The sequence below is a fragment of the Haliotis rufescens genome, unplaced genomic scaffold, assembly GCF_023055435.1.
Source record: "Haliotis rufescens isolate VD_foot unplaced genomic scaffold, xgHalRufe1.0.p SCAF_27, whole genome shotgun sequence".
NCBI lineage: Eukaryota > Metazoa > Mollusca > Gastropoda > Lepetellida > Haliotidae > Haliotis > Haliotis rufescens.
The window spans coordinates 3518812-3590900 of record NW_025963968.1 but is presented as its reverse complement, the minus strand read 5'-3'; the positions used below and the strand labels follow the sequence as shown (position 1 = coordinate 3590900).

At 40.7% G+C, this 72089-nt stretch overlaps 2 protein-coding genes across 2 annotated transcripts in view; one reads left to right on the top strand and one right to left on the bottom strand.

Moving 5' to 3' along the window:
- Nucleotides 1-31967: 31967 nt before the first annotated feature.
- LOC124139385 (ventral anterior homeobox 1-like) lies at nt 31968-42164 on the bottom strand. The gene is made up of 3 exons (XM_046506419.2): nt 41651-42164; nt 33287-33474; nt 31968-32343 (listed from the first exon to the last, which is right to left on the bottom strand). The coding sequence occupies exons 1-3, from the start codon at nt 41793-41795 to the stop codon at nt 32131-32133; spliced, it is 546 nt and encodes a 181-aa protein (XP_046362375.1). The 5' UTR covers nt 41796-42164; the 3' UTR covers nt 31968-32130.
- Nucleotides 42165-69020: 26856 nt separating this feature from the next.
- Nucleotides 69021-72089, top strand: part of LOC125384133 (beta-1,4-galactosyltransferase galt-1-like) — a 9360-nt gene continuing 6291 nt past the window's right edge. The window contains exon 1 of the mRNA XM_048402565.1: nt 69021-71336. Coding sequence (XP_048258522.1) covers nt 70641-71336 — 696 coding nt within the window. The 5' untranslated portion in view covers nt 69021-70640. The remainder of the gene's footprint in view (nt 71337-72089) is intronic.

The following is a 72089-nucleotide window of genomic DNA, read 5'->3' as shown; positions in this document are numbered from 1 at the left end:
TAATAAAGCAGTTGATATCCATAAAATGTTTACTTGGTCGTAGTTAGGAAATCGCGAAGATCCGGGGTAGAATTGGTCTTCAGCAACCCATTCTTGCCGTAAAAGGCGTCTATGCTTGTCGTAAAAGGGGACTAACGGGATCGGGTGGTCAGGCTCGCTGACTTGGATGAAGCATAGCATCGATCCCAATTGCGTGGATCGATGCTCATGATATTTATCACTGGATTGTCTGTTCCACACTCGATTATTTACAGACCACCGTCATATAGCTGGAATATTGCTGAGTGCGGTGTTAAACAACAAACAAACATTCCTTCGCACAAGCATAATTATAGTTTCTTTGTTACTGTGACTTATTGAATTTCATAGTTTGTTATTTGAATAGTTATTAATTTAAGTATGTTAAATACTGTTCCTTCCAGACTTCATGGTAATCATATGATTGTTTATATTGATAAATATGTTCATGTCTTTGAGGAAAATATACTGACTTTTTCAAGTGTTTCGTTTTTACGCCAAATAACCTAGACTGGTTATTCTCTTGCATTGCGATTTATATGTCGACTTAAACTGGGTCGATGTTTCTGCTGGTGGACGGAAGTCCCCGAGAGTTATCATAAGCTCAGTAGCAATTATCCATGCTGCGTCAACTACAAAAGAAATGTTTGGGCACAGACATTAAAACTGCTCCCCACTGTGTTACAAAACAAATATATAATTTCTTAAATGATTTTCTTTACTTGTGAGCAGCAAGATCTCAGCAAATGTACACAGCAGGGGTATTCAAAATTAAGATACCGCTTTTATTATTTCAACAAAATTAGTAAATGCACTTTCGTGTTACTGGATTTTGTAGTTCATCCATCACTTGATTGTCTGTTTACTTACAAGCCGCCTTCGCATGACACTACTACTGCTGTGCGGCGTCTCGCAATACATACTTACATTTTATGCAAATTGTGTAAATAATGGCGGGTGCTACCGGTAGGGCAGGACATGCAAACCCTTTTCGAGAACACCTGGTGTCATCACTGATTTTCAGTGGTCCATTCATATTATTTTTACAACTATTTTGCCATTTACGCCCATTAATCTACACTGTTTATTTCTTCCCTTGCGTTGACAATTTATATATTTTTAATGAACCACCCTTGTTTAGATAATACTGTAATCATGAAAATAACTATTTCAATCCCTTCCTCATATTCATATTACACACAAAAATAGTGTTATATGTTTATGTGTCATGTCTAGTTAAACATGCTTTAGTCACCAAGTTAAGCTGATTATTGATTATCGTCAGAAATTCAACATGGCCGCCAGTGGACACTATGAAACAATTTTTCACCTTGAGAACATCACAATTCATTTAGAAGACACAATGAGGATTTTAAATAATAGTTAAAAAATATATGCTTCGGGTGCATGGGGACCATATCTTCCTATTAGACTAATGGGGGTGGTCGGGTAACCTAGTGGTTAAAGTATTCGCTCGTCACGCCGAAGACCAGGGTTCCATTCCCGACATGGGTACAACGTGTGAAGCCCATTTCGGTGTCTCCCGCCGTGATATTGCTAAAAGCGGCGTAAAACCATACTCACTCGCTACTAGACTAATAGTGGTTTTAGGACACCATGAAACAACGATCACCGGTTCGTGGGAAGGACATCAACCGTAGTCAAGTCAGACAGTAAATGAGCTATCTCGGACCATGTCTCCAACTTTCCCAATCACAACATCAAATTGGGAAAATGTCCAAATCCCCTCCGACAACCTCCATGACTTCACTAAAAGCAAAGTAGCAGAGGCAGTCCACATTCCCCGCCTCAAGCCTTCAATCAACAGAAATCACCGCTATTTCCTCCCATCCCTGCTGTGAACTCATTAGACAATTGGTTTTCCAATCTTCCCACCTTTGTATACTTAATCTGGTTTAATTAGCATCCTGTTTAAGTGGCTTCCTCATCATGTGTTCTCTGCCCATCATGTTGCTAAACTACTCACGTTAATTTCTCTCATGTATGAAAATTGTTGTTACTGTTAATCCTTCACCTACTATATATTATTTTGTACCATGTTCGTTTTTCTGTCTTGTTTGACAACGGTGTAAGGATATATAGCAAAACGTCGCTATTACAGTTTAATAAAGCAGTTGATATCCATAAAATGTTTACTTGGTCGTAGTTAGGAAATCGCGAAGATCCGGGGTAGAATTGGTCTTCAGCAACCCATTCTTGCCGTAAAAGGCGTCTATGCTTGTCGTAAAAGGGGACTAACGGGATCGGGTGGTCAGGCTCGCTGACTTGGATGAAGCATAGCATCGATCCCAATTGCGTGGATCGATGCTCATGATATTTATCACTGGATTGTCTGTTCCACACTCGATTATTTACAGACCACCGTCATATAGCTGGAATATTGCTGAGTGCGGTGTTAAACAACAAACAAACATTCCTTCGCACAAGCATAATTATAGTTTCTTTGTTACTGTGACTTATTGAATTTCATAGTTTGTTATTTGAATAGTTATTAATTTAAGTATGTTAAATACTGTTCCTTCCAGACTTCATGGTAATCATATGATTGTTTATATTGATAAATATGTTCATGTCTTTGAGGAAAATATACTGACTTTTTCAAGTGTTTCGTTTTTACGCCAAATAACCTAGACTGGTTATTCTCTTGCATTGCGATTTATATGTCGACTTAAACTGGGTCGATGTTTCTGCTGGTGGACGGAAGTCCCCGAGAGTTATCATAAGCTCAGTAGCAATTATCCATGCTGCGTCAACTACAAAAGAAATGTTTGGGCACAGACATTAAAACTGCTCCCCACTGTGTTACAAAACAAATATATAATTTCTTAAATGATTTTCTTTACTTGTGAGCAGCAAGATCTCAGCAAATGTACACAGCAGGGGTATTCAAAATTAAGATACCGCTTTTATTATTTCAACAAAATTAGTAAATGCACTTTCGTGTTACTGGATTTTGTAGTTCATCCATCACTTGATTGTCTGTTTACTTACAAGCCGCCTTCGCATGACACTACTACTGCTGTGCGGCGTCTCGCAATACATACTTACATTTTATGCAAATTGTGTAAATAATGGCGGGTGCTACCGGTAGGGCAGGACATGCAAACCCTTTTCGAGAACACCTGGTGTCATCACTGATTTTCAGTGGTCCATTCATATTATTTTTACAACTATTTTGCCATTTACGCCCATTAATCTACACTGTTTATTTCTTCCCTTGCGTTGACAATTTATATATTTTTAATGAACCACCCTTGTTTAGATAATACTGTAATCATGAAAATAACTATTTCAATCCCTTCCTCATATTCATATTACACACAAAAATAGTGTTATATGTTTATGTGTCATGTCTAGTTAAACATGCTTTAGTCACCAAGTTAAGCTGATTATTGATTATCGTCAGAAATTCAACATGGCCGCCAGTGGACACTATGAAACAATTTTTCACCTTGAGAACATCACAATTCATTTAGAAGACACAATGAGGATTTTAAATAATAGTTAAAAAATATATGCTTCGGGTGCATGGGGACCATATCTTCCTATTAGACTAATGGGGGTGGTCGGGTAACCTAGTGGTTAAAGTATTCGCTCGTCACGCCGAAGACCAGGGTTCCATTCCCGACATGGGTACAACGTGTGAAGCCCATTTCGGTGTCTCCCGCCGTGATATTGCTAAAAGCGGCGTAAAACCATACTCACTCGCTACTAGACTAATAGTGGTTTTAGGACACCATGAAACAACGATCACCGGTTCGTGGGAAGGACATCAACCGTAGTCAAGTCAGACAGTAAATGAGCTATCTCGGACCATGTCTCCAACTTTCCCAATCACAACATCAAATTGGGAAAATGTCCAAATCCCCTCCGACAACCTCCATGACTTCACTAAAAGCAAAGTAGCAGAGGCAGTCCACATTCCCCGCCTCAAGCCTTCAATCAACAGAAATCACCGCTATTTCCTCCCATCCCTGCTGTGAACTCATTAGACAATTGGTTTTCCAATCTTCCCACCTTTGTATACTTAATCTGGTTTAATTAGCATCCTGTTTAAGTGGCTTCCTCATCATGTGTTCTCTGCCCATCATGTTGCTAAACTACTCACGTTAATTTCTCTCATGTATGAAAATTGTTGTTACTGTTAATCCTTCACCTACTATATATTATTTTGTACCATGTTCGTTTTTCTGTCTTGTTTGACAACGGTGTAAGGATATATAGCAAAACGTCGCTATTACAGTTTAATAAAGCAGTTGATATCCATAAAATGTTTACTTGGTCGTAGTTAGGAAATCGCGAAGATCCGGGGTAGAATTGGTCTTCAGCAACCCATTCTTGCCGTAAAAGGCGTCTATGCTTGTCGTAAAAGGGGACTAACGGGATCGGGTGGTCAGGCTCGCTGACTTGGATGAAGCATAGCATCGATCCCAATTGCGTGGATCGATGCTCATGATATTTATCACTGGATTGTCTGTTCCACACTCGATTATTTACAGACCACCGTCATATAGCTGGAATATTGCTGAGTGCGGTGTTAAACAACAAACAAACATTCCTTCGCACAAGCATAATTATAGTTTCTTTGTTACTGTGACTTATTGAATTTCATAGTTTGTTATTTGAATAGTTATTAATTTAAGTATGTTAAATACTGTTCCTTCCAGACTTCATGGTAATCATATGATTGTTTATATTGATAAATATGTTCATGTCTTTGAGGAAAATATACTGACTTTTTCAAGTGTTTCGTTTTTACGCCAAATAACCTAGACTGGTTATTCTCTTGCATTGCGATTTATATGTCGACTTAAACTGGGTCGATGTTTCTGCTGGTGGACGGAAGTCCCCGAGAGTTATCATAAGCTCAGTAGCAATTATCCATGCTGCGTCAACTACAAAAGAAATGTTTGGGCACAGACATTAAAACTGCTCCCCACTGTGTTACAAAACAAATATATAATTTCTTAAATGATTTTCTTTACTTGTGAGCAGCAAGATCTCAGCAAATGTACACAGCAGGGGTATTCAAAATTAAGATACCGCTTTTATTATTTCAACAAAATTAGGAAATGCACTTTCGTGTCACTGGATTTTGTAGTTCATCCATCACTTGATTGTCTGTTTACTTACAAGCCGCCTTCGCATGACACTACTACTGCTGTGCGGCGTCACGCAATACATACTTACTTTTTATGCAAATTGTGTAAATAATGGCGGGTGCTACCGGTAGGGCAGGACATGCAAACCCTTTTCGAGAACACCTGGTGTCATCACTGATTTTCAGTGGTCCATTCATATTATTTTTACAACTATTTTGCCATTTACGCCCATCAATCTACACTTTTTATTTATTCCCTTGCGTTGACAATTTATATATTTTTAATGAACCACCCTTGTTTAGATAATACTGTAATCATGAAAATAACTATTTCAATCCCTTCCTCATATTCATATCACACACAAAAATAGTGTTATATGTTTATGTGTCATGTCTAGTTAAGCATGTTCTAGACGCCAAGTTAAGCTGATTATTGATTATCGTCAGAAATTCAACATGGCCGCTAATGGACACTATGAAACAATATTTCACCTTGAGAACATTACAATTCATTTAGAAGACACAATGAGGATTTTCAAAAAATAGTTAAAAAATATATGCTTCGGGTGCATGGGGATCATATCTTCCTATTAGACTAATGGGGGTGGTCGGGTAGCCTAGTGGTTAAAGTATTCGCTCGTCACGCCGAAGACCAGGGTTCCATTCCCGACATGGGTACAACGTGTGAAGCCCATTTCGGTGTCTCCCGCCGTGATATTGCTAAAAGCGGCGTAAAACCATACTCACTCGCTACTAGACTAATAGTGGTTTTAGGACACCATGAAACAACGATCACCGGTTCGTGGGAAGGACATCAACCGTAGTCAAGTCAGACAGTAAATGAGCTATCTCGGACCATGTCTCCAACTTTCCCAATCACAACATCAAATTGGGAAAATGTCCAAATCCCCTCCGACAACCTCCATGACTTCACTAAAAGCAAAGTAGCAGAGGCAGTCCACATTCCCCGCCTCAAGCCTTCAATCAACAGAAATCACCGCTATTTCCTCCCATCCCTGCTGTGAACTCATTAGACAATTGGTTTTCCAATCTTCCCACCTTTGTATACTTAATCTGGTTTAATTAGCATCCTGTTTAAGTGGCTTCCTCATCATGTGTTCTCTGCCCATCATGTTGCTAAACTACTCACGTTAATTTCTCTCATGTATGAAAATTGTTGTTACTGTTAATCCTTCACCTACTATATATTATTTTGTACCATGTTCGTTTTTCTGTCTTGTTTGACAACGGTGTAAGGATATATAGCAAAACGTCGCTATTACAGTTTAATAAAGCAGTTGATATCCATAAAATGTTTACTTGGTCGTAGTTAGGAAATCGCGAAGATCCGGGGTAGAATTGGTCTTCAGCAACCCATTCTTGCCGTAAAAGGCGTCTATGCTTGTCGTAAAAGGGGACTAACGGGATCGGGTGGTCAGGCTCGCTGACTTGGATGAAGCATAGCATCGATCCCAATTGCGTGGATCGATGCTCATGATATTTATCACTGGATTGTCTGTTCCACACTCGATTATTTACAGACCACCGTCATATAGCTGGAATATTGCTGAGTGCGGTGTTAAACAACAAACAAACATTCCTTCGCACAAGCATAATTATAGTTTCTTTGTTACTGTGACTTATTGAATTTCATAGTTTGTTATTTGAATAGTTATTAATTTAAGTATGTTAAATACTGTTCCTTCCAGACTTCATGGTAATCATATGATTGTTTATATTGATAAATATGTTCATGTCTTTGAGGAAAATATACTGACTTTTTCAAGTGTTTCGTTTTTACGCCAAATAACCTAGACTGGTTATTCTCTTGCATTGCGATTTATATGTCGACTTAAACTGGGTCGATGTTTCTGCTGGTGGACGGAAGTCCCCGAGAGTTATCATAAGCTCAGTAGCAATTATCCATGCTGCGTCAACTACAAAAGAAATGTTTGGGCACAGACATTAAAACTGCTCCCCACTGTGTTACAAAACAAATATATAATTTCTTAAATGATTTTCTTTACTTGTGAGCAGCAAGATCTCAGCAAATGTACACAGCAGGGGTATTCAAAATTAAGATACCGCTTTTATTATTTCAACAAAATTAGGAAATGCACTTTCGTGTCACTGGATTTTGTAGTTCATCCATCACTTGATTGTCTGTTTACTTACAAGCCGCCTTCGCATGACACTACTACTGCTGTGCGGCGTCACGCAATACATACTTACTTTTTATGCAAATTGTGTAAATAATGGCGGGTGCTACCGGTAGGGCAGGACATGCAAACCCTTTTCGAGAACACCTGGTGTCATCACTGATTTTCAGTGGTCCATTCATATTATTTTTACAACTATTTTGCCATTTACGCCCATCAATCTACACTTTTTATTTATTCCCTTGCGTTGACAATTTATATATTTTTAATGAACCACCCTTGTTTAGATAATACTGTAATCATGAAAATAACTATTTCAATCCCTTCCTCATATTCATATCACACACAAAAATAGTGTTATATGTTTATGTGTCATGTCTAGTTAAGCATGTTCTAGACGCCAAGTTAAGCTGATTATTGATTATCGTCAGAAATTCAACATGGCCGCTAATGGACACTATGAAACAATATTTCACCTTGAGAACATTACAATTCATTTAGAAGACACAATGAGGATTTTCAAAAAATAGTTAAAAAATATATGCTTCGGGTGCATGGGGATCATATCTTCCTATTAGACTAATGGGGGTGGTCGGGTAGCCTAGTGGTTAAAGTATTCGCTCGTCACGCCGAAGACCAGGGTTCCATTCCCGACATGGGTACAACGTGTGAAGCCCATTTCGGTGTCTCCCGCCGTGATATTGCTAAAAGCGGCGTAAAACCATACTCACTCGCTACTAGACTAATAGTGGTTTTAGGACACCATGAAACAACGATCACCGGTTCGTGGGAAGGACATCAACCGTAGTCAAGTCAGACAGTAAATGAGCTATCTCGGACCATGTCTCCAACTTTCCCAATCACAACATCAAATTGGGAAAATGTCCAAATCCCCTCCGACAACCTCCATGACTTCACTAAAAGCAAAGTAGCAGAGGCAGTCCACATTCCCCGCCTCAAGCCTTCAATCAACAGAAATCACCGCTATTTCCTCCCATCCCTGCTGTGAACTCATTAGACAATTGGTTTTCCAATCTTCCCACCTTTGTATACTTAATCTGGTTTAATTAGCATCCTGTTTAAGTGGCTTCCTCATCATGTGTTCTCTGCCCATCATGTTGCTAAACTACTCACGTTAATTTCTCTCATGTATGAAAATTGTTGTTACTGTTAATCCTTCACCTACTATATATTATTTTGTACCATGTTCGTTTTTCTGTCTTGTTTGACAACGGTGTAAGGATATATAGCAAAACGTCGCTATTACAGTTTAATAAAGCAGTTGATATCCATAAAATGTTTACTTGGTCGTAGTTAGGAAATCGCGAAGATCCGGGGTAGAATTGGTCTTCAGCAACCCATTCTTGCCGTAAAAGGCGTCTATGCTTGTCGTAAAAGGGGACTAACGGGATCGGGTGGTCAGGCTCGCTGACTTGGATGAAGCATAGCATCAATCCCAATTGCGTGGATCGATGCTCATGATATTTATCACTGGATTGTCTGTTCCACACTCGATTATTTACAGACCACCGTCATATAGCTGGAATATTGCTGAGTGCGGTGTTAAACAACAAACAAACATTCCTTCGCACAAGCATAATTATAGTTTCTTTGTTACTGTGACTTATTGAATTTCATAGTTTGTTATTTGAATAGTTATTAATTTAAGTATGTTAAATACTGTTCCTTCCAGACTTCATGGTAATCATATGATTGTTTATATTGATAAATATGTTCATGTCTTTGAGGAAAATATACTGACTTTTTCAAGTGTTTCGTTTTTACGCCAAATAACCTAGACTGGTTATTCTCTTGCATTGCGATTTATATGTCGACTTAAACTGGGTCGATGTTTCTGCTGGTGGACGGAAGTCCCCGAGAGTTATCATAAGCTCAGTAGCAATTATCCATGCTGCGTCAACTACAAAAGAAATGTTTGGGCACAGACATTAAAACTGCTCCCCACTGTGTTACAAAACAAATATATAATTTCTTAAATGATTTTCTTTACTTGTGAGCAGCAAGATCTCAGCAAATGTACACAGCAGGGGTATTCAAAATTAAGATACCGCTTTTATTATTTCAACAAAATTAGGAAATGCACTTTCGTGTCACTGGATTTTGTAGTTCATCCATCACTTGATTGTCTGTTTACTTACAAGCCGCCTTCGCATGACACTACTACTGCTGTGCGGCGTCACGCAATACATACTTACTTTTTATGCAAATTGTGTAAATAATGGCGGGTGCTACCGGTAGGGCAGGACATGCAAACCCTTTTCGAGAACACCTGGTGTCATCACTGATTTTCAGTGGTCCATTCATATTATTTTTACAACTATTTTGCCATTTACGCCCATCAATCTACACTTTTTATTTATTCCCTTGCGTTGACAATTTATATATTTTTAATGAACCACCCTTGTTTAGATAATACTGTAATCATGAAAATAACTATTTCAATCCCTTCCTCATATTCATATCACACACAAAAATAGTGTTATATGTTTATGTGTCATGTCTAGTTAAGCATGTTCTAGACGCCAAGTTAAGCTGATTATTGATTATCGTCAGAAATTCAACATGGCCGCTAATGGACACTATGAAACAATATTTCACCTTGAGAACATTACAATTCATTTAGAAGACACAATGAGGATTTTCAAAAAATAGTTAAAAAATATATGCTTCGGGTGCATGGGGATCATATCTTCCTATTAGACTAATGGGGGTGGTCGGGTAGCCTAGTGGTTAAAGTATTCGCTCGTCACGCCGAAGACCAGGGTTCCATTCCCGACATGGGTACAACGTGTGAAGCCCATTTCGGTGTCTCCCGCCGTGATATTGCTAAAAGCGGCGTAAAACCATACTCACTCGCTACTAGACTAATAGTGGTTTTAGGACACCATGAAACAACGATCACCGGTTCGTGGGAAGGACATCAACCGTAGTCAAGTCAGACAGTAAATGAGCTATCTCGGACCATGTCTCCAACTTTCCCAATCACAACATCAAATTGGGAAAATGTCCAAATCCCCTCCGACAACCTCCATGACTTCACTAAAAGCAAAGTAGCAGAGGCAGTCCACATTCCCCGCCTCAAGCCTTCAATCAACAGAAATCACCGCTATTTCCTCCCATCCCTGCTGTGAACTCATTAGACAATTGGTTTTCCAATCTTCCCACCTTTGTATACTTAATCTGGTTTAATTAGCATCCTGTTTAAGTGGCTTCCTCATCATGTGTTCTCTGCCCATCATGTTGCTAAACTACTCACGTTAATTTCTCTCATGTATGAAAATTGTTGTTACTGTTAATCCTTCACCTACTATATATTATTTTGTACCATGTTCGTTTTTCTGTCTTGTTTGACAACGGTGTAAGGATATATAGCAAAACGTCGCTATTACAGTTTAATAAAGCAGTTGATATCCATAAAATGTTTACTTGGTCGTAGTTAGGAAATCGCGAAGATCCGGGGTAGAATTGGTCTTCAGCAACCCATTCTTGCCGTAAAAGGCGTCTATGCTTGTCGTAAAAGGGGACTAACGGGATCGGGTGGTCAGGCTCGCTGACTTGGATGAAGCATAGCATCGATCCCAATTGCGTGGATCGATGCTCATGATATTTATCACTGGATTGTCTGTTCCACACTCGATTATTTACAGACCACCGTCATATAGCTGGAATATTGCTGAGTGCGGCGTAAAATAACAAACCAACCAATCATTATCCATAATTTGTCTGAAATACTATTAAGTGACACATTGTATAACGGACATAGCACACTGGAGAAGTATCATGTCGGTGCGTTTTCTTGTCGAAAGTTCATGAAGTGGAATAAATTTCAGAAAATAATCGAACGTTTACTCTAATGACTAACTGATTACTTACATCAGTTCCAGAATACTTGCACACGTCACACTTATATGTGATACTTATGCATCTGTCGAGGAAAATATTTATATTTTTCAGGCAAATATATTAATCGATATATTTGGAATCTTCATTGTCAAGAAGGACCTTGATTTAGTGTGACCCCTAGTTTTCTTCGTAATATATTTGTCAAATTCTGGCCCTGTTCCACAAAGCGAAATTGTCGCAAACGCCATCGTAATTAATATAGACAAAACGCTGCAACACTGGTGATGTGGATTTAGCGGAGCCCACGTGAAGATGATTGACTCATTGATATGAGAAATGGCTTATCAGCCGTTAAGGAAAATGTGTCAATGGTGGCTCGGGCAGGAATATTTTACGTGCGTTTCAAATAATTCGGTGAACTGTTGCTCGTGTATTATACCAAACAGATGCACGTTCGTCCAAGGGCCTAGTCATTTGTTACAGGGGGTGATTGAGGTGGGGTGATTGGATTGTTCTTTTGAGTGTGTGACATTTTGACGCCTCCCTTCCTCCATTTTCTGTAACATGTATTCACACAAGTAAAGATTGCTGCAGAGCATCAATAGCTCCCCGCAATATAATGTTATGTGCAAAGGAAGGAAGTGTAAGCTATGGGAGGAGAGAACTTGTGTTAAGTACAAATTGGTTGTTATTAATGTACTTATCTTTGGAAAGCACAATAAAAGAAACAGTGTCTTTAATTGGTCAGCACAAAGAAAACCCAGGCAAGAAAACTGGGCCTGTCAGGCAAAACTTGATATATACCCACTATTAGTACCAATAAAAAAAATCCTATATAGATAACACAACAAATGTCATACTAAAGCATGCTTTTGCAGCTAATATCAATATTTCTGGTCAAAATGTTGGTTGGGTTAAATAAAGCAAACTTTTAAAATAGTAAACACAAAAAATGTAATGAATCCAGTCTAAATATACTTCAGTTCAAATGTAAAAATTCACGCAATCATTAATGGATTCCCATTTATCTAGCAGCAAGTTAGGAACATACAGTTTGGTCACGTTATCTATAAATATTGAGAATTGTCTTACATATTGTAAAAACAAAGGCCATAGGTCACTTTTCTCAAAACTTCGTTTAAGTAATCACAAACTAAAAATTGAAAATATTGTAGATATACAAAAACACCAACCCCATTTGAACAACGTCTCTGTGAAACATGTGATGTCTCAGAAGATGAACAACATTACGCACTGTCTTACATAGTTCAACCAAGAAAGAGAATAAAAAATAATCCCCAATCATGATAAAGAATTTGGTACACTCTGTTAAAAGGAGCAGATTCTTAATAAGTTTACCAACAGTTATCCAGAAACAACTTCCAAGATCTGTTAACATAACAACAATTACAAACAAATTCCTTGTACATGTATGTACAACATTACCATAGTTTTGCTCAATTCTCATATTGTTTCCATATCATTATAATACACTTGTTTTTTAAATAAAATTGTTATAATGGTCCTCCTTTGAATGTTGAATGTTCCTGTGTTTTTTTAATTATCGTTTATTGTGCATGTATTTTGTAGTTTGTGATTGTGTAATATTGCCACTGTTTCTTCATGGAATGTTCCGCAATACATATCTCATCTAAAACATCTTTGTTGTATAATAGTTTCTTACAGTTGTTTACGGGGGCATGGTTGGCCCAGTCGCCGAAGGCGCTGCAATTCGCTATGCAGAGTTGTGTCCCTTGGGCACGCCAGAAACCTATGACAGTGTGTTTGAATCTGGGTTCGCCCCGATTTTGTTGTCAGCACAAAACCCTTGCTCGTTGGTTTCAGCAAAGTGGTGAACGTCAAAGACCTGCATCACTTCAGACTTTCCTCCCACATCAAGCTGACACGGAATACTATTCAAGACGGCGTTAAACACAACTACCTCACTCACTCTTGTGGATGGTTCGGTTTGGTTAACTGGGTTTGTGTTGTGATTGCTTCCGGCTTAGATTTGAAATTTGTTTAGAAGAATGTTACTATGTTCAACCCAAACATCGTGAAGATATCATGCAACCGTATTATCTTTTCGGAAAATAATTGCAAACTACAGACCAACCTGTTGATTTCCTATGTATCCAGAAGCAAAGAACATATACGGGTGTATGATCTCTGCTGGAAGTTATTTTTTTTTGTCAAAGCAATAAACCATGCAGAAACGTAAACCGCCGCATGAAACGGTATGTACCATACATTACATACAGTGAAGTATTTAAAACAATGCTGTGCTCAACTATGCACAGCAAGCGCCATACATGTGATATTGAAGACAACTAATAAAAAAAAATTTCTCCTATCAAACCCGTTGTTTTACATGTGTTGTTTATTGAACAAAGTCATACTTTATAGAAGCCTGTTATTTAATCGTGTTGAACAATATGTTGCAATAGCAGTGTGAAAATTGAGTGCGCGTGATAGGCTTGGCCTAAATTCCTTCCTGGAACGTTTCTCGATGGCTGCCTGAATAACATACGATACATTGCAAAGGTAGTGCGCAATTGAGCTGTTAGGGTAAGGGAGATAATCACTCACTCTCAGTGATACAGCTTGAATAAGATACGATGTACAGCAATGCAAGGTCAGTGCGTGATTTATCACTTCTATACTACGCCTATAGCTAAGGGAGATAATCGCTCAATGCGCAATAGTTTATTCTTACAAAATATAAACCGGTTAACTTTAGCGAAATGGGATCATTTTTAGCGTTTTTAAAAACAAAATGAACAAATTTCATGGGTTATCAGCATTACGAAAAGTGACTAAGTCTCAGAATAGCAAGACGATTTTGAAGTATCTCTTATTGCTGGAAAAGATAAACATCAACATTTGACGCACATTGCACATGATTTGTATGTTTCGTTTCGGTAACTGTGTGGCTTGAAATTTCAAAGAAACCAACATGTCGACTTACATGCTACAAAATTAACCTCTCCCGTATACTTAAGAATAAAGCTGCCCCACGAGATAAAACTCAATAAATGTGTTCCAAGCTGTGTTAAACCCAACTCGTGTACTCACTCTGTGTCACATTCACTCATGAATTGCAAAGACAGGCAGTGAAGTACTTGACTTGATTCTTAGGCTGCTTCAATCTCATTAAAATCAGACCTAAGTCCCCGCTACCCCTAAACAAAGATCTGAGGACATCCCATTAGGGGTCACGTCAGAACAACCTTTCATCCGACCAATCAGAGCTTCGCTTACCAGATCATGAAAGTGACAGTCGGAATGTGATTTCTAATCATGCAACCTCGAAAACTTTAACACGGGGTATTCCGAACGATAGTTACGGGTTTAACGACTGAATCCATACAATCTTTACCATCTATTAGCCATTCCAGAATGTTCTTTTGTTTAGGTTTCAAATTTGTAATCGAGAATTTGTCAAAACATGTTTCGTAGCGTAGTAGCCAATTTGAAATTAGTGCCGTAAAGCACGAGAAAGCTGCCTTCTGATTGGTCATTCCATTGGTCGGTCAAAGTTCGCGCAAGGTCGGTGTGACGTGACCCGTAATGGGATGTCCTCAGATATTTGTATAGCGGTATCGAGAACTAAGATCTGATTTTAATGAGATTGAGGCTGATTTACCAGATGACCTTGCGAAGGCATAGTTGAATCAAGTCAATAATAATAAATAACAAGAATAAACCTTACAATGCGCTTACACCTTAACAAACACCTTACAACAAAGCACGCCCAAAGCGCTGACAGCACACATACATACGTAAACCGAAGTGACATGGCTGGGTTATTTAACAAAAACAAATTAAGTCTTTACTTGAAAATATCAAGTGATGTGGAGGTTCTGGGGGCAGTTGGAAGAGCATTCAAATTCTTTGCAGCTGACCCGTGAAGATCCGGGGTAGACTAGGTCTTCAGCAACCCATTCTTGCCGTAAAAGGCGACTATGCTTGTCGTAAGGGGCGACTTACGGGATCGGGTGGTCAGGCTCGCTGACTGGTTGATGCATGTGATCGATCCCATTTGCGTGGATCGATGCTGATGATATTAATCACTGTCTGGTCCACACTCGATTATTTACAGACGGCAGTCATAGAGCTGGAATATTGCTGAGTGCATCGTTAAACAACAAACCAACCAACCAACCAATCTTTGCAGCAGTTGCTTCAAAGGTTTGGTCACCAAAGGGTTAAAGTCTCCATGTGTGAGTGACCAGCTGAAGTTTGTCCCCAGAACGCAAGTTCCTAGATGGAGCCGTTCCATTTACAACACTTAGGGTTTAACTTAGCAACTTGAAGTCAACTCTCTATACAATAAGCAGTCAATGAAGTGAGTGAGTGAGTTGGGTTTTACGCCGCTTTTAATCGTATTCCAGTTATATCACGGCGTGTCAGCTTAATATGGGAGGAAAGCCCGAAGTGATGCAGGTCTCAGACGTTTACCACTTCGGTGAAACCCACGAGCACGGGCATGGTGCTGACAAACCTAGAAACATAATCGGGGCGAACCGGGATTCGAACCCACAATCATAGGTTTCTGGCGTGCCCAAGGGACGCAACTCTGCACAGCGAATCGCGGCGCCTTAGACGACTGGGCCACCCGTGCCCCCCAGTCAATGACGGGATCTTCACACGTGACTTGGTTGATGCATGTCATCGATCCTAATTGCGTGGGTGGATGCTTATGATATCAATCACTGGGTTGTCTGGTCCAGACTCGATTATTTACAGACCGCCGTCATATAGCTGGAATATTGCTGAGTGCGGCGTTAATCAACAAATCAACCAACCAACACGTGACTTTGTTACAGCCCTTGCCGCAGTGTTTTGGATCTTCTGTTTAATGAAGAGTTATTCCCCTTACACAGGCGCCCGTCGTGTGTTATCAGTGGTATCCCCCAGCTGATGGCTCATAAACACTCAACTTTCATCTTTCAGTGACACTAGGTTATTTTTGAGGATAAGAAATACACTTGAGTTTTATGGATAATTGGGAGTATGACGTTCTCATGATTTGCCATAAGTATGACAGCTTCAGGCGATTTTATTTGAAGCAAAACTGTCAAGCGTGAGTCCTTTGTTGTAAACAATGTGTACTTTGGACGTTGGCCTCACTGAATATACATTATTTTGGTCATGCGGACGTACATAATGACTTATTTGATGACAGGTCAGCAAAGCAATACATGCGCATACTATAGTAGTGAATGAGTGAAAATGGTTTTAAGGCGCTTTTAGAAATATTCCAGCAATATCACGGCGGGGGACACCGGAAAATGGGCTTCACACATTGTACCCATATGGGGATTCGAACCCGGGTCTTCGGCGTGACGAGTTAACGCTTTAACCACTAGGTTACCCCACCGCCCTAAGTTTGTGTGCGGTGAGGCGAGGCGAGGCGAGGCGAGGCGAGGTGAGGTGAGGTGAGGTGAGGTGAGGTGAGGTGAAAAAGGTTCAACGTCGCGTTAAAGACACCCATTTTCCGGTGTCCCCCGCCGTGATATTGCTGGAATATTGCCAAAAGCGGCGAAAACCCATACTCACTCACTCTCACAAACTTAAGGTTAATGTTGTTTTATGGAACAATACCTGGTGTGAGCTTTGTTTAATCCTAAACAATACTATTAATTATTTTTGTAAACTTTGTTTAATGAATAATCATAATTTGCTTCAATCTAAAACGTGTGAAACATCTCAAACCAACCATTCAACCCAAAAGAACAATACGCCGTTGCAAGCACACACTTTGATGGGATTCTATCCAAGGACAACATTAAACATTTCTCCCCCGGTGTTCCACAGGTACAATCAGTCTCCGTGCAGCGCGTGTAAATCATGCAGGTGTTTGCAAAGATTTTAAGTATTATGCCTTTCTTGCCTCCTCCAGCGAGAAGTAAATAGAAAATGTCAAAATTAAATAACTAATATCCAAATCTGAAATGACACATGTGGATTTGTTGTTCCAGATATGAAAAAAATGTTATTAAAAACATGTTACATGACAAATTGCCACACCGACTACAGTCGTTTCAGCGCGAGAGCTCATTTCACGGAATTGTAGGTTCTAATTGAAACAGTTCACCTCTCTCAGCTGATAAAATAAACATCGACGTGTACACTCCGTGTGTCGTCGCTGTCCACGCTGTTTAAGTACCCCCTAAGTATCTCTTAAGTACCCAGCAACCATCGGTTCATTGAATAAACTCACTATGTCCATAGTAATGTCAGATAAAGCGACACCACTGTATCACCATGGGGCCAATAGTATTAATAATTAGCCTTATGGTTGAAAAAATACGAGGGGAGAGCTAGCAAAATAAACGTGGAAGCCCACTCGCTGTGAAATTGACTTATTCAAATGCAAACTAAACGTAATGAGATTTACTGGTTGTCAATGTCTCAGTGTCCTTTTATTGGTTCATAGTCGATGGGGATATGCCCCCCATGAAGTTATCAACAATGGGCAATTGACACGTGACACGGCGTTTTGAAATCTTGGGGTAATAATTTGTAAACGTGAAAGGAAAATGTTGCAAGTTTTATGAAATGTATTGTGAAAGATAAGCGAGTTGTTCAGGCTAACACCGTGTAGAGATCCGGGCAATAGTGTGAGTTAACGCGATTCTGTAAGACTGACAGGACAGAAAGGTGTTGTTGCATTTTGATTGATATAGAGCTAGACATATGTATCTACGTTTAAATGTACTTTACATCAGGCTTTGGGCGAGATATTGGACAATATAATATTACGTGTTGATCCTCAAATTGAGACGCTGTGGGTATCCCGGGAATCGGTACGTACACAACTAAATTGTGAACTCAGTAAATAACCACATCTGTTATTCCATTAACGGAACATCGGATCCATACGCACATGCCTCACAAAAGAGGCTGCACATCATTTACTCAGGTGTCCGATCCTGTTGTTTGTTTGTTTGTTGTTTAACGCCGCACTCAGCAATATTCCAGCTATTTGACGGCGGCCTGTAAATAATCGAGTCTGGACCAGACAATCCAGTGATTGGCATCATGAGCATCGATCCACGCAATTGGAATATGATGACATGCATCAACCAAGTCAGAGTCTGACCACCCGCTCCCGTTTGTCGCCTTTTATTGCAGGAATGGGTTGCTCAAGATCTTTTCTACTCTGGATCTTCACGGGTCTGATGCTGTCCAGGCTGGAGTTTTATAATGGGCCGCTCATCAACATCAACCAAGGCCTACCCACAAAACCCCTGAGATTACAGGCAGCATCGCGTGTGGTCAACGATGTTTGTTTTGCGAGACATTGCTTTTTGGTTTTGGATTGGTTTGTTGTTTAACGCCGCACTCAGCAATATTGCAGCTTAATGGCGGCGGTCTGTAAGTAATCGAGTCTGGACCAGACAATCCAGTAATTGATATCATGACCATCGTTCCACACAACTTGTTGTGTTGGTTGGTTTGTTGTTTAACGCCGCACTCTGCAATATTCCAGCTATATGACGGCGGTCTGTAAATAATCGAGTCTGGACAAGACATTCCAGTGATTAACATCATGAGCATCGATCCACGCAATTGGGATACGATGACATGCATCAACCAAGTCAGCGAGCCTGACCACCCGATCCCGTTAGTCGCCTTTTACGACAAGCACAGTCACCTTTTACGACAAGCACAGTCACCTTTACGACAAGCATGGGTTGCTGAAGACCTATTCTACCCCGGAATCTTCGCGAGTCCCACACAATTGGGATACAGTGACATGCATCAACCAAGTCAGCGAACCTGACCACCCGGTCCCGTTAGTCGCCTTTTACGACAAGCACAGTCACCTTTTACGACAAGCACAGTCACCTTTTACGACAAGCATAGTCGCCTCTTACGACAAGCATAGTCGCCTCTTACGACAAGCACAGTCACCTTTTACGACAAGCATAGTCGCCTTTTACGACATAGTCGCCTCTTACGACAAGCATAGTCGCCTCTTACGACAAGCACAGTCACCTTTTACGACAAGCATAGTCGCCTTTTACGACATAGTCGCCTCTTACGACAAGCATAGTCGCCTCTTACGACAAGCATAGTCGCCTTTTACGAGAAGCATAGTCGCCTTTTACGACAAGCATAGTCGCCTCTTACGACAAGCATAGTCGCCTCTTACGACAAGCACAGTCGCCTTTTACGACAAGCACAGTCGCCTTTTACGACAAGCATAGTCGCCTTTTACGACAAGCATAGTCGCCTCTTACGACAAGCATAGTCGCCTTTTACGACAAGCATAGTCGCCTCTTACGAGAAGCATAGTCGCCTCTTACGACAAGCATAGTCGCCTCTTACGACATAGTCGCCGCTTACGACAAGCATAGTCGCCTCTTACGACATAGTCGCCGCTTACGACAAGCATAGTCGCCGCTTACGACAGGCATAGTCGCCTCTTACGGTCAGCAGATGTGGCGAGACGGCATGGACTACATCAGTCATGATGACATTACACTGGCTGCCCATCGGAGCAAGGGTTCAATACAAGATCTTTACCATCACCTCTAGGTGTGTGAAACACACTGTCCCCATCCTACCTTGCCGATCTCATCACACCTTATGCACCATCAAGAGTTACGATCAGCTCAGAACCACCTACTGACAGTACCTAGGGTCCAAAGATCGCTTGAACACGATTCCCTTTCTTACTCTGCAACACCCCTGTGGAACTCATTGCCACTGGATCTCGAGATTTCACCTTCTCTGTTTGCTTTCAAATCTGGACGAAATAAAGCGACAAAACCTTTTTCATATCCAGCAGAAATCTTTGCCTAAAGCAGAGTCGATTTACGATTCCGACTTTATCATGAGCATGTGTTTATGAATCACTATCAAAACTTGATGATACCAGGTGTTCGCGAAAAGGTGAGCGTACCCTGCCCCACCGGTGGCACCCGTCACAAACACATGAAAAGGCAAATACACACCTTTTCAACACTTTCTACAATCAGTGAATTCTCAATTACACCACAGAACTATTATTATTATTTAAAGATTAATATCATAATTGCAGCAAAGAGGGTTAGGTGATCCTCGAACAGTCAGGCTGGTCAGGCTCATCATCAGCTCACGGCCCTTGACCCCTCTACACGCAGCCCAGACAGCGAATGGGACTTCTCCCAGGAAGCGCTGCCCAGTCAAACCCACCCAGAACTTTTCGAAAAAGTCTCCCCAACACTGCAGCCTTCTGCATTACCCAGATTGTCAGAAGGGCTGTATTCCTGGTAGCAAAACCAGGTTACTCCCCAATGCCATTCACGAAATTGGGAGGTACTGAACCTAAGGCACAGAGAACAATGGGGAGTCGGACAACTTGGTACTTGGGATGCAAGCGTGACATTGCGAAAGCGAGGTCCGCATATTTGCCATGTTTTCCTTGAATTATGTCAATCACATTAGTGTCAAAAGAGATAGGCCTGGGTGGGTCGGTGGCTGTACACGGGCCTATTCCTATTTTGTATTTATCATTTTCCATGACGCTCTCTACATATTCTGGATCGTGCCATGGTTGGACTGCTGTGTCCGGACCACAAGCATGGCGAAGACGATAATAAAAGGATCGAGCCACTCCATCATGTCGTTTAAATACTGTGTTTGTGCCAAAGCTGAGCATCCACTGACAATGTGTTGGACCGTCTCATTTAATTTATTGCATTATCTACATTTTGATGCAAAATCATACAGTAAAGGTTTCGAATGGGAAGTAACTGGTCTTGAGTAGCAAACAGAAAGCCTTCGGTTTCACGTTTCAAGCCAGCCAACTTCAAGAAATCTGCCGGGTTGCTGATCTTCTCAACACACTGCATTTGGTCGATGCATGGTCGATACAGTGGTCGTTCAGATGGTCTCTTCTTGAAAAAAGTCCTATTTGATATGGCACTTCGCTTGGTTGACACTTATTTCTGTACCGTCCAGCAGTAAACACCCATCTGCAAAATCAACATTGACATTGAGATTATGTCCCACACCCTTGGCTCGTTTAACTGTGGAGTGCCTTGTTTTCATCGTGAGTCTTGACATGCGCCATAATTAGGATCATCAGACAAATAAATGGTGTGCAAAAGTGCACAATACAGTGAGTGAGTTGGATTTACGCCGCTTTTAACATTATTACAGTTATATCACGGCGTGTCAGCTTGATGTGGGAGGAAAGCCCGAAGTGATGCAGGCCTCAGACGTTTACCACTTCGGTGAAACCCACGAGCACGCGTGCGGTGCTAACAAACCTAGAAACATAATCGGGGCGAACCGGGATTCGAACCTACAATCATAGGTTTCTGGCGTGCCCAAGGGACGCAACTCTGCACAGCGAATCGCGGCGTCTAGACGACTGGGCCACCCGTGCCCCCTGCACAATACAATTCTATCATGAAGAGCCTCCACGTTAATCAACCACGCCCTCCTATTATAATTGGTAAATAAAAGCGATGGAGGGAAGAGCGGGGGTGGTGGGATCTATTGTCTGACATGATTCTTCGTGTGAGGGTGTAAATACCCTGAATTTCTTGTTTCGACCAATCAACAACAGAAATAGATGTGGCTTTTACTTTATTGCGAGCGTTCAGCTCTGAACTCCAGATTGAGTCTGCATTTATACTCTGCCCGAAGTTGTCTTCGATAAGGGCATTCTGGAGTTTGCCACTAACCTCCATCCCCATGTACCTATAGGCCTGATGGTCAATAACTCCTCCCCCAAGTACCTGACTGATCCTCCCTCTTCAACCTTGCCACGTTTCACAAAAAGAATGTTGCATTTGTGAGTCCAACGGACATGCCAATATCATTAGAAATGGACTCGACAATAAGAATCTGTTTTTGTGTGGATACTCATTTGGCAATAAGTTCAAGGTCATCCATGTAAAGGAGGTGAGTAAGGGGTGTTGGGAATCTGTACTGAGGAGGCCCCGGATGCATGATAACCACACTCTTTGCTAAGCAAAAGGCTTAAAGGATTTTGTTACAACAGAAAAGCAAATGACTAAAAGAATCGCCCTGACACATTCCTCTTCTAATAGAAATAGGTTCCGAAGTCACCACCTGTCCCTGCGAATACATCACAAGTTGAGTTGGCCAGCAATTCATTAAAGACTTGAGTAAAACAAGTAGTCGCTCGGGGATGTCAGTAAGTTCCAAATCCATTCGTGAGGTACAGACTCATTAGCTGTAAGCTGTAGTCTACCCGACGGCCTCCGTGGTCTAATGGTAGAGTGTCCGCCCGGAGAGCGGAAGGTCCGGGGTTCGATCCCCGGCCGCGTCATACCAAAAGACGTTTAAAGATGGTACTTGTTGTTACCCTGTCTGGCGCTCGGCATTAAGGGGCTAAAACAAGGACTGGTCGGCTCGGAGTAAGTATACTGTGTCTGAGTGGGGTATTCATGTTAAACTGCGGCATGTATACTGTGCTAGCACTATAAATCGGCATCAGTCCGGACTAGTACAAGCAGCCACACACACACACACACATATATATACACGTGCATGCACGTCGCTATATAAGTGCAATAATCTTGGACGCGACGTTAAACCCCATTTCACCTCACCTGTAGTTTATCCATACACATTGAGAGGTTACGAATTGAAAAAGTGAGCCTATCCAGCCCCACCGGTGGCACATGTCTCAACCAGTTGCAAACCATGTTTTCACCGGAAAAAAAACACGGGAACATATGTCAAAAAAAGGAAATTGTCTGCCACAAAAATTACATTGTTGTTATGTGCTTTTTGAGGAAAAAATATTTTGGCTCATAGTTTTACTCAAATAAATCTTGTTTTGCATCTGTAGCTTAACAAATGAGACAGAATTGGTTTATTTAAGAAATGAATTTCACACTGTGGTGGTTTACTGGAGTGAGAACGCTTTGAACCGTGCAAGTTAAAATCGTGTAAACGCCGGAGCTTGCGACGTTAACACAAGATTTTAACTTGCACGTTAAAAAACGTTCATGCTCCAGTGAACCACCACAATGTGAAATTAATTTCTTATAAATTCATATTTTGAAGTTTAAAAGATGCCAATTATAGATGATTTACGTTGCCGGTTACATTAGAACGCAGTGACCACCTAGCGGATATATTCTTCGCACGTACGCAAGAACAAGTAGTTCCAATTCCATAAATAAAAAACACACCTAATTTTTAATCAACGAGAGTTACTTTTATTAATTAAACATCAGAAATGAATTTCTTTTTTCATCCCACCTTCACCTCAAAAAGTTAACAAATATGCACAACATGTAAATATGTTGACGTATCACACCACAACCGTTGGTCAACATTTACAAAAGGGTATGTCCTCTGATATTCGTATGCGGGATTGTACGTGGGGACTTTCGTTGATTCGGGGATCGCACATACATAGATGTGCCATGTAAGTAGTCTGCGTATTGTTATTTGTTTTGTTTTTTGTTTTTTATTGCAATCAAGAGAAATAGTAGGAAATGCCGATAAAAAGTTGTCGTTGTGCGTGATTTGGCGTCAGTCATGCCGTCACACAGGATGGAAACTTTGACAATTTCTGTTGAATTTACCAAATCAGTGCAATGTATCTATTTTCTTATTCCCTAATTCGGGCACAATACTCTTCCATATTCTAAAAATATAGAGCCATTGTATCTCAAAATAGGAGAAAATGTTACAGCGTAATATCGGTATTTTGCTTTGTTGACATTTTAAGAAAGTGCAGTTTTCCGAGCACAGCGTTCGTTTTCACACCTAATCTATTTCGCTTGAGTTCTTCTGGACAGTTTGTATTGATGACAAAGACCATTTGTTATTTCATTCTATAATGTATGAGGAATTCATAATGTATGTATCGCAGCTGTTTGAAAAATACGCGATGTAATTGGAGTCACATAACCGGCCGGCATACGTGAACGTGAATTTGTAAACACTCTCAAATATGGCGGAAAGTGACTTCGGCGCTCGTGTTTGCGTATTTTCCAAACCGTACTTAACGATTGTAGGGTTATCTGCGACGTTCCACAATGATCGTTGGTGATTTGATAAAAAAACACCAAAAAAACCCGAGATCATCGAGATACTATTTTTGAAATTCAATTCTCCGAGTAAGTATCTCATATTTTGATTTCAAAACATACACTCGATAATGCTGTGAATCTAGATTTAGTAATGTGTCAAAAATGGTGAGAATTTTTCAGAGGTCATTTTCAATAATTTTCCTTTGCCTAAAATGAGATTGGATGATGTCACAAGAACAGGGAATTTCCAACGGAATTAAAACCCTTGAAGCTAGAGTATTTGTGTGCGTCATGTATTTTGAATTGCATTCGACTTCAAAGTGAGGGTAGAAGAGGTGGTATATATTTGTCCCTGTGGCATCCAGGGGGAAATGCGAATATGTAAATAACTGTTGAATGAAACCTTGAGTGAAAAAGAAACGTTAACTGATATTGTCAGTCATAGCCGATCCTCACGGTCGTGGTTAGCAGGGGAGAGAATAGAGAATTGTTCCACTCGGGGATTCCCCCAGAAAAGTAGTTCCGGTCAAAATTCGTGTAAACGTCAAAAGGTGAAGTTTATACTTTGTAAACGTCACGATTTGAAGTTTGATGAAAAATCAACGGATCAACTCGTATTGCCGATGACACTCTATTTGTGCATCGTCTGTTAATTAATAACTTGGAAGAAACCTTAAAGCATGATTTATCTCCCTTGTACAACTTGGTATATCATATTGGCTTACAATATGTTATCTCAACAAAACAATGTTGTCAAAGTTAATTTCGTCCACTAAAATACATTTCTTAATGATTCGGATATTAGTAGAAGCAGCTCTTCGTCTAAGATGATATTTTCTTTACGAAAACATAATTATGTATTCGATAGATCAACATTATCCACATTGTTTTTATATGGTGTAGTCTCGAATACGCTTCTGAAGTCTTGGATAACTGTTAAAAGGTCCTCTCCGATAAACTTGTACAGATTCGCCTGGAAGCAGCTATAAACGTTACTGGACTTCCTAAATACGTATCTCGAAATAGTTTATATTATTAAACAAGCTGAGTGACACCCAATAGCAGACGTAAAACTAAAAAACGTTTTACATGGTAAAAAAACTATAAATTTGTTTGGAACTTATGTCCCATTTACTTGCATGGCCTTTCATCACCAAGAGTAGCCAGCCTGAGTCACCATAATCTTCGAAATAGAAACAATCTTAGTATTCCACATGCTTGAACCGTCTCTTTTTCACATTCAAAATATGGTATAACATTACTCAGAAATGTAGACTTTCTTCTACATCTTCCTGCTTTAAATGAAGTATTAAACCAAGAATTCATTTACCTCCTTGTTACTTCTTATCTTGGGTACGCCGTGGTATTGCTGGAATTTTGCTAAAAGCGGCGTAAAACCATACTCACTCACTCACTTTTATCAGGGGACAGAAGAGGAAAAATATTTCATACTCGTTTTAGACATTCCTGTAGTCCGAGAATGCATATATATTTAAAATCAACTTGTCATAAACACTTAACGTACTTGCCTGTGTGAAAATCCACGTGAAAACGTTTAATTTGTTTTCTCGACTGTCCCAGTTATAAAACTTATTTAACAATATGTTATCAGTTGGAGGTCAATTCTCGATCCAGACAATTCTTAATGGTGATGCTCATTAATGCATTACATCTTTTTATTGTTAAGTGTGCAAAAATATAATATGTCCAAAAAAAGATTTGATTAATATTTATTTTTCCTACAATATTTACTCATGGATATTTAGTGTTTTACGTTGGTTGTTTTACCATTCACGACCTCTCACAAGATGACTGGTACACATACATCATTCATCTCGGGGATAATTTGTGTAATTCTTTTGAATATTATTAATGTTATCATTTATTTAAGTATCGCATTTTGTTTGCTCTCTGTTTATTTCAATATTTAATACTTACTGGTACACTAATTTCCGCTGTCCGTATAAATGGAAAGGGTTATGTAAGTTGGACAACCTTTGCCCAATCCATTTGACCTTCTAATGTCAATACAATATGTTTAAAACAAATACAACTAGTCCCCGTGAATGAGAAGTAAATCGTATGCTTGTGTGTGTGTACGTGTGTGTGTCTCTCTGTGTGTGTGTGTGTGTGTGTGTGTGTGCGTGTGCGCGCGCGTGTGTGTTTGTGTACGTGTGTGTGTGTGTGTGTGTGTGTGTGTGTGTGTGTGTGTGTGTGTGTGTGTGTGTGTGTGTGTACGTGTGTGTGTGTGTACGTGTGTGTGTGTGTGTGTGTGTGTACGTGGGTACACAGACCTCACGCATTAATCCCACACACTCTACACACACCAGACTGCACGTGCAGTATATATATATATAATACCCACATATAATACCTATATAATAGATCCACACACCACACTACACTGCCTATTAAAGGTACAGGACGGATATAACAGATCTATAACGCCCGCAGTGTCCGCAGACATAATTGAATGTATTTGGTTTGACAATTCGGTAACAGGACTGTAAATGATAGTTAACTATACTTATAGCTGTACCCGGAATCTGGGTATCATTAGTTCACATTACTCTCATTTTCATTTGATCACTGGCATTACTTTCACTTTGATCACTGGCCTAACTCTCACTTTGATCACAGGAAACGAGAATCTGTACTTTGAAAGTTGGTTCACTGTAGCCAAAATTCACAATCAGCGGTCCGATATAAACTTATATGTAACATGCATAGTATACTTACATGTATGACGGAGATACGTCAATCAAACTAAAAAATGTCGGGAATGTTTAAAAGGCAGCACCACACAAGCGTTATATACATGAACGTCACAATGGAAATAAAATCGGAAAAAAAAGTTTTAAAGAATATAATTGTTAACGCGGTTAAAACCAACATGCGGAACTAAGATGCTCAACCCTTTATTCTTAAACACAAGGCAGGTTTTTCATTGATACAAATGTAAGGTTTGTAAACGGAGACCTCAGCGTCGACCTGACAAACAGCACAACGACGTGACGGGGGCGATATGTTTGCACTGGAGAGACTCCAAGCAAAACAGCATCTACCCTGAATATCAAGTGTATGCTGTCTACACTACTTGCCCACAATCTACCCACGGTTGTCTTCAACAACATAGCATTTCAACCTTCAACCACATTCGTGGTATTGTCAAATCCATTGTGTCACGATGCGACGATTGTGTTGAGTGCCTAACCCAATCCCGCTGTATACAAGCCCTCCCCTAAGACTGCTTCAAGGGCGTGTGTCCCATCTCTGGCAAGGTCTTGCAATGCAGATGTTTCAGACTTAACACACATGCAGATCTCGTCTTAAACAAAAGCTATTGAGATAAATCTGGGCGAAACAACAACGCAGTTTGTTGGTAAGGTGCGTGGTTTCTCGAGGGCCCTTCATAAAGTCAATGAATTATTTGATAAGAGGAGAGGCGGGTTCTCGTCGGGGGATGGAGTGAGTGACGTGGAGGAGGGGGGTGGGGACGAATTTGACAGTGGTTATTTCACCCCCATCATTTTCGAGGTGGGGTTAAGAGAGGGGAGAAAGGTGAGTGGTGTGGAGAGATTGGGATTGTGGTACAGATTGGTAATTTCGTGTCTAAGAAGACAACCCTTGTGATCTCAACATTTCTCCCATTCACGGCCTGTAGTAACGGCCAGTTATATTTGTTAGAGAAAATTGCCTTTGTATGGACTAATTATTACTGAAGGGGTTTCAGGGGTTATCTAACGACTTAATGCATATTTTTACATTCTTTTCAGTATTTAAAATGCAATTGCATTTGCTGATATTTATCAAATGATTTTTACATGCATACACTAGAAATCAATAACTCATAATTTCTTATTGTTATAAGATGTTTTTACCTTTGAATTGTACCGTTAGCAACATGTCGCCGTCCTCATCACAGTGCAAGCTGAAAACTACTTCCTCATCAACACGTGTTATATAATATCCCACACCTGTCTGTGAAGTGATCACCAGGTGATAATCTGAGCCTGGACAGGTTAAAAATACAATGCCAAATGTGGAATTACTTTTATTGTCTGTAATGCCCATTTCTAACTAGTTCATAAAATATACGTGCATCGTTTTAGCAAACGTGTGGATTATTTGGAGCATAAAACATCATTGTTATCACCTGGCAGTACAGAGTTATCCATAGACTACATATTTAATATTGCAAGTATAAGCAACGAACTGACATGAGCGAAGGCGACTGTAGAACGGTCAAACTCTGTCGGCATGTCACCGTGATGATGATGCAGAGTCAGAATTGTAGATCTAAACATAAACAGATTTAACTATAAAAACTGAGGTTTTCGTTTGTTGTACTGCATGGTTCAACTAACATGCTGTACGTATCTGTACTTGGTGCATCGCGCATGTATATATATATTAGCCACACTGGGTCAAGGATAAATAACATCTGTACTAATAACAGTACTATACATTTAATATCATAATTATATGCTTGATAATATCAATATCGTATTTTTTCGCTGTGGTAAACCTTACATGTTTCAAATCTGTGAGGTTGGAATTTGCTCTGAATCACAAACTCTGACTTCAGCGGTTTACAAATATCATAATGGTAAAATAAGTAAAACTGTATTCAGTGCAAACATAATGTATTTTATCACATAAAATATTGGTTGAAAAAACTAATGAGAGCATCTATTGTTTGCCTGGATAGTATACAGTCGTAAAAGAAACACAATTCAGACTGTGTACCAAACAAAATTGTCCGCCACAAAAACAACTTTGTTGCAAGGTGTCTTTCTTAAAAAAAATATTCAGGCGCATAGTTTCATTTTTTTATAGATATCTGGCTTTGCAGCCGAAGCTGAAAAAAATATCTTATCTCCAAAAAACGTTTATTAGGAAAGCAGCTCTTTTATTTCTATACGTGTTTCCTCATTGCTTGCTACTATTAATGTTATCTACACATATACACTGTACGTGTTCCAATTATTCATTATAGTCACCGGTTTCAAAGTGAAGAAACGACAAGTGCTGATTATTGTTGGAATTGTTTATTGACTGACATATTTACAAATATGCATTCCGTTAAATATTGCAGTAATACAATTACACAAGATTAGTGTATTTCGAAATACATGTTACAAGGGATTACACGTAATGTACGTGGACAATACGTTAATCATCTCCAGTCCCTGATATATCACAGTCCTGTACACTTGTGAGTGAATAAACATAGCATGGACTTCTGTATAGACTCGACAAATGAACACTGTTTTCCCACAGTATCTTCACTGGCTCGATTATCAGTTAGTGTGGTTGATACAGAGTAAGGCAACCATACAACTCCCTTCACCACCCGGTACAATCTTAGACTACGCCCTACACGCACGCACTAACATACCCTAACACTAACACACGCACGCGCACACATACACGCAAGCTATGCATGTCCATACTCTACACGTGTTTTAGTATAACACACACATATTCTACGTTTGTTATAGTTTACCACACACACACACACACACATACACATTCTACACGTGTTATTATATACCACACACACACACACACACATACTACACGTGCTATATTATATCACCCACCCACACCCACATTCTACGCGTGTTAATACTATACCAGGCACACACACACACACACACACACACACACACACACACACACACACACACACACACACACCTTAACGTTTTAATCAATGAATTATGAGTATTCGTGTGCGTATTTCTTAAAATAAAAGTATAGCAGCAATTATTCCAAGAACCTAAATCATACAGCTTAAATAAGTCGTGTCGTTAAAAACTTCGAAAAGTAACAAGGTGAACTCTTTCGTTTGCTTACAATTGCGGGTGACCTACGAAGTAGCGTGAAATATATATAATCGATATATTATTGTTTCATTGGCCTTTTTAGAAGTCGGTAAGTAACAACAAAGACAAGATATTTTATTGACAGCTTCTAAAATCTATTATGATGCGAATCGTGCCACTCTTGCTTGACAAAGATATAAGGATCTGTACCGCAACGTCGCGTTTAGAATAAAGTGAGTGAGTGGGTTGGGTTTAACGCCACTTTTAACAGCATTCCAGATATATTGCGGCGTGTCAGCGTAATGTGGGAGGAAAACCAGAAGCTATGCAGGTTTCAGACCTTTACCACTTCGGTGAAACCCACGAGCACGGGTATGGTATGGTGCTGACAAACCTAGAAACATAATTGGGGCGAACCGGAATTCGAACTCACAATAATAGGTTTCTGGCGTGCCCAAAGGGAGCAACTTTGCACAGCGAATCGCGGCGCCTTAGACGACTGGGCCACCCGTGTCCCCGTTAGAATGTTGTAATCCATAAACTATCTTGTCTCTACAATATATTTTTGCCAATACTTATGTGTATCAGGGTCAACTCCTACATCTGGCCATCACAGTTTCATTGTTTTCAGAAAGCAAAGGTTTGGCATTTGCGTAACATGACTTGTCAGAGATGATCAGAGATGTCCCGACAGTTGAAGTCAACATCCATTTATTTGCAATTACACCATTAACTGTATTAACATCATATGGACACACACACACAGTCTTGACCTAGTTCGTTTTAATTTGACTTAATTCTTTAAACTTTACCTGAATTGTCAAATACGATGACGAATGGACTTTCAATACACTTTCCTGGCTTCGACTTTGTTGGGTCGTCTGTGTCTATGTCTGTCTTGTCGTTTCGACTTCTGGTGAACACAACTGGATTTATTCGGCAATATGTTCCAAGTTACCGTACTCGAGGGTCTAAACCTACAAAAGTTTCCACTGATAGATTGAAACAATACTGTTTACGTAAAAAAGATTTTTATGCTCAGTATTTATTTGAACAAAACACACACAATTTTATTTTTCGCTACATATTTTCCTCTGCATATGAAACAGTACAAAGAACAGAGATGTTCTTAGCTGTTGGTAGCACAGAGGAAGGTCACCCTTTAGAGGTCACCTTTTGAGATCACCCTTTGAGGTCACGCGGAGTAATTCATATCCTGATAAATACATAGGCGTGTGTGTTGCACGTGCGTCCCATGCTTCATGCATCCCACATTCCCGAGGCAAGGAGTTAACTGACTATAAAAGTAGTTCCCATCCTTGCCGAACTAGGCTGGAATTTCGGAAACATAGAAGGGATATAACTTTTAATACCCACTGATGGCGCTAGGATCGAGCCACGAAATTCCAACCTGGTTTGACAAGATTGGAAACTGGACATTCATAGACAGTTCACTCCCTTGCCTCGGGAAGATGCATGCATGATAAGTATGTTCAAGTAACATGGGGATGTTTTTCTTTAAAAACAATTCGGGTCATTGTTCAAAGAAAATATATCTGATTTTGTAGCTGTATCTGAAAAATATCTAATCTCAATACAAAACCCCAGACCACCCCCCCCCCCCCCCCCCCCTCCCCCGCCGCAGAATATCAAATGGACGGTCCCTAAAATCAGACCGTTGGCATTTACAATTGTATGTCCATGTATGCTATACAAGCATAGGCATTCCAACACGTCTTCGATATTCTACTGACATCAGCACAATGTGTAGATTATGTTTGTCTTTGAGCTCATGCATGTCTTGTCTTCTCACCATCTGTATCAATATCTTTGTACACTGAGCATTTGGAAGCGGTCACTTCATCCACTGAGCACATCTTCATCAGTCGAGCATCACAGCACCAGGGCGCCAAACCTGTCTATTTCACCTGAGCCATTGAAAGCATTGAAATCTTTCTTCAAGCACACGAGTGTCTGTTTCAGCTGTACCATAGCTTATGTTCATCAGTGACGAACAATGAGGTCATCCGTCTGAACACATGTTTAGCACTTGAACACCCTGTCAGAACCAACCAGTCACGCACTTACACATCAAAAACACCTTGTCGGGATTTTCCCTAAGACAAGCCATGGTGTATGTATGTCTGGAAGTAGGGGTAGGAGGGTGGCACGGGGGCGGGGCAGGGGGTCACTGGGTAATGGCGCGTGGCTTGCAACAGTCGTAGAATGTTCTGAGTTGCTACAGTCTCCGCCTTTGAGTCCTTCGCCTCCGCCTCCCGCTCCCGGTCCCGTTTGTACTTGGTACGGCGGTTCTGGAACCAGACCTTCACCTGGCGGGAGAGAGTAAAAATACTAGTGTAATGGTCGTATCAAAACAATTGAAGTATTTGGGACTAGATACCTACAGCCACGTAAAGATATACTAGTATCCTCCCTCCCTCTCTCGGGGGCAAGGGTGGCCCAGTCGTCTAAGGCGCCGCAATTCGCCGTCCAGGGTTGCGTCCCTTGGGCAAGCCTGAAACCTGTGATTGTGGGTTCGAATCCCGGTTCGCCCCGATTATGTTTCTAGGTTTGTCAGCACCATACCCGTGCTCGTGGGTTTCACTGAAGTGGTAAACGTCTAAGACCTGCATCACGTCGGGATGACGCGCCGTGATATAACTGGAATACTGTTAAAAGCGGCGTTAACCACAACTCACTCACTCACTCTCAATACACATCGAGTATCCTCGAGGAGTTGAGAATGTAATTCAAATGTGCCGCTGTAGAATTGGACGGTCGTTGTGTTCTCGACAGCCACCAATGGTAATGTAACCGTGTTCAACCTTAACACGAACACAATCAGGGTTCATTATTGTATGCGTTCATTCGTGAGTGTAGGTCTATGTTGATTACTCAAACGCCCCCGGGCTTACCGTGTGTGGCGTCATATTAAAAAACAATATAACAATTGTTTAACGCCGCAAATACCTTAGCTATATATAACGGCGGTCTGCAGATAATAGGGTCTGGACCAGATAATCCAGCGATTGATATCATGAGCATCGATCCACGCAATTGGGATCGATGACATGCATCAACCAAGTCAACAAGCCTGACCACCCGATCCCAGTTAGTCGCCTCTTACGACAAGCATAGTCGCCTTTTACGGCAAGCATGGGTTGCTGAAGACCTATTCTAAGCCAGATCTTCACGAGTCATTAAACAATAAAAAGAAACAAGAACGGGCGAGTTACACACGACAAGAAGGCGGGTTCGTGAACTATCTCCTACCTGAGTCTCCGACAACTTGAGCCTCTTGGCGAGCTCTGTCCGCTCCTTGCCCACGAGGTACTGGTTCCTCTGGAACTCCTGCTCCAGCTTGTACAGCTGCTCCGAGGAGAACGTCGTCCTCGCCCTCTTGGGACGGTCCAGGTCCAGGGCTTTAGGGAACACTAGCTCCTTCACCATGCCGTTGGGATCTGCAGTAGATGATACGTGTGTGATAGTGTATTCTGGCATCGAAATCACACCTTCACCAGGTTAATGAGCCATGCTGTGTGAATGAACGTTGTGTTACGCCACAGTCAGCGTTCCATCACGGCGGCATGTAAATAATCAAGTGTGGACCAGACAAACCAGTGACTGAAAGCATGAGCGGCGGTCCATGCAATAAGCCAGGGACCCGTTCCACAGAGCGATCGTAACGCCTATTCTTCAACACTGACTAACGACAGTCGTAGCGCTAAGATCGCTTTGTGGAACGGGTCCCTGGTCACATAGTGTAGACATACGATCCCCCTTTAGTCGGCTTGTACTACAAACATGAGATATGGGGATCTATTTTAGTACTTACTTAGTGTGACAATTGTAAGCAGAAATAATTCGACCGAGTTGTAATAATTAACATAATTGAGTGTATGATTTGGATCTTACACAACCTCCATCAACACAATAGTACTGCCGGGGACAACAAAAACAGGCTTCACGCATCATACCTATGTCGGAATCGAACCCGCGCCTTCTGTGTGTGAACGGCTAACGCATCAACCACTTTCCCATCATCTGCTTCATCTACCATGAAAACTTTAGATAATGTTAATTAAAGTAATGAGAATTCAACCATACTAATACATACTACGATATGTTTACCGGGGTTTTGGTAACGGAATCGCCAGTTTAATTGTATATAACTGTTTGTGATTTATGCGCTGTAGGCGTCATCCCTAATAATCTTGTAAGATACATTTACACATCATCAAAACATCCTTTTATTGCCATGTCATTAAAATAGAACAGCTGTTTCAAGACACGAACATTTAAGTTTTCAGTGAATACATAATCATATTCATTACAAAGGATATTGTACACCAGAAATATCCTGCCATAATTCTTATGACTTATAGAAACCGGGGTAATTTTATCGACATCACAGCCATATAATTTTCCCTCCTAAAGCTAATAGAATTTCCTAATTGGAGTTGCCATGCTAGGCTCGCCTCTCTTCCCTTCTTGTCAATATGAAAAGACCACTTTATCAAATATTTCGTCCTCACGTCATTCACAATAATCTCTTGATGTGTCTAACATTCGTCTGGAACGTCCGCACGGGGCTTCAGGAACCACCAGGCTGTTCGCTAGTTATTCAAAGCCTCTGCTCTTCGCCTACAGAGAGTTTTTCACAATACTAACAAACAATATCCATCGAACCAACAGCGTCATCGTTTGTACTCAAGCCTCAATCTAACTCCGCCAGAGCCGCATGGACGTGGTTCGGCGGTCGGCTGTAAACCGTTCAAACAAAACCAGCGATTCTCGAAGTTTCGTCTATTGCATTTCCCCGACAACTGCTATTATAGAACGTTTAGTTAGTGTAATTGTAACTAGTCTATCTCGAGTCTTCGTCTTCATAACGGATAATTAGCCCGTCGTGGAGGGAGGCACTTTCTCCGCTAGTCCGTCCCGCTGAGTTAATTATTGAGTTGGGGCCGTGTCACCAATCTTTTTGTGTGTAAACATTTTGTAAGCCCGTCATCTCACGGAGACAGGGTTCGTGTGATTGTGTTATTAGGCATAACATATAGGGATCGTTACAAAACCTGTCACTTATTCTCTCTTCGAAAATAAAACGAACCGAGACAGATTACTCAAACATTTTGTGGAAAGAAATAAAACTTTCCGAACTCTTTCCGATTAGACAACCGAACCTAATAAATTAAAACATGTCTATAACGTACACATTTAATTTGAATTAATTATTATATGGTCCCCAGCTTGAAGGACAGTAAGAAATCGTAAATAAGCTTGGACCAGGCGTTTCAAACATTGTAATAATGAACATATTGACATATTACCAAAGGGAGATAACTGAAGCTGCCTGAATGGTGCGGTTTTGAATAGCGATATTTTGGGTCAGAAACTGAGCGTATTGAGATACCGTATTATCAGCTAAATCTGGTAATTATGGGGGATAATAGGCTGACTGATTATCGAAAATAAGAGAATAATAGCCTAGTCACAGGCAGACAGTATCTGTTGTGTGACAATAGACATGTCATTAGCAATTTGACAATCCGGTTTACAAGATGGTGAGAAAAGTGTATTTCTACAAGAACTAAAATTGAAATTTCCTGTCAGTGTCGGTATTAATGCGAGATGCCATGATTCGTTAAAATGGAGTTAATTATTCCTGAAATCATATCCTTATCTTAAGCTGTCAAGAAGGTTAATTTTTTGACAAGGGACATCTGGTTTTCAGGAAGTTTTGACAGGTAATAAACTTTACAACCGTGGATAATTTTATTCCGGAAAAGGACAGGTTCAATTATCGACAAGTGCTTTGGGTTTCCAAATAACATAGTAAAATTCGTTATTTTAGAGAACTTTTGTAATGAAAATGGGTGGTTTGGTGCAGTTCATGACTTCACGACATGTCTGAAATACATTGGCTTTCTGTCGCATGGACACTTACCTCGAAACTGAGCTCCAGAATGTGTGCCACATGTACGAAAGAAGCAAAAAGACGTCGCGCATCGTAACAGGTGTACCAGTTAATATACTCTCTGATATCCAACAAGACAAACTCTACTCTATAAGTTAACATGTCCTGCCAAATACCTAATGTAGGATTGACATAAAAAGTCGAAATGGAAACGGAAACAGAAAAAGAGTCGACGTTTCAAGTTTACGAATAGTAATTTTAATTTGATGCATCATGACACGTAATATAAAAAAAACCCAAGGACGTTTAAGTTTAAATTAAGCCAAATAATCTTTGTCCTCCATATTTGACTGAGCTTCCAAGGCGACATGACAGAAGTTATTTGTGCTTTTATTCAATACATTTATTCAAATGAACGGAAGAGAAATACATACATACATATATATATGTATATGTATATTCATGTATATGTATATAAATATGTGTTTATATATATATTTATATATTTAAATTTATATATATATATATATATATAATAAATGTATGTATTGTGTGTGTGTGTGTGTGTGTGTGTGTGTGTGTGTGTGTGTGTGTGTGTACATATATCCTCTTACTATAAACTATATGACATCCGAAAAGTATGTGTGAGATAGTCGCTGATCCTTTCTCCCTATAACCAGACAGTCTAGGTTATACGTAGATAGGCTTAATACTACTATAGACTCCCTGGTGCAACTGAACTTCTAGCGTCCATCATAGAACCAACCAACCCATACATCCATTCAACATAGACAACTATTTGACTTGGCTTCTGTGCTGACGATTACAACCATGAAACGATCAAGTGGATAACCCCAACTGCAACTAACGGATAACAAAACTTTAAACTTCAACACAACGTCTATAATTATGACTTGTTTGAAAACTTCTGACAAAGATTATTTTCATCCCATAATGCACAGGGCGGACGTCTACTTACAATGCTCTTAAATAAACATTGTGTAAACTACCTGAACTTTCCCTTTCTGTCGAATATTTGCGCTCAGCCAACCTATTGTCAATTAAACTATGAACCGTTTTACAAAAATATGTTCATACACTGATCTGTATACTTTTGAGATCTGTATGAAAACGCACACTACTTGAACTGCATTGTAAGTCAGAACATCTTACTCTGGCACAGAAACTGAACAATTAATAATTGAATTTTTGAAGTAATCCTCGCGGAGACCCTGACAACCCGATGTCCTGCTTAGTAGCATGAATCCACGCAATTGGGATATGATGACATGAATCAACCAAGTTAGCGAGCCTGACCACCCGATGCCGATAGTCGCCTTTGACGCCAAGCATAGTCACCATTTACGGCAAGCATGGGTTGCTGAAGACCTATTCTAGCCGGGTCCGAATACCTATAAAACTCCACTTCCAACGATACGCCAAACTGATCACATATAATGTTATGCACCCGTATGTTTAAATACCAGGAAATATGTTAACATATTCATCATAAAAAATGGTTGTTTAGTATCAGTCTACCAACGTTTCAAATCGTTGCGTTGTTGAAAATATATACGTCTTAACAGTAAACAATGTTATCAAAGAAACAACTCGATTCACAATTTGATTAGTAATATTTTAATGTAAAATGGGAAAATGGTGGAATTTATTTTGCCTTTTACGCCCAATGGAATCTGTGTTCGGCAGATATTCGTCTCTGGCGTTGACGTTTTATATCATACACCTTAGCCTTATGAGATATACACACTACGTGTATTTAAACATGCAACGTTATCTGGGGATACTGTCTTCATATGTGCTAAACTGTGACTGGTCTAACTATTTGAAACAATATAAGGTAAACTACGGTTATAACGAACTCAAAGGGACCACTAATTTTAGTTCGTTATAACCGTAGTTCGTTATAAGCATATATACAGCATATATACATCAGATGGCCGGGACTAAAAAATAAGTTCGTTATATCGGTCAGTTCGTTATAAGCGTGTTCGTTATAACAGTAGTTTACTGTAATGTGCTTATGTTGTAGTCGAATCGTACAACGTATTTACGATATTGAAATGGTTATGTCGCTTCTATTTACACAGAACAGAATGCACCGTATAGGTAATGAATACCAGCATCGGTACATCGCTCCTTGTACAGCCGAAGTGAGATTTAAGTTAATTCTTCTGTGCATCGGTAAATAAGAGCGAGAAAAAACTTTCCATTATGATAAAAAGTCTCTGCTTGAGTCGATTATACGATTTTGACTATATCATGTTATGCATGATTTTGAATCACTTTAAATTTGTGATTATTCCTGGTTTTCGCGAAACGGTGAGCATATCCCGCCCCACCGGTGGCACCCGTCAAAAACACATGCAAAGGCACGTCAAGTTTTGATTTGACCAAACACAGGAACGTATGTGGGAATAGTCAAAATAGGGAATTGCATCGGGCATCATTTGGTAAGATACAAGAGAAAAGGTAAAATCAAATGTTGGTATGCTGCATGAATCAGACTCACAAGTCCAATGTCTTCCGCTCAGATTGGTGTATTCTATGTTGTATATACTTGTATAAACCATAACATCACCCACACAATCTAGATTGATTTAATTCACTATTTGATAATGGTTCTGAAAAACATGTTCACGATATTGTCGGAATCGTACAATAGACTCTGCTTTCAGTATAGATTTCTTATAAATATGTAACGGGTTTTGTCGTTCTTATTAACATTAAGTTTTGTATAGATTTAACCGATTCAACTAAAAAAATATTCTGTTCAATTTTTGTATAATGCATCAATTGTTATATAATGTATCAATTGTGGTATTATGTATCAATTGTGGTATTATGTATCGCCTTTGGGATGAATGTAAAATTCTCGAATAAAGCATAAAGAAATTATATTATATATTAAAGGAGTATATTAGAATAGTAAGAACATAAGTGTTAGGCACAATATAATGTATAAGGTATAAATGCGTTCGATATAAATTTTGAAAAAATGATAGTCCTTATAACAAGTAAGGAAAAGATATATGGATGAACAATTTCTTTATTACAGCGAAACGTCGCTTCTAGTTGTGATAAAGAAGTTGTTTATCCATATATCTTATCCTTACTTAATACTCCAACATCTAACATAATAACAACTATACACATTCTACCATTGTGGGTTTCCTCTGTAAATATAAAGCGTCAAAGCCAGAAAAAAACCAGTCTCGATTATCTGAGAAAACAGATTGCAGTGGGCGTAAAAGGCAAACTTGCAGGGGAAATTATGAATAGATCACTGGAAATACCCCTGATGACACCAGGTGAATGCATGACTGTTCTACCGGTAGTTCCCGCCACTCATATAAAGTCAAGAATTTAGGTACCAATGACGATCGACTTTATTATGCGGATATTTGCTTTAATGTACTTACACAATTTGCATAGAAAAGTAAGACGTGTTTCTTGCCTTACACCGAACAAAACCAGCAGTACTCCTGCCATGCGACGCGGACTATAAACAAACTAGACCCCGTGCATGTGTCTTCACGTCAACATGTAAATTAAGTGTAAAAGTTTATGTTGGGAAAATATAAAGTATCATGCTTGTAGACAGCACCTACTAATGCAAGCTCACGTCAACGATTCAGTCTCAATACTTTCTGTCTCCAGTACCTCCAATCTGCCCCCTCGTTCTCCTACAACGCCTCCTGCAGCGTCAGTTAGACGGAAATCAAACCAAAGTCAAAACCAATCGACTGTTGAGAAGAAAAAACAGATTTCACCTGGTTTCAATGCACTATTTTTTCACAAACCCTTATAAATCATCAAAGGTAATTACGCAGTCGTTAATTTATTGATTTAGACGATTGTTGATCTAATGCAACTTGAGAGTTAACCAACCCCTATTCAGCGCGTGCGTGCACCAGCTGTTGAAGTGGATGTACGTTTTTTCATGTGCTGAAAACCAACTTTCAATAACGAATTAATTCAATTAACTATTCGTTTTTTAAAGAACCATTTAAATCGTAGTCAGAGAAAAAAGTTAAAGGAACAAAAGTGCAGATAAATAGTTAAATGGTAAAATTACTGCTTTTGAGCATGTTTTCATTATTAAAGAATAGAAAAAATGTATTATGTACCATTCTTATCAGGCAACTGGTCAGAAATGACATGAAGGAATATGTACCTTTTTTGCTTAAAACGCTTTTTTCATGTCATTTATGTGACAATGTTAACAAATAAAAAGTGTATTGTGTACATCTTATGACTATAATGATCCATCCTACGAAGCCCTTAATGTACATTTTCCCCATGAGATAATAAAGTACTCTGTAGCCATCATTCCCGTTATATGAAGCTACATCTCACTGTAGACAATACACTTAATCAAACACTGTATCAATTATGTGACATTAAGAACCATTATTAGAACGAAACGATAGAACCAAAACGTTTTTACTTCAACTAAATCAAGAATACCTACAATTACTTACAAATGTGTACGTTACATAGATTCTATGTTAAAATACAAAATACCAGCGAATTAAATGAAATGTATATATGCCATTGTTTGATTGGTATTCTAGAAGTCGGTGCGTAAATAAGAAAACGTACATAAGGATACTAAATTTTGATTTATTGCATTTTGCAATAAGCAAGAAGTTTTTGCCCATAAAGTTGTACCATTTTTTATGTCTATATCTCATGCTTACCGTGAATACCACATACATGTACATCTGAGTGGGTCTAAGTGTTGAATCTGATACAGAGGGTATGGAGAAAGGAGATGGTTTAACTAATGTCATATTTCACACATAAATGCATGGTAATGCCACAGCGTGTTCCGTTTCTATGGCCTAATTGTTTTCAATACATTTATTGAAGGCTTTTTAGATTTGGGAAAATGAATATTCTTTTAAGATTAATTTCTTTTTAAATGTTACAAAAACCTGTTTCTGAAAACTGTATGTCATCACTGACATTTAAGGCCCGTGCACCATTATTAAGAGTGGAATAAACCCTCTGACGTGTAGGTTACACATTGAGATAAGGGGTACTGGAAGGTATAGGTAGGTATACACAACACTAACTCTTTTGTGCAGCTCCACGAATGGCCATATATTGAGTGTTGTATTTCACAGTGTATAGACAAATAACATAGATTCCAGTAATTGAGGCACGTGAGTAGCAGTACACAGGTACTCTGTCAATCATATGTATAATACACTTACTTATACCACAGCTTATCGTGATTATACAATTAGTAAATACTATTTCAGTTTAATGTATCACGTGCAGAAAAATAACATCATACAAAGCTTATCAATACATCAATTTTAAATAATATGTTTTGGTAAAGATTATATTTAACGAGTATCATTATGGCAGTAATCAAAAATGAAAAAAAAAACCAACAAATTATTATGAATGATAGTTATCTCTGTCGATGGCGTCACAACCAATAACATGCTTGTCATACATAATTAGTATTTTGTTAATATATAATCCATGTTGAAAATAAAAATATTCTAGAAAAAGGGCATCGCATCTTATCCCTAGCTACCTTTGACTGTAACTTTGCCTGAGAAAGCAATTAATTGTGTCAGTGATAATTACGCTCATTAAAAATAAGTCAGTTAAGAAACACGTTCAGATATGTCAAATTCATTGAAAAGACCAGTATCCGAATGAATCTAATATTATCCTACCTTTGACGGTGAGCTTCTGACAATATGTTGGGTACGTCCCCGCAACGTGTGCTGTGGCGTTGGTGCCGACGTTCATGGTGCGGCCCCACTGTGACTGACCACTGTCCATCATGACGGCGGAGGAGACGCGCGAGTTGAGTCGCATACATAAAGTGACCACCTTAATTGGTTTCCACCTTATACCTGTAATTGTCAATTCGTCACCTTCACGTCACGAGGGCTATCTGGGAATGTTGACAATGACAGCTATCCCACGGAGGTTGTGATAACTGCCAATCTTCCCTCGTGTTATAGCATGGCACGTTGAGACTATTTGTTAAATCGTCAACACCTCATCTGCCAACAACTTGGAAAGCGCTTTGTCGCCGTTGTCGACGTCGCTATAAACAACGTTACGTCTATCAGCTGTTGACGAGGGAGAGGGAGGGAGGTGTCTTTTGGTGGATGTTCGCAATGCAATGGAGTATTGACGGTAACAAGCCTCTCTTTAATACAACCGTCTACAATGGGCCAGCGGGGCTTCTCCACAATGAACCGATTGGCTCGACTCAATGTTAAGTGTTTGGACGTAAAAGAGGAATCTTTGAATGGAACAAATAACAATAGCTAGTTTTACGTTTTGATTAGAGATGGGGAGGAGAGTCCCCCATGCCGAGTCTATCAACGTTTTAGCTACTTCTAGGTCACGTGACATACTCTCACAATCTTACTTTCAGATTCTAACTCTGCAAACATGCATTTTAAGTCTGCTCAACTTTTTATATCTAAATTGAGACGATTTCAGAGTAAATATTTGATGTCATGACTATATACCTCCATACGAGGCGCTGAAAGTAAACTATATACTTACTTTGACATCTTTATAAGATACAGACAGTTTATTCTTTTTTTAATGAAAGTTGTCGTTGGTGCATGGTTTCCGAGTGGCTGGTCTTGAACAAAACAATCCGCTCTGAGCACCATTGATACAATCTCGGTGTGTCACGACTGCCAACGCGCTATTCTACGAGAGTACAAACCGGAACCCTTTTGACACAACGCGACAGTGACGAGACGGTATATTTAGGCCGGTACGGGTGGAAAACAAGATTTACCAGAACGAATAAAAGTTTCACTGATTATATCACATCTACGTCTCTGCTTGCTATTGCTGAAAAGAGTAATTGCTAAAGGGAGACCACTGGGTTGATCTACCGCGCGATGTTGATGCTAGGATTAGTGGCGCGACTGTCTCGCGATAAGATCGACTGTCGAGATGTGACAGATATACAATAGTAGACAGCGGAGATAGGCACAGGGTGCATTCATCCACGATGTCCATGCTGACATCTGCTAAAGAGATAATCACTTTTCATATATTCATATTTAACATCAGTTAGCGTGCTCCGTATTGTGGCAAACCAGTTTGCTGAATTACACCGTGGTTTTAAGATTAACTGACTCCAAGAGTTGAAACAAATTTATTTTGTGTATTCTGAAATAGACAGACTCAGTTCTGTGTCTTGGAAAGATGACATGGCACTTTTCATTCACGAATAAATCTTAATTTGAAGCAGGTGATGTAAGATTACATTATAATTTCTATTAAAATACAAAGGACATTCATTTTGGATTTGATGACAAGCGATAAGGATTGTAATGGGTCATGTTTCAATTCCAATTCCCTAGCGATCCTCCCCCTTGGTTTTAAGAGATCAACAAGCATCAACTTTATGGGAACATTTGTAAGTGTGGATGATTGTACACTCTCGCTGATAACCAGTGACGCCGTGCAGACAAAATAGAATGACACACATAACATATGTGTCATGACACATTTACATGGGTGAGTGAGTGAGTTGGGTTTAACGCCGCTTTTAACAGTATTCCAGTTATATCGCGACGTGTCAGCTTAATGTGGGAGGAAAGCCCGAAGTGATGCAGGTCTGAGACGTTTACCGCTTCGGTGAAACCCACGAGCACGGGTATAGTGCTGACAAACCTAGAAACGTAACCGGGGCGAACCGGGATTCGAACCCACAATCATAGGTTTCTGGTGTGCCCAAGGGATGCAACTCTGCAGAGCGAATCGCTGCGCCTTAGACGACTGGGCCACCCGTGTCTAACCACATTTACACGAACACTGATGAAGGCAGATATTGTAGACCCACGCGACTGTAACCCTGTGTAGGCAGGAGGGTGTCTTGCAGTAGTGTGAGTGATCTAGATCCAGCGCATCTTTAACTATAGTTGGAATGTAGGGTATGGTGTAGAGCACCTATGCGGGGGACAACTGGTTGCCTTGCAATAACAATCAAAAGCATGTCGTTGACGGATGGTGACAGTTCGTTAAGTAGCAGACAATGTACCGACCTGGCCCTGTTAATTTCAAAGTCACTAAGTATAACACGCACTAAAGCATCGTAATATTTTTTGAGACCCCAGGGAGTTTCTGGTTCCTGTATTCTACGAAGTGTTCGTTCGTTCGTTCGATTCCTCACATGGGTACAATGCGTGAAGCCAATTTCTGGTGTCCCCCGCCGTGATGTTGCTGGAATATTGTTAAAAGCGGCGTAAAACTAACTCACTCACTCACATGGGTACAATGTGTGAAGCCAATTTCTGGGACACCAGCAGTGATATTGCTGGAATATAAAAAAAACTCACTCTCTTACTCAACGAAACAGGTAAATGCTTCCACCGTTTTTAACTGCCTCTTGAATGCGATTGGCGTTATCTACAGAAGAATCGACATCACTGAGTGGGTACTGAGTCAAAGCATCACAAGGCAGACTTTATAACGCAAAACAAATCCACAAAATTAAATCTGCAGATTATAATGGATAATCAATATGGATAACCTTAGATATGCCATTGTTTATAATATTATGTTTTAAGTAGTGTCTCTCGCGACATCAGAATATACTTTAACAATCCTTAATAAGAAGCAGTGAATATTCTCGTGAGCAAATCAGAACGTGTCATCATTTTTATCCTTGCGCATATATAAATGAAGCATGTTTGCTAAGTATTTTAACTCAACCCACATTCTCCACAAGCACCGTTTCCGCACACATGTCGTATCGGTAAAGAGTTGAACAACGCCTATTGTAACGCTGTTTGCTTCCCAAACATGCAGGAACATGCGCTACAATGTACTAAATGTTCAACGCTTACCGCTTCCTATTCTTCCCCCATGACCATATTCGCTGACAGTGTCCAAACTGACATTTCATCTTCATGTATTTTAGTCAGTTTTTCTTTCAGGGAGTGCTAGCTTACATCTGCCCGACCTGTCTAACTGTCATACATGTTAAATAAAACACATATTCATAATTGATGGCAGATTCAACGCAGATGCGGATGTGGGTATTCTTTTGGCGTTCCCGTATTTTGTTCTTGACGTCGGGAGAAGACACAGAGAAGAAGCGGGGAATAGATGTCCCGTGCGTAGTTAGGTTACTCATGCATGTCCATAGCAACAGGGGAATAACTACTGAAAAAGAGGATAATTTAAATTCTGTAAATCTTTCATAAATTTCTCACTTTAAGTTTTGTTTGTTGTTGTTTAAAGCCTCACTTAGCAATATTCCAGCTGTTTGCCGGCGGATCCCACCTGAAGATGTCAATTTCTATCATGCGATTAAATAATTTAGAGTGATAGAGGATAGAGAGAGGATGGGTTGGGGGGGGGGGGATAAACAGCCCAAATGATTGAAGAGGTATCTTCCCAAAACGTAGACCTGCCAAAACGCAGACCCGTTAAAACAACACTCGTTATGGCTGGTTGCATCAGTAATTAGTACCCTGTACCCTTGATTAAGTAAAATGGTATCACCCATGTAACAAGAAAGAAAGCTGGGTAGATTTCACATTTTTTTATTTAAATGTTATTTCATTGTCATTTATGATTATCAGTCATTTGTTTATCATCAGTGGACCAACTGCATCCAGGTTCTGAAGGGGTGTCTTTTCACGGCGATGAATTAGTGAGCTAATTTTAACTGCTTTTTGGGAGGTCTGTATTTTGGAGGTCTACGTTATGGGAGGGAACCATTGAAGATGCTATAATCAGTTTTAGGAAGGCCCACTATGCTTCGTCAAGGTTTAAACCCCTCACCCGCGCTTGCCCGCTCCCTCCCTCCACCCCTCCGGGTGCACACACATACCTCACACCTGTTGTATATGTACGCTGTAGGCACCGTTTGTAGTGACGTTTAGGGAGCGCCGCCATCAAAGGCGCTTGTGGTTGAAACACTGCCCAGGGTGGCTACACGAAGAGTGTTCGGCGAGACACGCTACCCAGGGTGGCCACACTAGGGGTGTTCGATGCGACACGCTTCCTGGTCATCACATGCTGAGTTTGTTTCTATACTTCTAGTATTTAATCACTGTGTGCATATACATAGCGTGAAATCTCCATCACCACGACCAGGTGTTGTATGATGACATAGACGTGCTGTGGTCTCACACACGCAGTTAACGCGTTGTGAATTATTAATTAAACTACACATTTATATACCGCAGGTATCCAGGTACTAGTACCTTCTCAAATGCGGAATTACACATGATGAAGGGGCAAGAGTGAGTGAGTGAGTGAGTTTGGTTTTACGCCGCTTTTAGCAATATTCCAGCAATATCACAGCGGGGGACACCAGAAATGGGCTTCACACATTGTACCCATGTCGGGATTCGAGCCCGGGTCTTCGGCGTGACGAGCGAACGCTTTAACCACTAGGCTATCCGACCGCCCCTGAAGGGGCAAGAAGTAGCTCTGAAAGGTTGTGTACGTATAATAAAGAAGATGTTTTCCATAAAACTAACTGTCATAGATATATTTAGATATTTAACATGTTGTCTTTTTATCAGTATATTATAACACGATCCTATGTAGTTTGCTGACACAGAATAAAAATACGTATATAGAGGAATCGTATTATACCCTGAGGCCTAATTTTTATAATTTTTGAAATAAACTGAAATTGCGAGTTTACATATATTTTAGAATATCTCTCCCTTCTAAGAAGGACGTGAGGTTGAAATAATGAAATATAGCATATGAAATAAGAGAGAAAAAACATAAAAAAACATAAACAATATTCACATAATTTGTAGTAGAGATTATTTATGGATAACAACCGTTACGTCTTTATTTACTGTAAAGGCGACGACAAGCAAGGGTCTTTATCCAAACGTCGTCGATACAGCATATAAAGAATTTGTTATCCATAAAATATCTGGTTGAAATGACATTGAATATGTGAACATTGGTGTTATATACCCTAAATAGTATAACTATTCTTTGCTGCGTAAATGTCAGTCAAGGAAAATGTGTATTTACCGTAAATGTGAATTTTGGAGCGAGTTAAATTTAAGGAGAAATCCTTGTTTCAAAATGAAATGTTAACTTTATTGGGGATGATTTTGGGTGAACATTATTAATGTTTGAATACTTTTCAAGAACTGTAATTGATTTATTTGCTTTATTATCACTAAAGAGTATATTTATTTTACTCTTCAGAACATGTTTAATGTTTCGAAGGACTCAGCCAATAAAGAGTGGTGAACACTATCTTCTCTTCATCATTTGTACCAATATCTCTACTTTGCCATACGTCAACTTCTAAATAATGCCTATCAAACAATTTAATTTGTAGTGGCAAGGCTGGTTTATCATCTTCTTTAATTACCCAAATTAATCCACAGTCAGCCAAACCTCAGTTTATCACAGATGGGTGATGGCTTCTCTGCGTAATTCTGTGACGTAATTGCACGAGGCAGATGCTCAACGTCAGTGTCGCTGGCCACGTTATGCTAGGCAATGTGTAACGTGTCTCCTTCACCACGATGTCGTTGTGTAATTGTCCACGAGGAGAGAGGATGGAGAGTGTTCGTCATCCGTCTCTATATTTAGCCAATTTGCCTGCCCCTAAACAGTAATTATATGGTCGTAATAACACGATTTATTGGGAACAATGTTTTCTCCCCGGGAGAACTCATGTGCTTAATTCAGCGTTCAGAATGACGGAAATTAAAGGTTTCATCGTCGTCAAATGGGCACCTTATCTGCATCGGTAATGTCTTAGTTATTGCTCGCCATGTTCCACCCCGCCCTGCACCCCCGGGCATGTCAGACGGAGGGGTCGGGGCAGCGGGACCGATCCCCCCACGGTGGGTTAATAACGTTGATAATTCCATCATCGCGTCACAGAGGGGTTTCGACTGGTCAATCAAAGTGATCGAGAATGAATACAAAGTTAATGAGACCCCCTAAAGAGGTGCAAATATTCAGACAATGAATACTGTGGAGAGAATCTGCTCGAATCAGTCGGACCGCGACTGTTACAAACAAACAATTGGTAAGGGGCTTCGCCTGAAGTGGCTACAGTGCGACATGCCCTATTCCGGCGAGGTTTTGCGACATGCCGTACCCCGGCGAGGCTTTGTTGTCAGGGCAACACCTGTTCAGGTGAACGGTTTGAAGAAAGGAAGTTAGTTTAACATTGCTGTATATTCGAATCAATAATTATTTCCTTTATCAATATGGCGATAAAATTTTATGATAAACGACATGAGAAGTTCACATACATAAATAATTATAAGGTCTTTAATAGATGTAAACACGCTTTGACAATGGCAACAAAAGGCAGTATGATTACTGAGGCGTTTATTCATCCCACACACTTCATTGGTAACACCCACATTGAACATAAATATTCAAATTAAGGAAGACTGTTGATTGAAATGTTTCGTATACCTTCCAAACTTTTTATTTTTCTGAATGCTTTGATATAATTCTCAAAAATGAGAGATCGATATTTGTCAAACAGTAATGTGTCATTTATCAACCCGCGTTGTTTTCGAATCTTACGCTCGTTGCGAATAGGTTTTTGCTGTCGATAGTGATGAATAAATGCTTTGTCTGGGCTGATATCGGCGACAGTGTAGTTGGCAACGTCGGGCCAAGGTCGACTCACGTGGTGAATCCCTATCTCGAACACCTTGTACGGTTCAACCATGACTTTCCTACTTTTAGTCGGTTTGGATGGCGTTCCTCTCCTACCCAAGGCATTAAACACGGTCAGTTTGACTTTAGAAACGTTATACATTTTGTTTATGTTAAATAAGATTCTTTCAAAACTGATGCCGCATAGCCCGGGTGTGTAGAGATTCGTTGTCAAATCCTTCCATGACGTCATATCCGGGTCACGCGGTACTAGAAATTCGTCAAGATCACTAAAAATTATGAATTTTGTTGAAAACATATGCCTATAAAGACAGTCATTGGCTGCAATAGATTGCCCATGATACCAAATATTTCTTTTACGAGCAGTGTAAATCGGTTTGAATGGTATCTTCCATGGCAACACAGATACAATTCCTAATGACTTGTAATAGTTCAAACTGGCCTTGAGATTTTGCGGAGTGTTGAGATCATAGAAAACAATATGATTTGCTCCCAGGATACGAGTAACTTCAACAAACTGAACAATATCATGAACGGAGAGACTGCCGTACAATGGAGGAACACAAACAGTGAAATCAACTCGTGGCTGTTTCGCCGAGCTTCCTGTACCCAGCAGTGGTAGGTCCACACTAGGCGCTGACATGTCATCCTCTGATAGACCCACACGCACATGGCACGGTTGTCTCCCTTGAACGACGTACACTTCCGGTACAACGCAAGACCATATCCATCCTGCGAAATGATAATTATGACTCTCACACATTTCGTAATCAGTCACACTGGTCACGTGGTGAATCGTTCCCCCGTGTGCCACATCTGAAACGAAATGGCACCAAAGTTTAGTTTTATTTTTCACACGATTGTTAATTCCCATCAAGCGTATATACGCTGTGTCTAGTCGTCCGTCATAGAACGCTGTATAGAGGTAAACGTCCTCTGTCAAATTGACGTACACTGTATTAGGTTGTCGATTGGCCGGATCCGGTGGACATTCGCCTGTCAGTGGATAGGGTGACAGGCCTGGGTAGGCTCTCGGTCCCCTGTCTGTGCGATCCTGTGTGTTGTGATAGAGTATGAAACACGTGACGATATATAGTGTAGTCCCTAATGCGAGGTAGCCTCGGAGTCCAGTCCTTAACATCATGTAGGTTCTGATAACGGCAGCTTCAATCAAAAGTGGTTTTGTCGTAACGCCACATAATCCAACATTGCCACAATGTGCTTGCTATCTCAACCTTCCCGTTCCCAAAATATGCCACAGAACGAAGTCTGTCCTGACGTGGCTTGTCTGACATACAATTTAGCATAATTGTTTAAAGCAGCGTTAAACCGAATACTATGAAGTTAACGTCACGTGGAGTAAATATAAAATCTTGATATCGAACAGGCAATTATTTAGAGACCATTATCACGCTCTTTATGTATCGTTTAGAAGAAAAGAGAGACAGGACATCTGTTGCTTGTAGAAGACATTGTATGTTGATGTGAATTCTAAATAGGTTTCAGATCCTGTGGATATCGATGAAATGCAGTGTTGTAATCTACATTGAATCCTTCCATAAGCGACGAAGCCGGCTGTTGCGACATCCCTTCATAAATTGCATTGTTAGGTAAGAACTGCATGAAAACATTACCGGTCTACGAGTCTTGTATAAGAGTGTACCTGTCCTGGTACAGTTGGAAATCCCAGCTGGACATATACGAGTCGTTACAACGTATGTCTCTTGCTCGGCTGACTCAAATGTTACAATATGGAATAAATGTAATTCTAGCCATCAATAATAACCCTAATTATGTGAGTGAGTGAGTGAGTGAGGGAGTATGGGTTTACGCCGCTTTTAGCAATATTCCAGCAATATCACGGCGGGGGACACCAGAAATGGGCTTCACACATTGTACCCATGTGAGGAATCGAACCCGGGCCTTCGGCGTGACGCGCGAACGCTTTAACCACTAGGCTACGCCCCCCTAATTATGTCACACCGACAGTTGACGAATGGGTAGTTGTAATGACGGGTACATTACCCAGATGTGTAGAAACATACCCAGGAAATCGCGCGTCAGATTTAAAATTACGCTTTGTGTTGGGGACTATTTAGTACATTTCTTTATCATGATTAATTTGATCAATGCGTTTTTTTACTATATTACAAATCTTTACTAAGATATAATGATTGGAGATGATCCATGGGTACTGTACTTGCGAATGCCAATACCTTCTTGTGTCAAGTGGTTCCTCCTTTGTATAGTTGTATTGGCGTAGAGTTGCCCTAAGGCTGTGTTTGTTTGTTTGTTTGTTTGTTTGTTTGTTTGTGTGTTTGTTGTTTGCCGCACTCAACAATATTCCAGCTCTATGACGGCGGTCTGTAAATAATCAAGTACGGACGAGACAATCCAATGATTGACATAATGAGCATCGATCTACGCCATTGTGGTACGATGACATGCATCAACCAAGTCAGCAAGCCTGACCACCCGATCCTGTTAGTCGCCTCTCACGAGCATCACGTGTTGCTGAAGACCTTTTCTGCCCCGGATCTCCACGGGTCAGGAATCTAAACGATGACATGCATCAACCAAGTCAGCAAGCCTGACCACCCGATCCCATTGGTCGCCTCTAACGAGCATCATGTGTTGCTGAAGACCTATTCTAACCCTGTCTTCACGGGTCGGGTTGCAGAAGGAGTGTGTGAGTGAGTGAAACACTCTAGGCGCAACGATAACCCACATGGACATTCTTATTTGTGAATCTTGTAAACCTGAGCGATATCATACATGTATGATGTAAGCATAGGATTGCAACCCGTGCAGACGTGTGTTTGTATGGCGTGACATTTTCAGTTAAGGCCACAAACAAACAAACATTCCGCGATGCAACATGCTAAAGCTTGAACTACCTGACTGCCCTAGTGGAGAGCAAGTGGTCATGCATGTCTGGAAGGAGGAACATACACAGCGTCTTGTGCAAAGTGGGCGAGGACTGGGTTCCGTATACACAAAGTCATACTATACGACTGGTTTCGGTGACTGGTGACTCAGTATCGGTGTTTGGTGACGAGCGTTTTGGCTCTTGTCTTCTCGTGTCAAATTGGCTTGACACATTGTGCACATGTGGGGAATTCATACGATGTAAAATGGATCGCTTCTTTAACCATACTTAAACTAAATATGTCATGTTCAGCTACTTCCCTCTATATATGCAGTGTAAGGAACAAAACAAGGCAGGACCTTCGTCACTTTAATCAACTCGCCAAGGATCAGACATTGCGTGAGTTGCCACACTAGCAGGGAGCCCTACCGCTGTAACAGCTTCAAATCTTCCCATGGACACGGGAACGCTGTTACCATCCGTAGAATGGTGTTACTTTCGTCGTGTATAGTTGGGAAATGTGCCGTTGCCGCTAGAAACTATACGAGTCATATTCCCTGTAACTCGTTCTGTCTTCTTCGTCTCACCATCTCAAAGTATGTGGCTAGTTTATTCCATATCCCGTCAAACATACATGACACCACGATACCATTTGCTTGAAACCTATAACAGCTTCGATCAGTAGCAGCGAGTGTCCGTCCCACTGACAGATATAGCTGTATACCGAGTGACACCTGCACATCAGTGGAAGTTATCGTCGTTACTGACCCCCAAGATTGTGATCTCGCCAACCTAACGCTAATGTATGTGGTGTGTGCTCAAGACTTCTTGAATCCTGACTTCTGGGAGCATATAAATAAGTTTGATATCATTTGCTTAACGGAAAACAACATTTGTGATATGGACGAGATAGACCAGGTTTTACAGTACAGTAAACTACGGTTATAACGAACACGCTTATAACGAACTGACGGATATAACGAACTTAGTTTTTGGTCCCGACTATTTGCTGTAGTTATGCTGTATATATGCTTAAAACGAACTTCGGTTATAACGAACTAAAATTAGTAGTCCCTTTGAGTTCGTTATAACCGTACTTTACTGTATATTCAAACTACAGAACGCATCACGGTAGGAAACGTGCTTCCAGTGGAATTAGTATTGCAGTTAAGAAACGTATACATGAAATTCTGACATAATGGCCCAAAACAAATGTGATCATTCTATGGTGTAGAATATCTGGCAACTTCAACCTGAAGACCTCATTCTCGGCTGTGTATACTTGGGCTGTGTATACTTACCCCCAGAAGGCAGCAACTATGCATCGCCTGAACACTTCACTGACTTGGGAGAGTGAATACACTTGGGTTCGTAATCTTACCAAACATGTCTGTGTTACCGGTGATATGAATGCTAGAACTAAGTCTCTTCCAAATTACATTATTAAAGATGACTTTATTTAGGAAAGTACTAATTTTATATCGATGAAGATATCTTTCAATCAAGAACGCCACGATATAACTGGAATAGTGTTAAAAGCGGCGTTAAACCCAACTCACTCGCTCACTTCCAATCAAGCGTGCAAACCCTCACAGCTAACGGGTTTAGTATCGACAGGAGTTCAAGGGACACAGTAGCCAATTCCTCTGGACATAAACTGTTGGATGTATTTAAGACTACTAGTGTAGTCCAAAAAAATAAGATGGTTTGACGCAAACTGTAAATCAGCTCGCAAGCGGTATCATAAAAGCAAGCGGAATTTGGACAAAATTAAAGTGACCATAATCGGCAGATGTTTTTAACCGAAGCAAGTCACCGCAAACATCTAAGGAAATGATATCGGTCTTGTAAACGTAAATGTACTGAAAAGCTGCGGGAAACAAAAGGTAAAAATCCCGAGGCGTTCTGGGATATTTTAAAACCTTTAGATAATAAAAGGTGTGCTAATAATGAGATTAGTTCTCAGCCAGTGTATAACCATTTTAAAGAACCGACTGATTGTAAAGAAGACGATGTAAGCCTAGATTTCTCTCAGGCAGAAGCTTGTGAATTGTTAGACAGCACTGAAGCCTGTGTGCTGTAACAGGGTTACGTAATAGCAAAGCTTGTGGACTTGATTGTGTTAAGGATTGACTGTGTATTTTTTTCGGTTTATTGAGTTATGTTTCTTTTTTTGGAGAGTGTATGTTCGTAATGCACATCAGTTTTAATGTCTCGGCCCAAACATTTCTTTTGTTGTTGATGCTACTGAGTTTATGATGAAACTCGGGGACTTCAGTCAGTCAGCAGAACATCAACTTAGTTTAAGTAAATATAAAACGCCAACGCAAGAACATACACGGTCTCGAATATCGAAAACAAACACGCACATGCCTGCTACATATTCTGGTGTACTCAGATTAAAAATCGGAAATGCCACAATTTTGTGTTTAGTGATGTGTGTAATCCGGACTAACGGCTTAAAACAACATGCGACATGGTCTGTTGAACCGCTTAGTCTTTATTTGACAAAATCTCACGAAGTCGACCAGGGGGATTAACGTACTCGTGTCATTGGAAACTCGACTTCGTGTGCATAAAACTTTGAGACAAGACATGAGCTTGCCCAAATGTGACACTATTCTTACCTTTACCTAGAGGGGAATGTCCGCGTAACTCTCCATTCCTTAAAAAATAGAACTATTTTTAAGGAATGGAAAGTTACGAAGATATTCTCCAGCTTAAAACTCATCCCTACTTTCACAGTTTGACAAAATATTCTGTTGTGGAAATGTACTGAACCGCAAAAGAAACGTCACCATGGATAGATATATGAGAATCCTTATTTGTCCAAACACTGTAAACATACTTTGATACATATTAAAAAGATGAAACTTGGCAAAACTGATAATCAAGGTTGAAATTAAAGTGTCAAATGTTCTTAAAGTGAAACACAAGACTAGTCTCTGAGAAAATGGCATCACAAGTCAGTATCTCGTGTGTCCGCCATGTGCATTGATGACTGCCGTGCAACATCGATAGATGGAATGGACGAGGCGATTGACGAAGGCCATAGACACTTAAGCCCACACTCTGAGGAACGCCTGACGCAGTTCAGCTGCAGTTGTCGGCCTTGGTCGGACGTCATTCAGCCGTCTTTCAATCTCGTCCCACAGGTGCCCAATGAGATTTAAATCGGGACAGAGGGAAGGCCACTGCATGGTTCTGATGCCATTCTGCTGGATGAAGTCTCTTGTTGTTCTCGCAGTGTGGGCACGGGCATTATCATGCTGAAACTCGTGGTTGAGGCGACGTGCCAAATGAGGTATGGCGTGTGGTCTCAAGACTTGAACAATGTTCCGAGCTGCTGTGACACCATTGCCTCTCTCTGGACCGATGTTACGGAAGACCACAGGGCCGACTCTCTGTGCAAGACCAATTCCACCCCACACCATGATGCTCAGACAACACCACGAGTCTCTCTCAACAACACAAACATCCGAATAACGTTCCCCACGGCGTCGCCAGACTCTCTCTCTGTGCAATCTGCTGTTGAGATACAGTAACGGCTCTCGTCTGAGAAGAAGACTCTTCTCCACTGCTGGTGGCACCAATGCTGGTGTTGTGTTGCCCACTGAAGACGGTCCCTGCGATGACGTGGTGTCAGAATGGGTCCTCGGTGTGGCCTATGACAGTGGAGGTGTCTGCTCGTCAATCGTCGACGCACGGTGTCCGCACTAATGTGTCGCTGGTGTGTCGCCATGGTCTGTCGAGCAGTTTCCACGGCAGTAACAAAGCGATCTTGTAGATGCTGTCGCACAATCTGAATATCCTGACGTTGGGTGGTGACCCTTGGTCTTCCACTACGTGATCGGTCATCTGTAGTGTTGGTGATCTGGTACCGTTGCTGGAGCCGGTATATGGTCCTGACGTGGACTTGAAATGCATTGGCTACTTGCCGGGCGGTTTGCCCAGCTTGCAATCGTCCAAAGGCTTGGTGTCGCTGATTTTTTGTCAGTTTTGGCATGTGGTAGCAATTCAATAACGAATAAATGTTATCCGATCTGGTGGATTTTTAGGGCAAGAAATCGGGAAACGCATGTGCTTTTTAATTTGCACAGAACTCACGTGCATCGGGTTACCATGGCCGTTGCCGTGATGTGTTTGGGCGATCGGTTTTATTGTCATCTGCTTTGTTTTTTTATCATCAAATTTCATTTTTCCGGACAAGGTAATGTTAAATTTTAGTAACTTTGACAAAAATTCCCCAGATATTTAAATGACAACTTTTCATGCAATGTTACTTGGGGTGACGTTTCTTTTGCGGTTCAGTATATTTAAACTCTAAAGCAGAACTCTTTGTGCACTATATTTATACTGCGTGAGTCGCCTTTGCGTGATGCACAAGGAATGTGGTCTCTGCCGCTGTTGCACATGCACCAAGCATCGTCGCGAACTGACATTGACATGCTGACGGGAATAATAGGAACTATAGAGCCCCGAACAAAGATATATATATAACCAGATTTGTTTTTTCCTCGCCAAAGGTTTAGCTAATTGCTGTAAATATGAACATTGTTGCAGGAAACCTGATATAACACAAAATATATGCATATTATTTGAGCTTAACTGAAGGTGAGACAATGCGAATTGGCATCCATCGCAACTTTGATAATGCAGTGGGAAGAAAATTCCTTGAAGCCCTCTAGCAATGCTCTAAGCTATATTTAACGTTTCCTTTTACTTAAAATCATCCGAGAATCTGCACTTGTACACAGTAGACGTAATAGAAAGATAACACATTTTTTCATATTTTGTTTCAGCAAAATCAGTATATGCGCTATCGTGTTTTCTAATGGTCTGGTTTGTTTACAGGCCGCCGTCGCATAGCAGGAGTACTCCTCCAGGCAACAAACAAACAAACACTTACTTTTTACTCTTTACTTTTAACTTGCAATTGTATGAGTGGCGGGTCCTGCCTTCACGTCACTTCACTTAACTCCACATCACATCACTTCGCTTCACTTCATTGTATTCTCAAAGACGGCGGTACCCCGAGCGAAATACAGTTTTTAACTTATCATATAAAAATGGTTGCTACTCAATTTCACATATTTTCACTATTTGCCGCATTTTTCTCAATTACAATACCTTGGGCCACTTTCTGTATTGTACATGTATGAGTGTTAATCTGGGTTGTAACAGTACTTTCAGTTTAAACAAGTTGTGCAATTCGTCACCGACTGCTGGGGAGTTGCATGAATATCACACTATGTTTTCCAAGGGTACATTTTTCCAACTACCAGTTTCAACAGGGAAGTTATGCTTTATAGTACTATAATCTAAGTAGTGGCAACGATGTCATACTAGGAAGGAATAAATGACTTTCAACTTCTGATAGTGGTTTAAAATGTATATAATAAAACTTCTTTGAACTCGACAGAATGTTACTTCAGCTGTTTTGAATAAACTGATATTTTAAAATCTGGTAAATATTTGAGGCTAGCCATGGTATTTTGCAAGAGGGAGGGTTGTCGTGAACATGTAGCTGTCAAAGTCAAAGTCAAAATTAGTTTATTTGTCGGCCTTTCGCCCATATACAAGAAATGCAATGCCAATAATACAGTGCGAAGCACATAAGATGGATTTTACTACTTCATGTCTATTTTTGTATGCATAATACACAAAATATTGCAGACGTTTTAATAACTCATCCTGAGTTGTACACAATAAACTTTTGAATTTATATAATGTACTTTTCCATTACTTGAGATCATTTTTAAACAAGAATAAGCAAATGGGTTTTTTTTCTAATAGAGTCATTTTGTATGTAATTAAGTTACTCTAGTATATGCGATAACTTTGTTGTATCATCAGGATAGGTAAGATTATGCCCAAACGAGATAAAACGGTTATATATTTGGGTATTATGGGTTTTCTAGAGAGTTCAACATACACCATAAACTTCGGTGTGGAATTTCGTAATCCAGGTGCAAATTTGAAATATTTCAGATGAACTCTTTTTTACAATCTGTCCCTTTTCAAAACCAAAATATAGAAACCATATAACAACAGTACAACCACTGTATTGAATGCTAGGAGCACACAATCGACAGGAAAGTGTAGATTTCGAGCTATTTGTAAGAGGCAGTACATGGCTTTAGTTGCAATTTCAGTTAATGGCAAAATGGCGGTGAACATGACATGAATGGGTCCTTGAAAATTGGCATTCGAGAAACTTCGTGAACGTGTGTTTTTTGTTACTTTCAAAATATGATGAAGACATCTTTTCTAAGCAATACAAATAATAATATACCCTTAACTAAATTGCTATCACTATTCATGCAGATGTGTCGGTGTAGAAGGAATGGTGGCCTATAGACAAAACGATTTGTTTGGGTATTTTTAACGCCGCAATCATCAATATACCAGCTATATGACGGCGGTCTGTAAATAATCGAGTCTGGACCAGACAGACAACTCAGTGATTGATATCATGAGCATCGATCCACACAATTGGGATTCGATGACATGCATCAACCAAGTCAGCGAGCCTGACCACCCGATCCTCTCACGACAAGCATAGTCGCTTTTTACGGCAAGTATGGGTTGATGAAGACCCAATCAACCCCGGATCTTCACGGGTCCAGATATCTTTTTGAAATTGTGTGATCTTCACTCCAATATATATCCCCTAATTCTTCATGATCTCTTGCTTTGTTGGTCAGTATATAACATATCAATAACTGATTCAAGATGGACAAGTACAAGACGGACGGCCAGGGGTACAGAAACCCTGTGTACAAGTGTAGGTATACCATTGGGTTACAGTCCTCAACCGAAATTGATTAGATCTGAAAAAGACATTTAACGATCGAAGTTATGGAACACAACATTCCATCATTGTGGAAGCATCAGTCCCCAGACAACAAACACCAGCATGATTAAGTGATTACCTTCCGGAACATCCAGGGTGCAGCGATACGACACTGCAGGATACTAAAGTCACTGTGACTGGTGTTTCTGCAGCAACCCACCAACAGGTACGAAAAATAACGTTCTCTTGGGCCTGCGTACTGTCAGGGGTTTTCAATCAATATTGAACATTGTCATTTTCAAGTCTTCAGTTTCTTAAACACATCAGCCGTGTTGGTAATAGAATTGTTCAGCGACAGTATGGCAGACCTCTACTCCCGGATCTCTTTCCTGCTCGTCATATATTTGGATGGTGAGTTCTCATTTCTTGTTAAATACACACGTTCGTAAGTAATAGGTTTATGGGCTATACTTCGGATATATTTTGTACAGCAGTTGAAGGTTTGTAGCCATATGATAAGAGACAGAAGCTTTTTATATATCTAAAGCTTTCTCTTCGAATCGGTGAGACTTTAGCCATGTCGTGGCAGTAGAGAAGATAATATAGGCTGCACAGATGGTACTCATACTGGAGCAGAACCAGTCTCAGGCAAGCACATGTCCTGCTTCAAAACATACCCCTCTGTTCATGGACGATATTTCTAAATATTGTGAAACGATGCATTGAAATGCAGGGAAATTGTTATTCCTCACATAATGTCACTCATTTTGCCGTTTAAACTGATCTCGTGAACATCCTTAGTCACAAGAAAAGTAATGTAAAGAGGGTTTGAAGTTTAATGTGCAGGTGTGTGCCCCTGACAACTGGAAATACACATTTTACAAAACATAAAACATTTGATTCTTTCAGATAAATTTATTGTCGATACACACATATTACTTAGAATCTCAATTTTCAGGCTGCAAATTCCAAAGTTTGAATCTGGCTCTGAAGAAATTGATTCTGAAACAAGTGATATATTGTGATTTTAAATTGTTTCAGGAGTGTCTTCTTTATGCCTTGCTGAATAAAACTGATATTCTCACAACCCCGTGGACTGTAATCACCTGACGGCTAAGGGTTACACATAAGGTCTACAACAAAATTCCTGGAATTCCGTCGTAAAACCATACTCACTCACTCACTATTATGTTTACTCATTTCAGCCGGTCAGCCGTTCAGCTATTTCCGAGGATCAGCTGCACGACTTGTCTTCCCTGCCATTGTATCTTCACCTGACATGTCCCCATTGTCCTGTGTCCTTCAGTGTATGCAGTCTGGAGCCTGTGTCGGTGTCAACTACAACAGGAGATCTCGAGAGTGTGAGCTCCTCCCCCGACCTCAACCAACTGACACAGTCTCCCTGGATCTAGGCTGGGTCTACCCTAGAATCGATTTTTGTGGAACTGACACAGTCTCCTATGATCTAGGCTGAGTCTACTATGGAGACGATCTATGTTGAACTGACACAGTCTTCTCTGATCTAGGCTGGGCCTACTATGGAGACGATATATGTTGAACTGACACAGTCTTCTCTGATCTAGGCTGGGTCTACTATTGAGACGATCGATGTTGAACTGACACAGTCTTTTCTTGTCTAGGCTGGGTCTACTATGGAAACGATCTATGTTGAACTGACAGTCTCCTCTGATCTAGGCTGGGCCTACTATGGAGACGATCTATGTTGAACTGACACAGTCTCCTCAGATCTAGGCTGGGTCTACAATGGAAACGATCTATGTTGAACTGACACAGTCTCCTCTGATCTAGGCTGGGTCTACTATTGAGACGATCTATGTTGAACTGACACAGTCTTCTCTGATCTAGGCTGGGTCTACTAGGGAGACGATCTATGTTGAACTGACAAAGTCTCCTCTGATCTAGGCTGGGCCTACTGTGGAGACGATCTATGTTGAACTGACACAGTCTCCTCTGATCTAGCCTGGGCCTACTATGGAAACGATCTATGTTGAACTGACAAAGTCTCCTCTGATCTAGGCTGGGTCTACTAGGGAGACGATCTATGTTGAACGGAGACAGTCTCCTCTGATCTAGGATGGGTCTACAATGGAAACGATCTATGTTGAACTGACACAGTCTCCTCTGATCTAGGCTGGGTCAACTATAGAATCGATCTATGCTGAACTGACACAGTGACCTCCGATGTAGGCTGGGTCTACTTTGGAAACGGTCTATGTTGAACTGACACAGTCTCCTCGGATCTTGACTGTGTCTACTTTGGAGACGATCTATGCTAAACGGGCATAGTCTCTTTAGATCTTGACGGTGTTTAGATTCTAAATGTGAGTTTCAAACATGTTCTTTAACGCCGCCCATACAGGGTAACCATCGAGGGAGGATGTGTTCAACTCGCCTCTTGATATGAGTATTTCACTTGAACAATATCGAATCGCTTGTGAAACCCATTATACATGAACGTAAATACATGTTTATCTGTTTAATTTCATATATACAATGGTAGGCTTCTCGGCGGGATAAAGCCAACGGATAAAAACGATATCATATGCTGGGGATGAAGATGCATATATCAAAGGTCATGTTGGGACTACTTTAAGTGTTTACAAACAAACATGGCGTCGTCCGTGTCAATCGGCGATCGAGTCAGAATTAACCATCACGTATCTGGAGAAACTACTGGGATCATTGTTATCAAAAGAATAGTCTAATATACTGAAAGTCAGTGTCTTACTGTGACGTAGCTAAGGCATTTTACAAGTTTGGGCAACTTTGGAGATATAAATTTCAAAACAATTTAGCGAGGGCACTAGCCAAGCGGGATCACTTTCCATAGCTGTGCTTGTAGATCTTGCTACTTGGAACCTTTCTCATAAGTTAAAACAGTTGGATTTGGCCAATATGTTCGAATAGTTTCCTTGTTTCGTTTTATCGCTGTGTGCACTGACTGCACTTCGTAACCTTATAACAGCACAGGCCGACTATCAAGGGCAGTTACTCTATCGGGCAGGCAAATGGATTGCCGCGAAAGACAAGTAAAAGAATTTGTGTAGGCAACTGTTGTTTTGCATATATGTAGTTACGCCACTGTATAAGAAACAGATTTCTTTCTGAACTATATTGGTTACTGCCAACGTCCGATTGACACATCACTTAACCTCTGACGTAATATATATTAATGCGCACATTCCAGGAAAAAATGCAATGATTAGGTAATGTTTACGAGAGATGAAAAAGCGATTTTCGAGCACACAATTGAAGAATGTCGTTGTACAAGGGCATTGAAAACTGTTCATTGTCATGTCACATAAGGCCACAAGGTTGCGCTTAACTCAGTATCTCGTGTGATCGCCCCGGGCAGCAATCACGGCTCTGCATCTCCTCGGCACTGACTGGATAAGTGTACGAATTCTGTCCTGCGGATTTCAGCGCCATTCTACTTGTAATGCGTTGGCCAGTTGTGGGAGTGTCTGCGGCCTGTTCTGATGTTGACGTACGCGTCGTCACAGAGGTGTTCGATTGGGTTGAGATCTGAAGATCTCGACGACCAGGACAAGCCGTTGATGTTGGTATTATGAAGGTAGTCTACCGTGACACAAACTGTGTGCGGTGGAGCGTTGGAGTGTTTCCTGTTGAAACAGCTCCCTCTGGTGGTCAATGATTGGACGAAGGTGAGGCTGAAGTATTTGATTCATGTAGCGATTTGCTGTCAAATTTCCCTGAACCACAACCAAGTCAGATCTCGTGGTCAGACCTCGACGATAAACACCTTGTCTTCCATCTCGCTGGTGAATAAGAAATCGTGACTCATCCCTAAATCAGACTCGTCTCAAGTTTCTCAAATTCAAAGGTTGTAAGGTATGGCCCCAACGTAAGCGTCGCTGTCGATGGATCTGTTGCATAACAGGGATGATAACTTGTCTTCTGGGTCGGATTCCAGCCTCGCGAAGATGGTTCCTGACAGTCTGGTCCGAATTCCTCCTCAAACCAGGGATGCGTCCTGCAGTCTCCGTAGCTGTGGCATTTCGATGACGTAGGTGGAACAATCTAATGTAGCGATCTTGTGTAGGGGTGGTAAGTCTTGGTCGGCCGGTTTTCAGGCGGTCTGCAGTGGAATTGACCTGTGTGTATCGGTCCCAAAGGCGGGAAATGGTGCTGTGGTGGACGTTGAAGTGGCGTGCAACAGAAGACTGCGTTTCCCCTCTTTGGATACGTCCTGTGGCGATGTTCCGATCGGCAGCGCTACGTCTCGGCATTTTCGAAATTGAAAAATGTTGACAATTGAATGCCAAATTATTGGCTTATGCTTGCCCTTTTATAGCCACTACCACAAGTTACGAATGCCATAAGTTGCACGTGCATTTTACTTGACTCATTTCCTCCATAACGTTTGTGAACAAGTGTCAAAACAATGCCGTTTAAGATATGGAAATCGACAATGGCTGCGTTTTTACGCACCGATTGTCGAATATCAGGCAAATATTTTCCAATAACATATATCCAATTTCTATACCGATATTTTTGTGTAGTCATGTTCAATGATCTACATACTACCTTTAACGTTTTCGTTAACGATTTTGTTATGTTTTCTGATTATAGAAAGGGTTTTGTTGCTCTTTGTTATATATCATATAATAACTGACCGGGAATGACAGCTATTTTGCATCTGTTAAACTCTGCTTTCATATGGACATTTTATACCATTCAAAACTGGGGCAAAATTGCCATTTGCATGTTTCTAGACTGTGTTATTTATTCCGAAAATAATTCTCGACAAAACCTTTTAATAAAATGGCCGCTCATTGTTCTGTTTATTGGTGATTGGCTGATCTAGATGTGGTAACTTAATAAGATCACTGGTATACAGTGGCATTTTCTTTTAGTGGTGTTAAACAGCAGACACTTACTCAGGACATGACAAAGAACAGCTATGTTTGTTTGTTGTTTAAAGCTACACTCAGCAATTTTCCAGCTTTATGACGGCGGTCTGTAAATAATCGAGTCTGGACCAGACTATCCAGTGATTGACATCATGAGCATCGATCCACGCATCGAAATGCATCAACTAAGTCAGCGAGCCTGACCACGCGGCTTACGGTTATGAATGAGTGAGTGAGTTGGGTTTAACGCCTCTTTTAACATTATTACAGTTATATCGCGGCGTGTCAGCTTAATGTGGGAGGAAAGCCCCAAGTGATGCAAGTCTCAGACGTTTACCACTTCGGTGAAACCCACGAGCACGGTTTTGGTGCTGACAAACCTAGAAACACAATCGAGGCGAACCGGGATTCGAACCCACAATCATAGGTTTCTGGCGTGCCCAAGGGATGCAACTCTGCACAGCGAATCTGGGCCACCGTACCCCCTTACCGTTATGTACTAAGTCATTTTATCTACAACCCCGCGTCAGATGGACACATGATATATTTCAGTCTCACCTCATTACATAAACATATATAAACACAGCAATAAAATCATGTTGTGAGTCACCCTTTTCTGAGTTATGAGAGACTATAAAAGTTGTACATACAATTATTAACATACTTATACATATATAAAATAACCTTCAGTTAGTACTATAAAATACGGATTTTCTAAGTTTTAAAATGACATGACAGGTTTTAACAGCCACAGACGATGGTCTTGACCAAAAAACCAACTGTTTCTGCATCCTGGCGCTCAGCGAAATTTTGAATCATTGCAGTAAAGTGGAAAATTTATTCATCTTTAAGATGTTCATACAGAGGGCAATCTAATGTAACCATGTAAAAGTTATATTCGTTATAACAGATGTACGTTATCACTCTTCGATTTATGCGTAGCTCTGTACATCATGTATTGATTATTATGATCAATGAGGGCCGCGATGTCACACGAACTCGACATGCACTACATATGCATTCAATAAACGTATTGCTATGTACATAATAAGTCCTCGTCTGATATTCTTTTTTCCATTTTGCAATACACGTGTTGCCTCATAAACATATTCATTTCAGGCCGCTGTCAATTTCTGTTCGATCTGAGCTACGATGTGGGCGTGGTGTCCCACCTAGCGGGCACCTGTGACGCCGTTGTATCAGGTTGTTCAATACCTGCCTCCTAAACCTAGGTCGACATGCGTTTCAGTGTCTAACCTTACGGAAAATCAATAGTTGTGTTTATAATTACATTTAATAAAACCAACAGTCGATGAAGCTTTCGATGTACTGAATGCAGGGTATAGGTCGTGTTTCACTGTCGTGTTCGACGTGTAAGTGTCGCGAGAGACATTTATGTAGCACGTGCAGCAACTCTCTTGGACAATTGAGAATTACGGCAGCATCATATGATGTTTGTCTGACTTTAGTCTCCATGTGTTGTCTGCCATGTGGTGTCTTCATGTGGCGTTTTTCCGACTCTAATCTTCGAGTGATGTCTGCCAGAAGCAAGTCTTCATGTGATATCTGTCAGAAGCAAGTCTTCATGTGATATCTGTCAGAAGCAAGTCTTCACGTGATGTCTGCCAGAAGCAAGTCTTCATGTGATATCTGTCAGAAGCAAGTCTCCATGTGATGTCTGTCAGAAGCAAGTCTTCATGTGATATCTGTCAGAAGCAAGTCTTCATGTAATGTCTGTCAGAAGCAAGTCTTCAAGTGATATCTGTCAGAAGCAAGTCTTCATGTGATATCTGTCAGAAGCAAGTCTCCATGTGATGTCTGTCAGAAGCAAGTCTTCATGTGATATCTGTCAGAGGCAAGTCTCCACGTGATATCTGCCAGAAGCAAGTCTTCATGTGATGTCTGTCAGAAGAAAGTCTTCATGTCATATCTGTCAGAAGCAAGTCTTCACGTGATGTCTGTCAGAAGCAAGTCTCCATGTGATGTCTGTCAGAAGCAAGTCTTCAAGTGATGTCTGCCAGAAGGAAGTCTTCATGTGATATCTGTCAGAAGCAAGTCTTCATGTGATGTCTGTCAGAAGCAAGTCTTCATGTGATATCTGTCAGAAGCAAGTCTTCATGTGATGTCTGTCAGAAGCAAGTCTTCATCCGATATCTCTCAGAAGCAAGTCTCCATGTGATGTCTGTCAGAAGAAAGTCTTCATGTGATGTCTGCCAGAAGCAAGTCTTCATGTGATATCTGTCAGAAGCAAGTCTCCATGTGAAGCCTGTCAGAAGCAAGTCTTCATGTGATATATGTCAGAAGCAAGTCTTCATGTGATGTCTGTCAGAAGCAAGTCTTCATGCGATATCTGTCAGGAGCAAGTCTTCATGTAATAACTGCCAGAAGCAAGTCTTCATGTGATGTCTGCCAGAAGCAAGTCTTCACGTGATATCTGTCAGAAGCAAGTCTTGATGTGATATCTGTCAGAAGCAAGTCTTCATGTGATGTCTGTCAGAAGCAAGTCTTCATGTGATGTCTGTCAGAAGCAAGTCTTCATGTGATGTCTGTCAGAAGCAAGTCTTCATGTGATGTATGTCAGAAGGAAGTCTTCATGTGATATCTGTCAGAAGCAAGTCTTCATGTGATGTCTGTCAGAAGCAGAAGCAATAAATCTCGACAAAACCTTTTAATAAAATGGCCGCTCATTGTTCTGTTTATTGGTGATTGGTTGATCTAGATGTGGTAACTTAATAAGATCACTGGTATACAGTGGCATTTTCTTTTAGTGGTGTTAAACAGCAGACACTTACTCAGGACATGACAAAGAACAGCTATGTTTGTTTGTTGTTTAAAGCTACACTCAGCAATTTTCCAGCTTTATGACGGCGGTCTGTAAATAATCGAGTCTGCACCAGACTATCCAGTGATTGACATCATGAGCATCGATCCACGCATCGAAATGCATCAACTAAGCCAGCGAGCCTGACCACGCGGCTTACGGTTATGAATGAGTGAGTGAGTTGGGTTTAACGCCTCTTTTAACATTATTACAGTTATATCGCGGCGTGTCAGCTTAATGTGGGAGGAAAGCCCCAAGTGATGCAGGGCCTCAGACGTTTACCACTTCGGTGAAACCCACGAGCACGGGTATGGTGCTGACAAACCTAGAAACACAATCGAGGCGAACCGGGATTCGAACCCACAATCATAGGTTTCTGGCGTGCCCAAGGGATGCAACTCTGCACAGCGAATCTGGGCCACCGTACCCCCTTACCGTTATGTACTAAGTCATTTTATTTACAACCCCGCGTCAGATGGACACATGATATATTTCAGTCTCACCTCATTACATAAACATATATAAACACAGCAATAAAGTCATGTTGTGAGTCACCCTTTTCTGAGTTATGAGAGATTATAAAAGTTGTACATACAATTATTAACATACTTATACATATATAAAATAACATTTAGTTAGTACTATAAAATACGGATTTTCTACGTTTTAAAATGACATGACAGGTTTTAACACCCATAGACGATGGTCTTGACCAAAAAAACAACTGTTTCTGCATCCTGGCGCTCAGCGAAATTTTGAATCATTGCAGTAAAGTGGAAAATTAATTCATCTTTAAGATGTTCATACAGAGGGCAATCTAATGTAACCATGTAAAAGTTATTTTCGTTATAACAGATGTACGTTATCACTCTTCGATTTATGCGTAGCTCTGTACATCGTGTATTGATTATTATGATCAATGAGGGCCGCGATGTCACACGAACTCAATATGCACCATATATGCACTCAATAAACGTATTGCTATGTACATAATAAGTCCTCGTCTGATATTCTTTTTTCCATTTTGCAATACACGTGTTGCCTCATAAACATATTCATTTCAGGCCGCTGTCAATTTCTGTTCGATCTGAGCTACGATGTGGGCGTGGTGTCCCACCTAGCTGGCACCTGTGACGCCGTTGTATCAGGTTGTTCAATACCTGCCTCCTAAACCTAGGTCGACATGCGTTTCAGTGTCTAACCTTACGGAAAATCAATAGTTGTGTTTATAATTACATTTAATAAAACCAACAGTCGATGAAGCTTTCGATGTACTGAGTGCAGGGTATAGGTCGTGTTTCACTGTCGTGTTCAACGTTTAAGTGTCACGTGAGACATTTATGTAGCACGTGCAGCAACTCTCTTGGACAATTGAGAATTACGGCAGCATCATATGATGTTTGTCTGACTTTAGTCTCCATGTTTTCTCTGCCATGTGGTGTCTTCATGTGGTGCTTTTCCGACTCTAATCTTCGAGTGATGTCTGCCAGAAGCAAGTCTTCATGTGATATCTGTCAGAAGCAAGTCTTCATGTGATGTCTGTCAGAAGCAAGTCTTCATGTGATATCTGTCAGAAGCAAGTCTTCATGTGATATCTGTCAGAAGCAAGTCTCCACGTGATGTCTGCCAGAAGCAAGTCTTCATGTGATGTCTGTCAGAAGCAAGTCTCCACGTGATGTCTGCCAGAAGCAAGTCTCCATGTGATGTCTGTCAGAAGCAAGTCTTCATGTGATGTCTGTCAGAAGCAAGTCTCCACGTGATGTCTGCCAGAAGCAAGTCTCCATGTGATGTCTGTCAGAAGAAAGTCTTCATGTGATGTCTGTCAGAAGCAGGTCTCCATGTGATGTCTGTCAGAAGCAAGTCTCCACGTGATATCTGCCAGAAGCAAGTCTCCATGTGATATCTGTCAGAAGCAAGTCTTCATGTGATATCTGTCAGAAGCAAGTCTCCATGTGATGTCTGTCAGAAGCAAGTCTTCATGTGATATCTCTCAGAAGCAAGTCTTCATGTGATATCTGTCAGAAGCAAGGCTTCATGTGATGTCTGCCAGAAGCAAGTCTTCATGTGATAACTGTCAGGAGCAAGTCTTCATGTGATGTCTGCCAGAAGCAAGTCTTCATGTGATGTCTGCCAGAAGCAAGTCTTCATGTGATATCTGTCAGAAGCAAGTCTTCATGTGATGTCTGTCAGAAGTAAGTCTTCGTGTGATAACTGTCAGGAGCAAGTCTTCATGTGATGTCTGCCAGAAGCAAGTCTTCATGTAATGTCTGTCAGAAGCAAGTCTTCATGTGATATCTGTCAGAAGCAAGTCTTCATGAGATATCTGTCAGAAGCAAGTCTTCATGTGATGTCTTTTAAAGCAAGTGTTCATGTGATGTCTGCCAGATGCAATTTTTCATGTGATGTCTGCCAGAAGCAAGTCTTCATGTGATATCTGTCAGAAGTAAGTCTTCATCCGATATCTGTCAGAAGCAAGTCTTCATGTGATATCTGTCAGAAGCAAGTCTTCATGTGATGTCTGCCAGAAGCAAGTCTTCATGTGATGTCTGTCAGAAGCAAGTCTTCATGTGATGTCTGTCAGAAGCAAGTCTTCATGTGATATCTGTCAGAAGCAAGTCTTCATGTGATATCTGCCAGAAGCAAGTCTTCATGTAATGTCTGTCAGAAGCAAGTCTTCATGTGATATCTGTCAGAAGCAAGTTTTCATGAGATATCTGTCAGAAGCAAGTCTTCATGTGATGTCTTTTAAAGCAAGTGTTCATGTGATATCTGTCAGAAGCAAGTCTTCATGTGATGTCTGTCAGAAGCAAGTCTTCATGTGATGTCTGTCAGAAGCAAGTCTTCATGTGATATCTGTCAGAAGCAAGCCTTCAAGTGATGTCTGCCAGAAGCAAGTCTTCATGTGATGTCTGCTAGAAGCAATTCTTCATGTGATATCTGTCAAAAGCAAGTTTCCATGTGATGTCTGTCAGAAGCAAGTCTTCATGTGATATCTGTCAGAAGCAAGTTTCCATGTGATGTCTGCCAGAAGCAAGTCTTCATGTGATGTCTGTCAGAAGGAAGTCTTCATGTGATGTCTGTCAGAAGCAAGTCTTCATGTGATATCTGTCAGAAGCAAGTCTTCATCTGATATCTGTCAGAAGCAAGTCTTCATGTGATATCTGTCAGAAGCAAGCCTTCATGTGATGTCTCTCAGAAGCAAGTCTTCATGTGATATCTGTCAGAAGCAAGTCTTCATGTGATGTCTGCCAGAAGCAAGTCTTCATGTGATGTCTGTCAGAAGCAAGTCTTCATGTGATGTCTGTCAGAAACAAGTCTCTTTGTGATGTATGTCAGAAGCAAGTCTTCATGTGATGTCTGTCAGAATCAAGTCTCTTTGTGATGTCTGCCAGAAGCAAGTCTTTATGTGATATCTGTCAGAAGCAAGTCTTCATGTGATGAGTGTCAGAAGCAAGTCTTCATGTGATGTCTGTCAGAAGCAAGTCTTCATGTGATGTCTGCCAGAAGCAATTCTTCATGTGATATCTGCCTGAAGCAAGTCTTCATGTGATATCTGCCAGAAGCAAGTCTTCATGTTGTGTGTTTCGGACTCCAGCCTTCGTGTGATGTCTGTCAGACGCTAGTCTTCGTGTGATATCATCACAACCTGGTGTATGTAAAACCCTGGTGAATGTAAATGGTATTAGTGTGTCAGAGTGGACATGATGTTAGACAGATATTGACAGAAGAGTTAAGCTTTGGATCCACTTCTAAGAAGCAACTGTATTGTCACATTTCTCGTGACTGTGGTGGTGAAACGTCCTTGTATGTAGCCTAACAGTACAATCCCCCAGTGCATCTACAGCCATCCTCATCATCGTTATCTTCATAGACAGGTGAAGCATCCAGGGAGCCACCGAACTGACGACAAGCAACAGAGTAAGACAAAGAACTCATGAAGAAGGAATATAACGCTTATCTAGGGTAAAGCTTCAACATGTGTTGCTGAAGTTGGGAACTACTAGAATTTCAATAACTGTATATGTGGAATTAATTTCTGGAATGATAGTAACAGCTGGTGCCAATATGCATGACCCGATTGTCTGGGACAAGGACGACCATTTTATGCTACTTGGTGTCATTGCGTGCTTCTTGAAAGAGCCAGAGAACCCAGAGAACGACCTAACTCTGCGGTGTAATGCTGCAACGTTGAAACAGTAACCAGTTGGAGGTATAAATACTTGACACAAGGTCAGGTCTGTGACAAAATGAGGAATATTGACTGAGGCGAAAACCAGCTGTCATTGAACATAACCCTTCATCATGAGGGTGGCGAAGTTGCAGCGATACATCGCTATCGGTGTGGTGACATATTTTGTAAGTTCAATCATGTTCTACAGTTTTTTTAAGAGTTCCCAAGATACTAAAACTATCAGAAGAAAGTCAACGAGAGAATACCATTTTCAAAAAGCAGGAACCTGTGAGACATCTGAAGACACCGCGTATACCAAAGAGGACGGTGTCTGACCCTCTGACTCAACACTGTGTGCAGGATCCAAGGTATGCCGTTAATCTCCGATATGTTCACGCTAAACTTACATCTCTGATCTTCCTTTTCTCAGCCTATGCAGATTATAGAGCTGAAACGCCACGTGTTCGTATCATAGGAATTATCAACAAAAATATGGCCTATACGAGTCTATATTGCCACTACAAGGTTCCCGTGATGACGGAGGATGGTAGCAAGATTCACGAGCTGATTTCCGTTGAGGCTGAGCGATATGAGCTGTGTGAGAACCATCTTCGTGCGTTTTGGGGGTGGATTTTGTCCTGCCCTCTGCTGGAGATTCAAGGGAGACAACCATGTTTTGTCTACGTCGGCTTATCTCGGAAGGACACTGTCAATAGTGTTGAGATGTCCATACTCACAACAAAAAAGTCGCAACCGGAAGAGAAGACTGATTTTGCTGTTTGTGTCCCGCCTTTATATGGAAGGTTAACCAGATTTTCTATTGTTCAATTTGTTGAGCTGAGTCGTCTTCTTGGCGCGCGCCATTTTGTTTTTTATGATTTTGGTATTACGCCAGATGTGCAATTAGCACTGAAATACTACCAGTCTGTTGGGCTGGCTTCTGTCATTCCGTGGGATCTCCCAGTTTCATGGAGGGCAATATCGTATCTTGGACAGAGCGTGGCTCTTACGGATTGCCTATACCGACACATGTCGGCGGTTAATTATCTTATGTTTAACGATCTATACGAGTTTCTCGTACCACGTGACATTTCCGCGAGATCTTGGCATGATTTGACGACCATGTTGAAACCAAATATATGTGAAACGCATATTTCCAAATTAATAATTTACCAGCTTGTAACCAGGGCAACCGTTGCTTGACAGTGTTACGTGCTATGGAGAGACATGAACGATTTCCAAATATGGGAAGGAATAAAGTGATGGTTGATCCATATAAGGTATTTCAGAGGGGGATACACCACGTGGGTCGACCCTGGCCCGACGTTGCCAACTACAGCGTGATAGAGGTTCCTCCTGTCGTCGCGTATGTTCACCATTACAGAGCGCTGCAGGATGACGCAATGGCGGAAAGGTTTACCAACGATAAGTTCCTAGTGGACACATACAGTGACCCGCTGATCATAATGTATAGCAAAGCTCTTGTTGCCATTCGGGCATTTAGTCGCAATAACAGAACTTAGCTTAGGAACACTGTGTTAGGTAACAATTCCTCCCCTATTAGAATCGGTCTTCAGTCAGCCATCTTGTTAGAGGCGATTGCTTGTCGTGAGAAGCGACTAACGGGATCGGGTGTTCAGACTCGCTGGCTTGTTGATGCATGTCATCGTATCCCAGTTAGGTAGATCGATGCTCATGTTATCAATCACAGGATTGTCTGGTCGAGATTCAATTCCTTACAGACCGCTGTCATTACCCGGAATATTGCTGAGTGCGGTGTAAAACAACAAACAGTCAGACAAACAAACAAAACAATCAAGGTAACAATAAATGATTGACTTGAAGCCAATATTTGTGTGTGTGTGTGTGTGTGTGTGTGTGTGTGTGTGTGTGTGTGTGTGTGTGTGTGTGTGTGTGTGCGTGCGTGTGTGTGCGTGTGTG

What these genes read in the sequence shown, in the direction of transcription:
- LOC124139385 (XM_046506419.2), bottom strand. Translation starts at nt 41,795, where the DNA reads ATGCGACTCAACTCGCGCGTCTCCTCCGCCGTCATGATGGACAGTGGT. An exon ending in TCAGAAGCTCACCGTCAAAG is followed by an intron (nt 33,475 to 41,650) that starts GTAGGATAATAT and finishes CATCTACTGCAG; the next exon opens with ATCCCAACGGCATGGTGAAG. An exon ending in TCAAGTTGTCGGAGACTCAG is followed by an intron (nt 32,344 to 33,286) that starts GTAGGAGATAGT and finishes CTCTCCCGCCAG; the next exon opens with GTGAAGGTCTGGTTCCAGAA.